Below are 72,089 nucleotides of genomic sequence, written 5' to 3'. Positions count from 1 at the left end.
AGTTAAGAATATTACCTGCAGATTTCAATAAAAAACCAACAATTGAAGCAATAACTCCTGGCAATGCTGCAGCAGATTTTTTAGATAGTTCCCATAAATATTTTGCTAATTTCTTTAAACCATCCTTAACTTTATCTTGTATAGAATTATTTCCTGGAGGTTTATCTGGTTTATTAGGAGTGGGAGTAGGAGTAGATTTTAAAGCATTTGATATTGCTAAACCAATTGTTGTAAATAACATAGTTACAGATGTTAGAATTGAAAGAATTGTTATTCCTTCTAATTTAAATAATAACTTTATTCTGTCTTTTAATGATATTTCAGAATTTGGTTTAATCAACAAATCTTTAAAAATAACTTTTAATCTATTTATATTATAATCATATGATTTTAATAATAATTTAATTTCTTCTTTTTGTAATTCTATGTTATATTCTAAATCATCAATTTCTTTTTCTAAATATGCATTTCTTTTTTTAAATTCAATTTCTTCAATAACTTTATTATCTCTATCTAATTTTAGTTGTTCTATTTCTTTATTTTTATCAGTACTATCTTTTTCTAAAAATCTAATTTTAATATCTCTTTTACTTTTTTCATGCGCAATTTTATCAGCTGATTCTTGCGTACCTTTAATTTCTCTACGTGCTTGTTCAGGAAATGATTCTAATTCATCATCAGTTAAATCAAGTAATCCTTTTTCTAGTAAATATTGCAGTCGATTTATTCCAGCACTATTCATCTCTTTTTCTGAATCTCTTAATCTATCAATTTGTTTTTCTAATTGTAATTGTAATTGTAATTGACTTGAATCATTATCAATTGGTTGAGTGTCTCTTCTCGATGTTTCGGGTGTTGAAGATCTTAATTTATCTAATCGATTTCTATTCTCTTCCATTTCTGGTTCTAAATTATCATAGATTTTCTCAAATAACTCATTAATTCTTTGTTTAAATAATTTTTTAAAGTTATCTATTTCTTCTTTTGTTACATCTTCTAGTTTATTATTATAAATAATTTTCTTAATTCTATCTGGTTCTAACTTAAGCAAAGTTGATTCTGCCAATATTTTGTTTTGATTTTTATAAGAGATATTAATATAATATTCACCATTTAAATTATCACCATCCAAATAATAATAATATTCACCATCTAAATATTTTAAATCTTTTACTAAAAGTCTAGCGCCTCTATCATTTATATTATAACCAGATTCTTCAAATAAAGGTTTAAAATCATAAATAAATTCATTATATTCTAATTCTTGTCTTGCTAAATCTGGATTTTCATTTTCAGTATTTATTCTCTTTCTATTTGTTCTATCAAATTCATCTGTTGATGGGATTTTAGAACCACTATCTGCTAAATTAGAATTATATGCTGATTCATCATCATTATCAATATTAGTTTCTTCATCATTATAATCATCATCAATATATCCTTCATTATTATTTCCCATTTCTTTCATTTCATAATCTACTCCACCTTTTGCCATTTATATAATAAAAAAATTAAAATTTAAAATATAATATTCCCCCGATTACAATTCCTATACAAGTTATAGCTAATTTAGTATTTTCATGTGATTTATTATCATTATCAGTTTTAATTATATCATGTTGAATTTTATCAGTTTTTATATTTTCTAATGTATTGTAATCTTTTATTTTGGAATCATTATTTAATTTAATATTCTTAGTTTTAGTTTCTGTTGATTGAATATGTTTTTTATTTTTTTCACCTTCCATTAATTTTGGAGCAGTAATAATCTTTTTATTTATATCATTTAACCCAAATGAATTATTTATTGTTGCAGTTTTAATTAGATTATTATAACCAATTATATTTCCCATCTTTAATACTAAATCATTAGAAATAATTAACAGATTAGGGCCTATACAATAATTAAGTCTTACATGAGATTTATCTAAATAATTTTGATATCTTATAATGTTTTCTGGAATCGATCTATTTTTATCATTATGAATTGAATCTTCAAATAAAACTTTAAATTGTTTTTGTGTATCGAATGATGTATTCAAATTTCCAATTATTGGGGATCTTGTTTCAACTTGTGCACCTAAAATACAAATCAAATAAGTTCTAATAGATTGATTTATTCCTTCTATACCTGATTTAGTAAAACCTTCACTATTCTCTAAAATAAAATATACCCAACCATTATTGTTTTCTTGTTTTAAATTATCATAAAATTTCGGTAATTTATTGAAATTTAATGTTTCTAAATCCTTTGTTTCTATTTTACCATAACCTAATTTTTTATTATAGATATTATAAAAGCTATTAGATGGTATGGGAAGTGCACAATATTCTGCAATCTTTCTAGGGCACGGAAGTGATCTTATTGTTCCAATTTTTATTCTAAAATCAGAATTATTTATATCTATATTAAATTCATTACAAATTTTATAAAACTTTGATAAATTAATATTATTATCTAATTCTTTAAAATATCTAGATCCTGGTAAAGCGCACTCTAATTCATTTAATATTATTCTGATTTGAAAGTATGTATGAAATCTAAATAAACTTTGAATTAATTTATATTTAGAATTATTCAAATGATCATTCCAACTTATTCCACATCCTGTTGTTGCACAATAAACAGCAAAATTTAATTGGTTCTGCCAATACTTCATATTAGATTTTAATAACCATTGTTTTTCATCTTTCAATTTTTTAAAATTAATTAAATATATATGAAATATATTTTCCATCTTTGCATTAAAATTATTAGTTTCAGTAACATAAATATATAAATCAATTAATGAATTTAAAACTTCATTTCTATATGTAATATCTTTATTAAAATCTATTGCTGGAATATTATATTTAATTGATTTATTATATCGGAAAGCTTTTGGAAAACTATCTACCATTTATATAATTAAAAAATTAATAATTTATTAATTCTTTTAATAATTTATCTTGTTCTTCAACTGTTATATGACCATTTAAACTTATTATATAATCTAGTGTGTTCTTTAATTTATTAATTTCTTTTATATTAGTTTTGATTTTTTCTTTATTACTTTTTATATTTAATTTTGAACTTATACCAGTTAAAACACTTGAACTTAATCCTAATACACCAATTGATATAGCTAAAGGTGTTAATGGACTGAATATTGCTAGAAATGTTATTACAGAACTAATTGTAACCGAACCACTTATAATCAAATAATATATAATTTTACTTTTTAAATATTTTTTCTTTTTTATCTTTAAGTCACTTTCAAATTCTAATATTTGTTTTTCTAAATATATTTTTAATTTAGTTTTATTTATATCATGAGGAATAATATCAATACTATCAACTTTATCTTCCATTTATTTAGAATAAAAATTACTAATTAGTAAATTTATAAGCAACAAATATAACAATAACTGTTCCACCTAAAATCCATATTATTTCATATTTCTGTTGTTCTTTACTTGGGGTATAATAATCTGATAATTTGGGTTTGTATAGATGTAATTTTTCTTTATTTGTTACTGCGTTATATAAACTCATTGCATCATCAACTGATTGAAAATCTCTATGTGAAATCTTCTGATCATATAATTCTTTATTGATGTAATCCATATAGTTTTGTCTTTTTTCTCTATATTCTTCTGCAGCTTTATTGTATTTCTCTAACGCTAAGTTATGTCTTCTTTGTTCTCCTAATGAACTATTTTTATCAATATGTTTAAATAAATAACCACCACCAGTAAATGCTAAAGCGTTAACAATTACCGATCCTATAATAGTTATAATTGCAGAAGCCATTTATTTAGCAAAAAAATTATGCATTTATATGGGAGGAATATATTTTTGTTTTTCCAAATAATCAATTGTTAAATTAGATAAAGTAACTGCTAATGTTAATTTTAAAATATCATTTATATCAAATCTATCAACATTAACACTTCCCATTTTAAATACTTTTTTTAATACCATTGAATAACCAACCGTTCCAACTGATAGTAATGCTCCATTATATAATCCAGTTATTATCCACTTATTATCACTCATTTATTAATCAAAAAAATTACTATCATCAAAATATTTAGTTAACTTATTTATGATTAATTCAACATTTATTTTATTACTAGTTTTATGATTATCATATATTTTGGATAATATGTTTTTAATATCTTCAATAATTCCATCTTCATTTAATTCATAATATTCTAAAGGTGATTTAATTAAATCAATTACTTTTTCTATATTATAATTTTCTTTATCAATCATTGATGCATTGTTAAATGATTTACTTTTTATATTAGTAATTACGTCATTTAGTTTAATTCTCATTTCTTTACCATGTTTAAAATCAAACCCAAAACATATACTCGGTCCAACAGTTATATTCATTTATATAGTGAAAAAATTACTCTTTACATCTTATAACTAATTCATAAATTACAGGGAAATTATTCAAATCAATTAAGTATCCATTATGATTTCTTATTTCTAATTTAAAATTATTAAAATGAGGAATACAAGGTTTGAAATCACATTCAGCTAAATTATAATTTATTTGCGTTCCAAATTGTTTAACATTCTTCAATGGTAAAATGTTTAATATACTAGAATTACATGTTGTGTCTTTAGTTGCTTCGAATGTTTTTGTTGAGTCAATTAAATTGCAATAAATATAAAAATGTGTAAAAGGTATTAAGTTTGATCTACCTTCTGCGTATGCTGTAACAATATCTGGGTTAATTCCTAACAGTTTAGCTAAAGGTTTTCTTACTGTAAATTTAAATTGTTCGTTATTATCTAACCTAATCTTTATTTTATTAGAACTATCACTTTTTAAAATTCTAATACTAAATCTGGAATCACTTCCTAATTTAGCTCGAGCTTTTCTATTAATTTCTTGTGCTAATGTATCTAAATTATATAACCCCGGTTTTAAAAATATAGAGAACCATTCATTTTTACCTTTTTTAAAAATTAAAAAAGCTCTATGTTCAATAGTTTTATCCGATATATTGTAAAAAGAATTACATAAACTAATATTTACTAATTTTAAATCAACGCAATTCTTAAATTCTCTATCTAATTGTATTAATAAATTATGAGATTTATAATTTGTAAGCCTTCTAGAATCTACAAATATTCTGTATTCTTTTAATTCTACCATTATTTATAACATAAAAAAATTACCGCTCATCACTAAAAATTAATTTTAATAAAATTTTTCCTTAATAAATGGATGAGAAGATAGCATGCGAAATTTGTGGTGAACTTATCAGAAAGAGTAATATGGCTCGACATATGAAAAAACATGATGAAAATTATAAACCCCCTAAAATAAACTGCCCAAAATGTAATAAATTATTCTCAAGAAATTATGTTAAAAAACATTCAGAGAAGTGTAGAATTAATGGCGCAACGGCTAATGTTGATAGTAAATCTACCGAAGTTGAACCTGAAGTTATTTGGAAAAGACCTTTCTTATTCTATGATAAGGATAATATAAAAGATCATTTCTGTGAGCCTTGTCGAATAAAATATAACCCTGAAAATATAGAAGATTGGGAGAATCATCAATTTCGTAAAGCACATATAGATAAAATTTCTAATAAATTTGAAACTGAATTCAATGAAAGAAAAAATAATTTATTAGAAAAAATAAAATATGAGAAAACGTTACCAGATAATAAAGAAACAGTTGAAAAGTTAGAAAAACAATATAATGAATTAACAAGAAAAACATATTATTGTAAATATTGTAAATTGATTATTACAACAAGTAATTCAAATCTACATAATAGAACAATAAAACATAAAGAAAACGTAAGAAAATACCAAGAGCTTAATGAAGATCTATTACCAATAAATTATAAACGAAAATGCCCACAATGTAGTTATGCGACCTTAAGACAAGAAGGTGCTGTGTTATTTTGTGTTGAATGTGGATGGCAAAAGAATTTATGGGGTGAAGAAAAAACTAGAGATTTTCTCATAGAACCAAAATTAAATTATCTAGATGAAATTTTTAAAATATTTTCTATAGAAGATCATACACCAGAATATATGCAATGGCTTGAAAAAATGAAAATAATAGAAAATAAAAATGGTGAAATAACTAAAAAAGATATTATAAAAACAATTATTCCACCAACATTTAACACAAAACAAAAGAAAATGTATTTATATTTATTATTTAACGATTATTATGAAAAACCTAAATTAACAGAAGAAGATATGGAAAATATAAAAAAAATATTTAAACAAATATTAATGTATCATTTGGAAAATAGAATAACAGATTCAATAAATTATGAATTCTTTTTGAATAAGATTGTAAATTATTTAAACCTAGATATTATAATTCCATTTGATGAATTAACAAACAAAAAGAAACAAAGAGAGAGAGATGAAATGTGGAACAAGATAGAACTTTATTTAAATGAGAAAAATGGAATTGAAGAAGAACCTGAACAATTTTATGAAAATGAAGAAGCTAATAGTGATTTCGAGTTTGATGATATAGATCCATTTTAATAACCATAAGGTAATGTTTTTATACCATCATCTAAAATATGCCTTTTATCATCAAATGGATTTAAACTAGTTTTTTCAACTTCATTTATGTACATTTCATGATTTTCTGATCTTAAACAATTCATTTTGTGTTTCATTACAATTGATTTATATAAACACTTTATATAATCTTGAAATTCTATATGTTTATCAACCACATGTTTTGTTATTCCTTTTAACTTTTTAGCTTCATGTTCTTTAGTTTTATATGAATACATTTTACTTCTTATCCCAACAAATTCAATCATTTCATCACCTCCTAATTCATCTTTAAATTTACCAGGAATCTTTTTATTATCATTGCTAAATAGTTCATGATCTTTAGGATAATTGCTAAAATCAAAATGATGTTTTAATGTTTTTAAGTCTTTTGTTATGTCATTTGTCTTGATTTTTAGTATGTAACTGTCAGTATTTTTTTGGATTAATGGGAACCCAGAATTGAATGTTCCGTCATCTGTTGATAAATCATAAACATAGTCAGTTGGGTTATATATTTCAAATAAATCTTTAACTTCTTCTGTTAATTCTTTTTCTACATGCCTTAAATTAAAACAATTTGGTTTAGATTTAATTAATTCTATATTCATATTAAATCCTAATGAACTGCATAATATATTTAATCCTGATATAGCAACTTTTCCTTTTTGAGCAAAGGATATTGTTTTGTGGTTTTTGAAACTTTTTGAACCATCTGCAGCATAGAATCCAATGAAGAACCATTTTCTTAAATTATTTTTTGCATTTAATACATAATCTGGAACTATCTTTTCTTTAGTTGAAGTATTACTTTTCACTATTGCATGAATATAGAATTCATCATTATATTTTGTAGCAAAATCTTTAGGATTATTTACAAATATTCTATAAACCGCGGATGATTTCATATGGTCCATGATTCTAAATGTTTTATGTGAATAAACTTCTTCGCAAAATTTCTTTATTCTTTCTAATAATTTCAAATCTTGATTGCATAAATACCAACAATATTTATTGCGATTAACATATTTATACACACCTGCTGAACCATCGCCCATGAAAAATCCTTTGATAAAATATTCTTTTTCTTCCAATGTTTCAGGTTCTATATTATAAATATTATCAATTATTTCATCAAATGACATATGATTCATTCTTGGGTAAAATCTTTTATGTAATAATTCATCTCCAATTTTTATATCAGTTGGTTTTATTTCATCACCATTTCGTTTAATTAAACTATGGTCTTCTGTTACATCTACAAATCCTAATTTAGTTCTAACTCTATAGATTTTCTTATTTGTTTTATGTCTAATAATATTCTTTAATTTTTTCCATCCATTTCTTGTCCAAACATCCATTAATCCATTTATTTGTATTAATTCTTTTTCACCATATGAAATATAACATTCATTTTGTTTTGAAATTATTTCTGAAATTCTTCTTACCAATATTTGGTTATTGTATTTTAATAATATTGGGGTGTCAGCTGTTACAGAATCAAAATATAATATTTCTATATGTTTTTCTCCAAAAAGTGGTTGTAAAACATTATAATAAAAATCATACATTAATAATTTTGATACTTCTAAAACAGTCGAACCAATAAATATAGGTTTATTAAATTTCATTGATGTTCTTTTTAATTTAACTGCTGTTAAATAATCTTCAAATCTTTTATTTCCTAAATGTCTAGGACTTGATTGTAAATGTCTTAATCTTTCAGAATTATTTACTAATTCAATATCATTTCTATTTCTAATATTTTCACATGTTTTACCATAAAAACTATTATTCATTAATTTGAAGAAATCTTTTTCAAAATCTGTTTTTGATATGGTTCTCTGTTGAGTATTGAAATCTATATATTTTTCTAACCACTTCGATTGATTAAATTCAATATATCTATGTACTTTCTTTAATTTCATTCCTTGTTTTAGATAAAATTTTAACATTCTATAATGAACAATATAATTGTATTTATTATTTTGAGTAAGTATTAATTTTTCCGTAAAAACATGATCTTTCGGTTTTACTTTCTTCTGGTATTCACTTAAATAACTATCATCTACGGTTAAATGTTCTGGGCAATATGGCAAGTTTCTTGTTTTAAACTTTATATTTTCGGGATATTCCAAATCTACAACGAAGAAATAACCAATTGGCGCTTCATCTTTTAAACTCGTAATTGCGCTTTCCCAATCAGTTTTATCATCATTTTCAACTTCTGTTAATATAAAATTTTTATATGGTTGAGGTTGCATCATTGCCCAACCATATAAATTATTAGCGTCAATATATAATAATTTATATTCATCATTTGCTTTAAAATACCTATCTCCCATAACACCACTAATTCCACCTCTAATTGATTTTTCAAATAATAAAACCATATCTGGTTCTTTTAATAAATCTAATTCTACATTTGTATATTTTAAACCACATTGCCAGGTTAAACCAGGACTTGAATAACAATAACAAGGGTCAACATTAAAATGGTTTAGATTAACTTCTCTAAACTTTTCAAATATATCTGCCAATATCATAACATCTGATTTTAAATATAAATCAACTAATTCACCATGATTTTTCATATTAAAATGGTTCCAAATATTTAATGTTCTATTAAAAACTTCGTCTTTCACATACTCCTCTTTTAATTGATCATAAAATTGATCTTTTAATAATTCTATTACATTAAAATCATCATGTGTTTTATAAAATGAATAAGGAATTGCACCTTTATATCTCAATAATTTAAAATCTTGTTCATTTGGATAATAATATCGAGTTATAACAAAATCATTATCAACTAAACTTTTTGATAAATTATCTAATGAACTTGCTAGAAATCTATAAGAATCTAAAAATCTAATGCAACCAAATTGAAATGAAATATAATTTACAGATGTTTTAGCTAATAGTTTAAAATCATATTTTCTTACATTTGCTTCATTCATAGCATTATATTCTTCTATTTCTTGATTAATTGCACCCAATTTTCCCGATAATTGTTTTATAAATAGATGGGTATCATATCCTGATAAATTATGAAATAATGTTGGTACGAAATTTACTTTTTTAGCTTGTAAATTGCAATCTTCATGAGCAGCTCCACGATATTTTGAATTTAAATGATCATGATCTCTAACTTTTTTATCAAATGAATAAAAACGTTTTTCACAGTAACAACAATGAGTTGCGTAATTAAAATCAATTTCATCTTCTTTTGTTATAACTATTCTTTTATTTTTGTTTAATAATTTTGCAAAATCACTTTCTAATTCAATCATTTTATCACAAAAATCATTAACTACATTTTCACCTCTAAAAGAAATATATTGACTTTCATATAATTCGGGATAATTTGATTTTATATAAATTCCATAAGCAGCAGCTCTTTGATGAACTTTTTTAATTGTATTTATAATTGGTGGGTCTTGTATTGTGTCTTCATTTAATTCATTTCCTTTATCCATTGATTTTAATAATTGCTTTTTGTTATATATTTCTTTTCTATCTTGATCAGTTAATTCTTTATTCAACGATTCAAAATCCCCATAAATTACAAATGGAACAATATTTTTAAATTTATGATTTGTAAATTTCAATTTATAATCTTTTTCTGTTGGCATTATTAATTTACAAAAATCTTTATTATCACATAATTCTTTATGTTTTAATAATGTATTCTCAGTCATAAATTTAGATAAACATTTTCTACAAAGATAAATTTTACGATGATGATCACTTTCTGTTGTTCTAAAGAATAAATCAATTTGTTTTAACCACATATAATGTTCATTTTCATCTTTTTTGTAATATAACAAATCTATAGCATTTTCATCATCATAATATTCTGTTAAATATAAAGCTTCCAATGTATAATCTTTAATATTTTCACCTTTTGTCTTTGGTAATTGCATTAATTCAAATACATTTATTTTTAAATTATTAACTTTTTCTATTTTAGGAATCATTTTTATAGTTACTGGATATTGATCAATTTTATATAATGTTTCATATTTCCGGTAATCTGTTATTCTATAAACATGTTCTTCTGTTGGATGTAAGCAACTAATAATTGACCATAGAAAACATTTATTATCTTCATTTTGAATATTTATTACTGCTTTTGTTATAAATGGTAATTTGATATAACTTGATGCTTTCATATCTTTTTCTGTTATAAAGTTTGAATCATTTTTAAACATTTTATTACTTTTTGATGTTTTATTTCTTTTTGTATTATAAACATTTAAATCTAAATATATAATTTCATTCAATGTTAAACCAGAACCCTCAAAATATCTTTCTTCAATATGACGTTTAAATTCATTTAATATTTTTTCTAACTTCTCTTTTATTTGTGTTTTTGAAATTATTTCTTCAGAGAGTGTTTGAATATTATAATCCATTTTTTCTTCTGACTTTATAAAACTTACTTTCCCAGAGATACTAATTTTTGGATATTCAACATCTGTTATCAAATCTAGTATTTTTTCTATTATTTCATTAAATTTACTATAATCTTCTATTGTTGTACCTTTAAAAAATCTAAATATAATAGCTGCAGGACCAATTTTACTATGTAATGTTTCTAAGATTTCAATTGTATCTTTTATTTCTAGTGAATCAATATAATTTCTAACATTTTCCATGTAAGGTTTATTTGAAATGGATTTAGTTTTTGAAGTTGATTCTTTTACTTGTTGAGGTTTATTATCAAAATATTCTAATCCTAAAACATTTTTATTTAAATTTTTATAATGTTTTTGTGATTCGAGATGTCTATTATAATTCCTTTTTACTATAAATTCATTACAAACTTCACATTTTATTTCATCCACATTCATATTTTCTAATCGTTCTTTTCTTTCATTAGAATTTTCTGGAGTTTCAAAATCTATTACATTTTTTATATGATTTGAAGATTTTTCATGTTTAGATTTATTAGATTTATCGATGTATTTTTTACAATATTGACAATAATATTGATTTTTATTGATATTATTGTTTTCTAGTTGGTGTTCATTCTCCCCCATTTATAAGGAAAAAAAATTACTTGTGGTGATGAGTGGTGTCTAGTACTCTCGTACTCTGGCCTGAAACCCCACTTTTCTAATTACTAACCAGTCACTCAACATGTGGTTTTGTTATTAGATTTGTCCCAGAAATTGGTTTAATAAATCTCTTAGAAATAAAATTTAATGGTTAGTTTTTATTCTATGATGCATTCTATTTTCAACCAGAGATTCCTATTTGATTTGACTTGAGGACAAGAGGAATGATAAATTGGTGAACAAGAGCGCGGCCTTGGTAGCTGACTTGAATAAGGCGTAATGCTGGTGTACTATAAGTGCCGAGTGACAAGTGGGTATGAGTCGAGTGACAAGTGGGTATGAGTCCTGCTGGGGCTGCTTACAGTGTGCGGGTGACTCTTCAAAGGCTGTGGTCCCGTCGTGAGGTTAAATGAACAATCCAATAGGGTTAATCTTGGGAAACCAAGGTCCGTACAATGTTAAGATAACCAAAATATTTCAATTTGATGTCGACATCCAACACATGAGGCTCTCCTTACAGAAAAACACAAAATGTTGAAGGAAATAATAAAAACATCTGATATAAAACTTAAATAAAATCGTTTATTATAAACAAAAACTTAAAAATTATAGATGTGAGCCCCAAATGTCTTAAATGCTCTCTTATACCGCCATCTTGACAGTGATTAACAGAACAACAAAACTTGTTAATTTCCTGAGATCTTCATTATACAATATCATGTATGCATTAGTAAAATCTACTAGATACTATATCACTTGAGCTTCTAGGTAAGATTTGACCAATTACTGAACACTCGTAGAAAAATGTAAAAGAAATCACTTCAAAACTAAATACACCAATCCTAGGCTAAAGAATTTGATATTTTGTTTCTCCTCTTTGCTGAGCTAAAAAGTTGACCCAGCCAGATGCCTATCTACCCTGTACAATACTATTATTATACCATGATCGGACCCGGCAGTTATAAAAATGAAAACTGATTACAAATTTTATTGCAATATAAAAAATTACCCGGCTGATTAGGAGAAACAAGGTATCATTTTCTTTAGCCTTAACTCGACTGTTTATCCTACAACTTTTTAAATAATTCTTTGAGCACCTGGACTTTTTCCTTCTCGATTTCAGTTCTATCATTTTCTAGTTTCAAAAACTGTTCATGTTCCTTTTTCATCTCAGTCATAATTTCTAGGTGTTCTTCTCGCCTTACTTTTTCATAATCCGCCAAAATATCATGTAACTCCTGCGTCCGTTTATTTGGCCTTTTGCGCTTTGGGGGGTTCTGGGGGAATAAATCTGAAGGATCATCACTAGTACTAATGTCACTCTCTTCAATATCATTATTGTTGAGATTTTCAAATGCTGAGACAGTGAAATCAGGACGGGTGTTGGGCTTGGAGCCTAGGATATTGTCCAACTCTTCGAAAAATTTACACGTTGCAGGGGAGTTCCCAGTTTGATTGTTTTTATCACAGGTTTGTTTGTACATATGAACCAAATTGTTCCATTTAGCTTTAATCTGCTCCCAAGTATATATATAACCTTCTTCTTTCAATTTTTCAGCAATTTTTTCCCAAAGTGGACGCTTCTTCTTCCCCATTTTACTAAAGTCCTCATCCATTTCTGTACGAAGGTGAATGATAAGCTTAACAGCATTATCAGGCATTTGTTGTTTGTCTGAAAATAAAAAAATTTAATATGATATTGTTCAGGAAAAAAATAACAAATTTAGGCATATTCTGTTTTTCTTAGCAAGACTAATAATGGGCTAAAAATATTGATAAAGCACGGATGACCAATGAAAGATGTCCCCTATAACAAAAATCATAAAATATAGCTATAATATTCAAAGATCAATAAACATGACTTAGTAAAGGAAAGGATACTAACTGTAGCCTATTTGATATATTAAAGACTTACCACTATCAATACTTTTCACAGTTGTTTTACTGTTTGCCTGTTACCAGTAATTTCATCCGTATTAGCTACACGTACATTATTTTCTGTTTGAATTGGTCTCTTGTGAACTGGAAAAAAGGAAACAAATTAACAAAGGATCTATGACTATGTCGAGCATTCATATCTATTTTCATCACATATGTCCTATGTAACATAAAACGCAATGCTTTATACAAAATATTTCAAACTTCTCATTTTCACGACGATTAAACATATGATACCGGTATTCATATGGCAATCAATAGCATTAGTGCCAGGACTGGGAGTAAAGTAGTCTACTGACTGGGTACTATTTTACTCACATCATAGATAGGCCTACTATACTACATCTTAAAGAACTCTAAACATACTTAACACTTACCATTACCAGGCAAAATATCGTCAGGAACCCTTATGTGAATTTTTTCATCAGGAGGTAATGCAGCTAAGTCATTATCAGATTTAATTTGTTCAATGACAGCAGGTGAATCTGAAATAAGGATGTTTAATGAGCATTATCAATAAATTAACTTTGAATTTAGATAGAATTGCATGCAATGGAGCGAATTACAGCACATACAATCGCCATTAGAAATAATTTTACGAATTATATATATTCCGTGCATAAAACTATTTAATCTTACTGTCTCTGATCCATTTATAAGCGTCCATAGAGTCAGCTATGGTGGATATTTTCTTATCAGCGATTACCAAATCAAAGGGGACCGCCATGTTGGAAAAGTCGGTTTGGTCTTGCAAACCGCTCGGCGAACGGTTTGGTCGGTTTACGCAAACCGTTTAGGTTTACGCGTGAACAAAGACGACGGTTTATGAAAACCGGTTTGCAAACCGTTATGAACAAATGCGATTTTCCTACAAACCGAAACGGTTTGTGCAAACCGGTTTCAAACAAATGCGCCTCAGGATATCAATCCGGACGTGATAAAAGAGTCGGCCCCCGGAATTCCCCGTATATCCCAAAAACAGCCAATTCATTTGCTCGTAGAGACGACGCCCCCCTAATCGAGGTCATTGCAATTTTATACGCAAAATCTAAGAATTATCCTGCCAAAAACAGTTTTTCGTCGAATTTAAACAAAGTTGACCACGTCATCGACGGAGGTTTGTTATGTCTTCAATCGCATCGATTATATTATGCGTCGTTTAACCCGAGAACCAATGAAAAAAAAATGTTCACATGAAAAAACGTACCGCGATTTTACATGAATTGGCTCAAAGCCAACCGAATACTGCCGACAAAGGTAAACCAATTATAATTGGCCATTTATTTCTACTCTTGTTGTTGTTTAGCATAATGCTTGTTGAAATTTCCAATCCTTCCTTACTCGTATACAATGATTTTAATACTGTTTATACTCAGCAGAATTTACGGCAGATAAGAGCCGCTATGTTTAAATTCCCAAGTGAGGCATTTAAATTCTTAAATCGATTTAGACCCGTTAACACGATTTAGTTAACTCGATTTAAAACGAGTTTCACTAAAGTCTTTATCCAAAAAAAAATTAACAAAATCGATTTAAGAGCGTCTTAAAACAATTTTGTGACGTCACCGTGCACTATTGTTCAAAGTAAAAAATGAAATTTCAAGCCGTCGAGAAGAAAAGCTCGCGCAACAAGAACTTTTCATCAAGTGAGTCATTGATGGTCACGCAGTTAGTACGCGAAAATGAACATGTTTTGTTCGTGAAATTTAGCCCAACAGTAACAAATGCAAGAAAGCAACGCGTCTGGGACGGTATGGAGATTAGAATGAAGTTAAAAACGATCGGGCATCAGCGAAAAAAACATCTGTTTGCGGAGAAGAGCCTCGTCAAGACTGGAGATGGGCCGCCTGTTCAGGAAATGACCGAACAAACCAGGCTACTAATGGAAATGAATGAAACCAACCCCAGCTTTCATGGGATTCCAGAAACCGAAACTCTAGAAATAGCGTCGTTTACCGTTGTTGGTAAGTCAAATAGATATATTAGTCAGTGAGAGGGTACAATTGTCAAAGTTGTTATTGTTTCCACGACGTACTCAATGATTGGCAGGTTAGCCCCGCCTCTTAATGGATAATGTCAGAAATTAACCTAATTGAATTAATACACGCGACGCGTTGTAAATTACATATCAAATTTCTCTCGTCTCTCGTACTAGCCCCGGGTCTTTGACTTTCGGTTGAAGTAGGTTTGCGGAATTGATACGGCCATGGTCAATAGCATAGAGCACTTTGAATTTGTAAATTTTACCACACTTGGCACTTATTATGTTTACCGGTTATGGGACCAATACAAGGCAAACCAGGTCCTAGCGCGGAAATGGTAAATGAAAACTCCACCTTGTTGATCGTCAGTTGATTTAGCTGTAATTATTTCGTCTGGATCAATCGGCACATAATTCATTTCAAAATCTGTGTTCAGTAGAATTTCTTTCAACAAAATATGAATCTATTTGACTAATTTTCTTTAGGTGATGCAGATATCAAGTACAAGGATATGAAGTTGAATCTTTAAACTGGGGATTGTCAAGATTTTACTTGTTTCCATCTTTTCACTTTGATGTTTGATTAAATCTAAACATATAAAAGAGCTTTTTCTTATGCATATTCCTGAAGTCGTGAATTCATATTAATTCCTTCTAACAGAAAAAAATAAGAGACGCTTCGTCTACACTAGCATCTTATACCATGGTTATGCGTCTACACTAAAAGCTCGAAACACGGGTTGAATGCAAAAAGCTAGGTTTTTGAAAAAGGAGTTATGTAACCTGAGAATTGAACTTATGTTCACGTAAAACTACAGATGTGGATTCAGTTACTGGAGCTAAATTAAGTGTAGATGCAGCCCTGCGAACGTTGGGTTTAGATGAACCCGCGTACTTTGAAACCCGGGTTCAATGAGCTGTAGACGTGGTAATGTATATCGCAGTCAGAAGAAGAAGCAAATTGAAAGTACATCAATCTTTTATTTCCAACCTAAAACAACGAGACAAAGAAGGTCTGAATGCTACAAGCTATTTGAGCAATTGCGGTTATTAATTTGTAAAATGTATTGATATGATATGGAATGCCAACTGCTGAATTCCATGGGTACCATCAGAACCAAATGCGCGCTACTTGCCATCTACCTGAAAATAACAAATGTCAATATCATGTTAAACAAATATACAAATTTTTCACATTAATTGAATAATCATCGGCACTCCTATCCATTTTGGCATCTTCAAATTGCATGGTTAAGTCACAAAACGCTGTTTGCAATGAAGCAAGCTGTGTCTTTAGCGCTGCATTATGCCGTTCTATTTCGACTATATTTTTTTCTAACCCAGAAATATGTTTTTTTGCTTCACACTTGTTTTTAGGAATTCGATTTTTTAATTTCTTAATCTCCGCATAAAGACTTTCACCTTCCAGTTTATTTCGCAAAGATTTAATCGTCATTTCCTGTATGTGCATCTTTGAATCTAATACACGAATTTTCGATCTCAATTTCTTCTCTATTTCAGTCTTACGATTCACAGCTTGAACTAATTGAGCTTTGGTGGCAGTAAATGATGTAATCGACTTAATTCTGATAATGTTCTCCGGTAATTTCGGTTCGATTAACATATCTTTTTAACAGCTCCTCGGCGATGACAACAACTCGAACAATCAGCTCTTAACTTTTTCGGTGATGGTGAGTACACATCATGGTTTAACAATCGCTTAGATGGTGTCGACGTAGACAATGGCGTGGAAATAAGTCCTGATGATTGGAAAAAATCTGCGGCTAGGCCTTCTGATAACTGAGACCCAGAGAGATTTTCTGTCAATGATGACCGTTGAGATGTTTCAAAGAATGAGATATTAAAATTACAGTGGACATGCTTGTGTCACAACAAAATTAACACAATGTGAAATATAAGTTCAAATCCCTACTATTTTGACAGAAGAAAGCATGTAAACATTGACATGTGTTTAGCCACCTGCTTATGTTATTGTAGAGAACCAATCAGGGCATCGCTTTGTGATCACGTGAACTAATTATGCGTGAGCAGCCGCTTAGTAAACAAAATTCCAAGCGAAAAAATATGTTTACTAACATGAAAATACACAAATGAGACATCAATTAGGCCTATAGATAACTACCCCTTAGTCATATACCGATAAAGAATAAGAATGAATGCTTAAATCATTTTTCTTATCGAGAAATTTGATCGTCAAAACTGACGAAATTTACGTGAAGAGCTGCCATATTGGCTTCCTCTCTTGAGACATCGATGATGGCGGCCTTCATAAAACTTGATTGAGTTCAAAACGATGTTTTTGACTAAAAACAAGTCAAATTTTGCGTCTGGACTATTCTCAAAAGCGTCTTGGCACTCCTTTTATATGAAATAAAGACATGAAACGATCACCTTTTTACCGAAATTGTTGCCGATTTGTCAATTTTCGTCGTATCCAAAAAATTCAAGAACCGTGTGCAAAATTGTAATTACGCGCATGCGCATACAAAATCTTGTAGATTTACGTTGAAAAACGCGATTTCAGTGTGATTTTGAATTGTAAGTCTCCAGAGACTGTAAAAAAATCAGCGATATTGTTGGGAATGATTTTTTTACCGCGGGTCGCTCGATTGTTGCGACTTGTGCAAGTGCCTAGTAAAAACGCTAGCTCATAAAATTAGTTTTGAAGTAGGATGAGAAACTGGGAATATCTCACTTATTTCCAATGCCATATAGATATATAAGGTATCATTCGATTCGTTTTTAGATGGGTCTTAATACTATTGGGTATTTGGATGACTGAACTGTCTATTCTACCTTAAATTCTTACAAAACCTTGAGATTTCGGAGGCCCAAAACCGGCAAAATGAAAGAATTACTTCCTGATATTCAGCGCCGCCCTGGGAAATTAATATGGCGAAAGTTGAGAAAACTGGAACATAGCTAAACGCTAAAATACGTAAATTTTCATTTTAGATATGTTTCGGTTCGAATCCCAAATATTATATACCTTAAAACGTGACATTAGTCCGGGTGCCGTTCCGTATTCATTCTACACGCGCGCTCAGTCGCGAAGCTATTTTGAGCGCAACAATCAATTTAACCAATAGAGACGCGCAACGTCGAAACGTTCGACATGGTCGCATTTACCTTTACTCGTACCTTCGTGCATAAACAAGTTGGACTGTATTGCTTCGATGCTTTGACAAATGGACTCCTAATATCCACATATCCAGCATAATGTGGACCCAGGTTGCGCTTCTTGGCAATAGTCATATGTTATGGGCTAGAATTATTTCGATGAAATCTTCATACGCTTCCCAGTTCGACATATGAACCAATTAGGCAGAAACTCGTTATCGCTGCTATGCAGCTATATTTCATCATTTAATTGTATATGCACATACCCGTGTGGTCACACACCGCTTGCACATTGATACTCGGATAACGTTTCCGATTTATGTAAGCTGGTTCATTTTAGCTTGGCCTTACTTGGGTTCCGTCAATAAAACCAATACACAACGAAAATTGTGCTGCTTCATAAAACCCTGCATAATTGTCTGTTTTTCGGCATGGGTAATTTGCCATTTTATAAACTGATCTTTCATCTCAACGAGTGCCCTACACACAGAATCGACTGCCCGTGATACTGACGAATTTGAACCACCCAATGTATCTCCAACATTGTTCATAAACGCGCCGGACGCGAGATATCTCAGGGTTATGAGCACCTGGCGTTTTACCGACAAGGCCTGAGATCTTTTAGTCGAGTTTTTTATTGCTGGCGCGACTTACTGACAAATCTTTTCAATCGATTCACGCCGAAAGCGATAGCGTTGAATAAGTAAAACAAGTCAAGGTGATCCGGTAGCCTACGAAACTGTCTCGGGGCTTTTTGTTAGCGAAAATTCATTAAATTAAAAAACGCCATATTCTTTCTTAAATCAATTTGAGGATAGTTAAATTTATCCGTCTTCCGGCGATGGGTTGAATTTAACTCATTTTTAAATCGATTTATGATTTGATCATTTTGTGGAACTGGTTTGAAATTTAACTCAAAAAGTTAAATCGATTTAAGGATTTAAATCGATTCAACGAATTTAATCTTTTTGTGAAACCGGGCCCAGATGTATTTCCCCTAACGTCAAACATCTGCAGTAATTCCTCTCTTACGTCACAGTTTGCATCATCGAAACGAATGACCATAGGAAACTGTTCCAAGTTCGCACTGTCACTTGCCTCGTCGGCAGTTAAACCAAAGAACTTTGATGCCTTTATTTCACTAACGATTTTTTCTTGAATCACCGTCTTGGCGCAATCGATGATCGTTTTGTATAGTCTTTGACCTATACGTTGCGTTGCTAGGGCCATTTTTAAAGTGTCCCTCCAAGACATGATCCCCAGCTTCAACGTGGAAATTTAACAAAGCTTGGCAATTACCGAAATCAGTCCGCCCTTCATTGTTGATGTCCCTAGAATCATCGATCTATGATCAATCTATATCAAAGCTGTGGATAGTTGTGTTGAAGTGGGTAGTGTAGTGTGATCTGTGTGCATTTGTGGCCTGCACACAGATCACAACGATTATAGTTAGTGTAGTAATATACGTCCAGGGAGAGGCAACATGTCAAATACGTAGAAAGTATCAATATTTCAAAATTTTTCATATGTTAAAAGATCCATATTAATTGCGGCACGTGTCCCCCGGTATGCTGATGTACACTTTGAAACGCTAGATACACAAATAAAAAATGCGAAAACGCTGTCAGAAATTGATTTAATCATGTAGATGTAAAATCGTAGACAAGGTTCCCAGGTTGGCGGGTTCCGGTAGGCTATTTGACGCTGTTTTGTTTGTAGACGCTGATACAGCGAGTGTAGTGCACACGTGTTGATTGTGTAAACAATAAGAATGAGGAGCATGCGCACTGCAAAAATATGGCGGAAACTCTCAATCATGCAATTGTTTAACGGCACTTTATAGCGGATAAGTAATGAATATGTACCTAACAATATTTATGATATTTGGCATTTATTGCCAGTTTCAATGTTGCGCCATTCTCGCGAGATTTTCAACAACACGGAAGTAACATGTAGTAAATCATGACTTGAATTGAACAACTACCTACCACCCCCTCACCTCATCATTATTCCGAGACCAAACGTTCCCCACTGATTACAAATTATAATATAATTTTGCTAGAATTTTAGAAATGGCCATAATTTTAACTTAAGTTGTATGTCATTATTATTTTTCGATTGTGGTTGCTAGAATGTTTTTGCAAACGGCCATTAAGGCTTCATAATCCGTTTGCTCTTTACTGCGAATAGTTACCTAACGACGCAAATTCGTGTGTTTTTGAACGCTGTACACTCAATTGGGACAGTTCGTGACGGGCTTCAGAGCGGCATCATCAATTATTAATATCGCCATATCACATCATCTAGTTATATTGTGCCTTTAAACCCTAACAGCTGAAATAATTGAAATTCATGTACAATTTCTAACATTGAAAATTCAAAAGGTGGCCATGTTTGTTTATGCTGCCCTGCGTTAATCCCGCGCGGTGGCGCATGCGCGTGGAGTGGGGCAAAATACGTCCAGTAGATACACAGGCCACCGTTGGCTTTCTTGAATAAACCAGTCCGTTAAACAGTGTCAGCCACTGTCGCCTGAAACATCTGTTTTTACCATTCATTACGGTAGTAGGAAATGAGTACTTATCAGATGGTGTGAAGTCGTGTTTCATTAGCTTGTATTTGTCATTATTGGGCAAAGATCGACCATTTTTGGCAAAATCTAATGAGTCGGTCTCTGTATCTGTAGTTCTGTATATTTGCGGTGTCAGTTCAGGCATAACAGATGGCTACGTTCCTGGCACAGACTCATGCTGAGCAGCCACTCCAACCGCGTAGAAAGGTCACCAGACGACACAGATGACATAACGCCGTCAACCTCGACAGCATGCTGATTAGTCACTGGAGCCTGTGCAGATGTATCGGCAAGCTTTGACCTGAAAAAATTATCTCCATTAATTTTTGATAGAGCTTCATGGTCTCCCTGAGGGACTCGCCTGGGGGACTGCTTTTTGACCGCTGAAACCGTTTAATACTACAGGAAAAAATTTAGAACTGTGGCAAACCGGATTGTGACAGATGTTTGTCACTGCCGGTGAACCCAGATTAACTATGGTCGTGAAACGAATTTCTGATAGTTCCACCTAGACGATGGTTTGAACCCTACTTAATTATCATTTGAAGATTATGCTCTATATATGAAGATATATACAGCTTCAACTTCACGTTTAGGCCAAAAAAAGATGCCTTGTTTCTCATCACACTTTTGTTTTTTACCATGACGCGGGCGGGCGGTTTTTATTTTTATGTCCTTTTTAAAAAATAAAAGTAGAAATAAAAGGAACTGTTTGAATTTTTTTTTTTGAGTTGCGGGAGGCGTCTTTTTATTTTTATTATTGTAATTAAGATATCCCTCTGACATATTCTCTTCAGATGCGGGAGGAAGTTTTTTATTTTTAGCACCACATTAGCACGAAAAATAAAAGAAATCGATTATAAATGAGAATCACGCCAGAAAACAAACCTGGAATAGACTATGCACACGAAGGAACGACGAGATCATTTGTTGATACTTTTTTTTGAAAGGGTCCTATTTGGCCCATGAATATCTAATTAGGTCCATTCATAATTTTTAGAAATTTTAGCTTTTTTCTTTTAGAATTGAAATTTCAAAAAGTCCTCTCGTCAGATCATTCAGCATACTATGATGATTAAAGAGTTTAAATTTCATAATGTTGTGATGAATACTTTCTACGATATGCTGCTTGACGAATTGCTGAATTTTCTGATATTGGCAGCCATCTTGGATGCTAATTTGTACAATGTATGCATAAATTTCTTTTGAACTCATTAATTAATGTGTTGTTATTTTATTGGTATTGATAACTTTTTTATAATATCATTAGGCATTCTACAAGGCTATTTCTGTGGGGTACTGCTGCCTTAAATTTTGCCAATTTTTGGGACTTGTATTTGCGGGCAAACTTAATTCCATTATATTCCAAAATAAAATACAGTAGAACTTGCCACCTCAGAATTAACCTCAGTTGGCTTTTTTGATTTAATTTTGGTGTAGAAAAATCACTTTACCGTGGCAATGTTTCAATATCTTTGAATTGATAAATAAAACTTTCACCGTAATACCGTAACACCAGATCAGAATCCTCGCTAAAGTAAGCAGCTAATAAATTGAACACTTATTTGACTTGAGGGGTGATGTTTCTATGTTTTTCACATTCAGCTTTAACAGTCTTTAATACTTGTTTAAAACAGCAGCAATGTTCTTTTTTCAGGAGCATAAATTCATACAGTCTATTAGCTTTATTTCGTCCCATAACATTTTCATCATACGAGTCCATGGACTCACCAGTTAACTTTTCAAAATGCTTCTGCAATGACGGTTTTTCAAACAGTAGGGGCCAGTTTTCCATAACGGTTTTCGTTCTTTGCAACGCATACGTAGTATCCATAAAATCTGATATTTTATCTTCATCTCTCTTCTGCTTGCGCACCTCTGATTCTAAACCAGTGTCTTTTATCCAAAAGTGATGCCCTGTTCTCGGTGCTTGGCAACTGAGGACAGTACATCCCTGATGCACAATAATTAAAAAAATTATAGGCCATATGTATGAAATCCATTTGGTCTTGAGAGGCAGAATGGTGATGAAAAAAGACATTTTTTGGACCTCTTTCCCTCGGAGTATGGGTACCAAACACGGTGGGGCATTCAGCGCGGCTGTACTCGCAATGGCATAAAAGGTTCGATTATTTCAAGTTAGGTTGGGTATGTGGGGGAAAAACCACTTCAATGCGTCGCTAAGTTACTGGTCTATTCCATAAGCAGGATTTCCCCTGAATTTACGCGCTTATATATGAACTAAACACTCGAATTCCTTATTTCTACTTTATAGGATAAAGAAGATTTTGGGGTAGTGGTCTGAGCTCAACTTTTGATCGATTGATGGAGTACCTCATTTCCTTGACAAGAGCCGGAATCTTCAGTTGAATCAGGAGGAACAACAATTGTTCGGGACACACTGTATAACATGATACTACATCAGTTCCAAAAACTATCACCATGCTTCCCCAAAATGGAAAATTAAATGAATAATATTTGTCATCATTTATTTACATTTCATTTGTCTGTGCATCATGATATAAATTGTTGTTATCGTTTTATTTGCCTGTACCCGTATGAGCTAACAATGAAGTTATCACTTCATTTGAATAAATTCTTAACTACAGTAATTCTAATTCTCAATAGTTTTTCTTATTGTTTGGTGATCCCTCGCAACCTCTCATTTCCACGTTTCATACAAGAAGTAGTTGAATGAAAGTACAGTTAGGCTGAAACTGACATCCCATAATAAGTGCCAGCATCGAAATTTGATAATTTCGTTTTTATTTTTGGTGTCATTGAAATTCGTCAATAAAGGTTCAACTGTCATTGTACTTAGCATAGCTTCGATTGGGTTTCATATTTCTACATTTTCTACAGGGAGGAGTCTCAAAGGGTAGAGGTCAAAACTTGGTTTACTTTCTCAACTTGCTGGAGAGTACCATCTGCATTCATGCATCGATTTGTCTCGCCTATGAGAGTCGAACAACATTTTCCCATACACAGGCTTGGCTTTAGTGTAGATGAAGGCTAGGCACTGCACCATGTGGATATGTTTTTTAATGTGGATTAACTGGAACTCTAGACTCTCAGAATTAAACGAGTCAGTAATTGGGAAATGAGGGTTTCATACCAGAGGTCGAGCGATCGAGACACAACTCATCACCACAAGTAATTTTTTTTCCTAATAAATGGGGGAGAATGAACACCAGCCAGAAAATAATAATGTTAATAAAAATCAATATTTTTGCCAATATTGTAAAAAAATACATCGTTAAATCCCAAAAATCACGACATGAAAAAACTGCAAATCATATAAAAAATGTAATAGATTTTGAAACACTAGATAATACAAATGAAAGAAAAGAACGATTAGATGATATGAATGTGGATGAAATAAAATGTGAAGTTTGTGATGAATTTATAACAAAAAGAAATTATAATAGACATCTCGAATCACAAAAACACCATCAAAATTTGAGTAATAATGTTTTAGGAAAATATTATTTCGATGATAAACCTCAAAAAGTAAAAAAACCGACTTCAAAAACTAAATCCATTTCAAATAAACCTTAGATGGAAAATGTTAGAAATTATATTGATTCACTAGAAATAAAAGATACAATTGAAATATTAGAAACATTACGTAGTAAAATTGGTCCTGCAGCTATTATATTTAGATTTTTTAAAGGTACAACAATAGAAGATTATAGTAAATTTAATGAAATAATAGAAAAAATACTAGATTTGATAACAGATGTTGAATATCCAAAAATTAGTATCTCTGGGAAAGTAAGTTTTTTAAAGTCAGAAGATAAAATGGATTATAATATTCAAACACTCTCTGAAGAAATAATTTCAAAAACACAAATAAAAGAGAAGTTAGAAAAAATATTTAATGAATTTAAACGTCATATTGAAGAAAGATATTTTGAGAGTTCTGGCTTAACATTGAATGAAATTATATTTTTAGATTTAAATGTTTATAATACATAAAGAAATAAAACATCAAAAAGTAATAAAATGTTTAAAAATGATTCAAACTTTACAACAGAAAAGGAGGATATTAAAGGATCATCTTATATTAAATTACCATTTACAACAAAAGCAGTAATTAATGTTCAAAATGAAGATAATAAATGTTTTCTGTGGGCAATTATTAGTTGCTTACATCCAACAGAAGATATTACACATAGTTTTAGAATAACAAATTACCGGAAATATGAAACATTATATAAAATTGATCAATATCCAGTAACTATAAAAATGATTTCTAAAATAGAAAAAGTTAATAATTTAAAAATAAATCTATTCGAATTAATGCAATTACCAAAGACAAAAGGTGAAAATATTAAAGATTATACATTGGAAGCTTTATATTTAACAGAATATTATGATGATGAAAATGCTATAGATTTGTTATATTACAAAAAAGATGAAAATGAACATTATATGTGGTTAAAACAAATTGATTTATTCTTTAGAACAGAAAGTGATCACCATAATAAAATTTAATGTAGAAAATGTTTATCTAAATTTAGAACTGAGAATGCGTTACTAAAACATAAAGAATTATGTGATAATAAAGATTTTTGTAAATTAATAATGCCAACAGAAAAAGATTATAAATTGAAATTTACTAATCATAAATTTAATATTGTTCCATTTGTAATTTATGGGGATTTTGAATCGTTGAATAAAGAATTAACCGATCAAGATAGAAAAGAAATATATAACAAAAAGCAATTATTAAAATCAATGGATAAAGGAAATGAATTAAATGAAGACACAACACAAGACCCACCAATTATAAATCCAATTAAAAAAGTTCATCAAAGAGCTGCTGCTTATGGAATTTACATCAAATCAAATTATCCCGAATTATATGAAAGTCAATATATTTCTTTTAAAGGTGAAGATGTAGTTAATAATTTTTGTAACAAAATAATTGAATTAGAAAGTGATTTTGCAAAATTATTAAACAAAAATAAAAGAATAGTTATGACAAAAGAAGATGAAATTGATTTTAATTATGCAACTCATTGTTGTTATTGTGAAAAACGTTTTTATTCATTTGATAAAAAAGCTAGAGATCATGATCATTTATATTCAAAATATCGTGGAGCTGCTCATGAAGATTGCAATTTACAAGCTAAGAAAGTTAATTTCGTACCAATATCATTTCATAATTTATCAGGCTATGATACCCATCTATTTATAAAACAATTATCGGGAAAATTGGGCGCAATTAATCAAGAAATAGAAGAATATAATGCTATGAATGGTGTAAATGTAAGGAAATATGATTTTAAACTATTAGCTAAGACATCTGAAAATTATATTTCATTTCAATTTGGTTGCATTAGATTTTTAGATTCTTATAGATTTCTAGCAAGTTCATTAGATAATTTATCAAAAAGTTTAGTTGATAATGATTTTATAATAACTCGATATTATTATCCAAATGAACAAGATTTTAAATTATTGAGATATAAAGGTGCAATTCCTTATTCATTTTATAAAACACACTAATTAAATCAATTACTTTTTCTGTATTATAATTTTCTTTATTAATCATTGATGCACTGTTAAATGATTAACGTTTAATATCAGTAATTTCATCATTTAGTTTAATTCTCATTTCTTTACCATGTTTAAAATCAAACCCAAAACATATACTCGGTCCAACAGTTATATTCATATTTGTATATCAAAAAAATTACTCTTTACTTCTTATAACTAATTCATAAATTACAGGAAAGTTATTCTAATCAATTAAATATCCATTGTGATTTCTAATTTCTAATCTAAAATTATTAAATTGAGGAATGCATGGTTTAAAATCACACTCAGCTAAATTATAATTTATCTGTGTTCCAAATTCTTTAACATTCTTCAATGGTAAAATATTCAATAAACCAGAATTACAAATTGTATCTTTAGTTGCTTCAAATGTCTTTGTAGGGTCAATTAAATTGCAATAAATTTAAAAGTGTGTAAAAGGTTTTAAGTTTGGTGTAGCATCAGCATTACGTATCCTTATATCTGGGTTAATTCCTAAAATTTTAGCTAAAGGTTTTTTAACTAGAAATTGATGTTGATCTTCATTGCCTAATTTTATTCTTACTTTATCAGAGCTATCACTTTTAATAAGTCTTAATCCAAATCCAGCAGATGCACCCATTTTTGAGCGTGCTCTTTTATTAATTTCTTGAGCTAATGTTTCTAAACTATATAATCCTGGTTTTAGATAAAGATGAAACCATCTATTCTTATTTCTGTCATGAATTAAAAAGACTCTATGTTCAATAGATTTATCCGATATATTATAAAAAGAGTTACATAAACTTACATTTACTAATTTTAAATCAACACAATTCTTAAATTCTCTATCTAATTGTACTAGTAAATTATGTGATTTATAATTTGTCAGTCTTCTTGAATCAACAAATATTCTGTATTCTTTTAATTCTACCATTTATTTTACATATTTTATTCGAAATCTATTTCATGGTGTCCTTTTTCATTCTTACCTTTGAATATGAAATAGAAATCGCCAGAACATAATTCTTCTAGATCTTCACTTGATAATCTATGAAATCTATCTGGTAAATATGTTCTGAATTTATATTTATTTCCTTTTAATCCCTCATATTCTAAGTAGATAACTAATTTATCTCCATATTTGTTAGTAACTGTATCAATATTTGTAATTAGATATTTCTTATGAATTGTTAATTCTGTCAACTACTTAAATTTATAATCTACAGATTTAGCATTTGTGATATCTTTAATTCTATCTAGAAATGATTTGTTGTTCTCACTGTGTACTTGTTTACTCTCCATTTTAATAACAAATTTTTAAAATTGATTTTAGAAGTTATTAGATTAATATTTTAAGAGTAATAGGGAATGTGTTGTTCTAGATTAAAGGTTGAGAGGGCGAGTGAGTAAAAAATGAAAAATAAATTCGAGTGTGCGAGAATTTATTTTTCATTTTTACTCACTCGACCCTATTACTTCTGTGAACTGTGAATTTGCCGTGTGACATTCTTTCAACTGGTGATAGTACTAAATCCATGAAGGAACTCTTCACAACCGTTGATAGTGAGTGCGGTGATACTGTAGAATCTGATGACCGTAGCGCTAACTCTGTTGGTATCTCATGCGAATCGTGTTCATCACCTGATACTGAATACATGATAGAATGCTGTGCTTTTAAGAAATGGCTTCACTACCAATGCACGAGTTTACCCTGCTATCAAATGTATTAGTTATGTAAGACAAGTCGACGTTTTCGATGTGAGAAGTGTACCGATGTATCACAGCATTTTGCTGATGTCTTCTATACTGCCAGCCATCCGACGACATTCGCGTGTAAAGCAACAAATACCTGTGTTACTGCGTGTGACGCGTCGCCGAACACACATAACCTGGGGAATCATTTGTCTACAAATACTGATGACAATTGCGATTTCACTCCAAATACCACCAGTAATCTCGGCAATATCATTTACTCGCCTTGTATGGAAGCGATACGTGAACTGCAATCTAAATTAGTGGATAAGGTATTGCGTGCCGAAGACCTGCTGATGAATCTTAAAATCGATACTCTTAGCAAAGAATTGGCATCCGAAAAAATTAGGTCCCAAGATCTTGCAAAAGAGAATAAAATGCTACGTGAAACGAACACAAAAATCAACAATAGACTTCTCAGTTTATCTGAAAAAATTTTGGCATCACGACCGAAAGCGAGCGTTACTCCGCCGAGTTGTGTCAACTGCGTAGAGCTCAAGAAAGAAGTTAGCCAACTACAAGGGGGAAAAATCCGACAAATGAGAATAGAATGTGATCTTAGTGTGGTGAGAGAAGGGCTTCAATCGGCTAAAGCTACTCTAGCCATCACCAATAAATCCGCGGCCTTCTTCCGAGAAACAGGACTGCACAAGAAACAGCACAGCGTACCGACACACTCATTGACTCACTGCGCGAGGAAATCTTATCCTTAAAGGTGACACAAACTGCGCTACTAAATGCAGAACCGTACTAGGAAGTTCGTCCCAAGGGAAACAAGTCTGGAGCCTCTTAAGTCGAATGCTAAGACCAGGGGTCCAAGTCAACATGTTGTCAGTCAAGGAAGTGCAGTGTTTACTTCTCATACCAGTGGTTTCGTCAACCACCAGCCTTCGAAACCGAATGTTAACTTATCTTCAAGTGGAGTTGTGGAGGCACAAAATGATGAAGTCAATAACTCTGCATCTGATATCCTGTCCGATATCGATGTGGAAATTATAGTTGTTGGAAACTCGCTTACTAAACATCTACATCCCAATCGGCCCTTTCATGGGAAAAAGACTTATATCAAAACGTTAAATGTGGGAGAAAAAAATATCTCTGGTGCATGTAAACATATTGGTAACGCCCATAAATGCGAACGTGTAGAAGTGATCATATATGAAGTTGCTGACAACTCTCTGTCTAACCTTGAAGTTTAAGACTGTCTATCAGCTACAGATGACCTTCTGATACTCTCGCGTGAAAATTATCCAAATGCGAGGATATTTATCGTTAAAGCTCTACCTAGAAAACTCGCCACCGCAAATCAGACCGAATCCTATATGCGCAAAATGTCCACGTTTAATGACGGTCTACAGAATTTAGATTGCTACACTATAGAAATCGCCGATCTAAAAACCGTTTCGTCTGAACACTTCTGCAGTGATGGAATCCATCTCAACCGCAGGGGAAACAATCTTCTTGTGTCTGCGCTAAGAAATGTGGTCAATTGTCATGACGTGAATATCTTGTCCTTTTCTCATCATTGAAATAACGTCATGATCTTGAATTTAGATGATTTATTTGCAACTTCTATCTTACAACTCCAACTAGAAAACTGTGTGCTTAACAATATTAGCCGGTGTTAAACAAAGAAATATCTTCAAAAATGGTCAGTCTAAACATTTAAAGTCTAAATGATAAACTTGGTTTGATAATGAATGCTGTAAGCTGGAGACAGACCTAGTTCAAATTTGTGGTATTGTTAGAAAACCCCCTTTGATCTGAACCTGGTGCATATATTTAGATCTAAAAAGAAGCGTTACAAGTCTCTATTAAACAAGACAAGAAGCAGGTTTAAAAGCGATATCATCTCCCAAATGGACTCCCTGTGTACTCAAAACCCAGTGGAATTCTGGTCTCTTTTTAATAAGTTGAAAAATTTGGATAGTAGTAAGCCCTCTGGTAGCAGCTCAATAACTGCCAGACAGTGGATTGAGCATTTTACTACGAGTTTGAATTCTTCCACTAACAGTATTAGTCGGGAATCTGAATCATTGTATACTGATTTCATAGATGATAATGCAGATTTAATATTCAATGAGCTCAACTTTGGGATTACTTTGCCTGAAATATCTAGAGCTATACTTAGACTAAAAAAGGGCAAGGCGGCAGGGTCGGATCTGGTGCTAAATGAAATGATAAAGGCCGGTCAAACGCAACTATTGCCGTTGTTTGAAGTTCTCTTTAATGACATTCTAGTAAATGGTGTTTTTCATAATGCATGGTGTACCAAAATTCTCAACCCACTTCACATATACATTAAAATGCTTTCAATAATGTTTGAAAACAACACAATTTTTAAAAACTTTCAACAAAAGTAGTCTACAATCATCAAACTACAAAATTGTTCATGTTATTTAAAGGCGCATTCGTTTACACTAAACCCGTTTAGGTTTTCAAGAGGGTTTACTCCAAACGCATTCGTTTGCCATCGAAACCAAATCGGTTCGACGAAACCGACTCATTCGTTAACCATCAAACCTAAAACGAATAGCTGAACCGACCAAGTATGCTACGGAGTATACTTGGTCGGTTTGATGACGTTTGCAAAATGGCGGACATGGAAAGCTGTGCGCGGTAAGTTTACTAAAATAATCGTATTATTCTATACTTTCGCGTGATATTCAATAGCTAGATCTGTTGAGATGTATAATACATATATCAGTGTATTGATAATTAATTAGCAAAACAATGTATGCAGTGCTTCGTCCTACTTTCTCCTTCATTCTTCACTTGGCCATCACGTCACCACACACACATTATACTATCACATGCGTGCGTGCGTGGTAGGCCTAAACACGCTTCATCACATCTGATGTACAAGTGAGCAGTCACTTGTCTTTTCGTAAACAGTTTACGTTCATAAAAAATGGCTTTATTATATTTGTAGGCAGGAAAATGGTTGGTGGAGACCATTATCATTAGATTTTGGTGATCGAATTGTCAGTGTTGTGGTTGATTTGCCAACATGGAGCAAAGTTCAAGATAATGGTAAGTGTAAACAATTCAACCCTGGCCAAATCAATGTCAAACATTTGTATAAACATTAGGTAGGGACAGTGGATTGATTCTTTTAAAGAAATTTGTCGACCATACATTTTGTTTTTAAGCTTATATTTGCATTTAGATACAGAGACTATCGAAGAATTGAAGAAAACGGTAGTGGAATCAGAGAGAGACGCTCAATGTGAACTTGGTAAGTCTGATTTTCTTTGAGGGAGGGATGTGATATACTTTCTGGAATTCCAATTCTCAATTTTTTTAATCTTTTTGTGGGACGGGAAATAACAAATTTTCTTAATTCTTGGTATAGAAAAATTATTGTTATTTTTCAATTCCACCAGCTAGTCTTGCTCTATATGTAAATCTAGTTAACTTACTCTCATCATTCCCAAAATAAACACCCATCACCCAGCTACATTGTTCAAAGTCTTACTAGATTTTAATTTCTAACATTGCTTCTCTCTTCAGCTGCATCTGTTGCAACAGAAGCTCCACCAAAGATCAGAAAACACTGAGTCATCAGAAACGGAAACAGAAATATCTGCCATTGGTGCTACATATAATACTGCAATGCCGGGGAGGCAGTTATTCATATCATACAGCTGCACAAAAAACATGCCAGGGAATTTTCGGATCCGCGAATCAAGAAAAGGACTGTTTGGGAAAAGCTCTCCAAGGAATTGCAGAAACTTGGATATTCTTTTTCATGGCAGCAGATAAAAACCAAATGGAATAATGTAACTCTCAGATACAGAAAAACCAAGACCGAAAATAATAAAACAGGAAATTCTCCTAAAACTTGCCCATATTATGATGAGTTGGATGAATATTTATCTGATAAGCCAAATGTTTCTCCTGAAATTGTTATTTCATCTTACAGTTGTAGCCACAATAGTGCAAATATCTGCTCAAGTGAGGATGGTGTTACTGATATTAATAGAGGTGACGATACCCAGCCTACCAAAAGGCAGAGGCTAACACCTCGAAACCAAAAAGTTTTTGAACTCATTCAAAAGCAGGATGAACAAAATAAAACTAGACACGATGAGCTAGTTAAAATCGAAAAGGAACTTCTTGGCATTGAAAAGGCCAAATTGGAGGTATTCAAAAAAATCCTGGATAAATTTTGATTTATGCAGTCAGGAGTGAAATAATTTTCATGTTTACTGCCGGGTACCTATGCTGTGGGGAGTATATTTAATCGAGAGGGTTTTATATACGTATATATAAAATTTTAACCTCAATATGAGGTTCAGTTTTTTGTTACATTTTTTATCTGTAGGCAAATATCGCCTGTAAGGTTTTGAAATTTTGTTGTTACATTTTTTATCTGGTGGCCTAGTCAAATATCGCCTGTAAGAAAATAAACAATTATAATTTGAGATCTGGAATTATCAATATGTCCTGAATTATTTCTCTTTTCTCTAATAGTCTGAGGCTTTGTTCTCCAATCCAATCAGTGTAAGTCGAAGAGACAAAGAATAAATTGATACACAATGAAACATTTATTCTTCAGCGATAAGTTACATGGACAAAATAATGCTCAGGGCATTACGCTTCTGTTCTGCAGTGGGTTGTATTTCAGCTACATTGTCTATTTGAGGAACAGTTTCTTCTGCAAGTCCTTCCTCCAAGTAATCGATAAAATCGTCTTCGCTTGTCAGACAAATATTGTGCAGAACGAATACACTAGAAATGAAGGAAACGATTCGCTTCATGTCAATCATGTCTATATATTTCAACCTACGAAAGCGTCCCTTCGAAACACCAAAAGCATGTTCTATTGGCATTCTTGTATAACTTTGCTTATAATTGTAATCCTTTTTAGCACGGCTTAGGTTGCCAGTGTCTTTATATGGTACCATGATGAAATCTGTTAACGGGTAGGCAGAGTCTCCAAGAATATGACTATTGTCGGGAAACATTTGTGATCGAGTTGTCGGATTTTCAACCGAATCGCAGAACGGACTGTTACTATATACCCTGGCATCATGCGAGGAACCTGGCCTACCAACGAATATTTCAGTGAAATATAGTTCATGGTCACAAATAGCCATCCAGTTTATTGAGTGAAATTTCTAGCGATTGATATACGTTTCTGGGTCTTAAATCGGAGCGCGTATAGGTGTATGTGATCCATCGATTGCTCCCAAGACTTTAGGAAACCCTTTCTTTCGTGAAAACCATCCATCACCTCCTGTACTCGACGTCCTGTTGGCCATTTTACGAATGTAGACATCAGGTGGTTATTAATCAACGACGAGATGGATCCTGAAAAACTTATGTGACAAATTATGTGGGTTAAAGACTTCTGATACTGTGCAGTAGGCCTACTTACCGATTATTTCGAAAACTGTGGACTCTGCAACGTTACAGATATCAGCAATTCGTATTATTGGTATTGGTGTGGCAGCATAATAAATATATATCAGAACACGTTTTTCAATGCAAATAAATGAGTCTCGTTCATACGTAATGTGTGGCGTCAACAATTCAACTAGTTTCATAAAAGTTGGTCTCTTTAAACGGAATCTGCTACTAAATTCGTCTGGCTCGTACAATCGACAGGTCACTTCCGCATAGTTTTCAGCACGAGGTCGTTTTCTTCGCTTAATATATATATATATATATATATATATATATATATATATATATATATATATATATATATATATATATATATATATATATATATATATATATATATATATATATATATATATATATATATATATATATATATATGTATATATATATATATATAGTTGATTCTGATGGCAGGAGTATATCAGTGGCTGATTTCGGCGATTCGAGACCATTTCTGACCATTCTGGCTGTTACTATCGGACGACAATTCCATTGAAATGGCGAAAAGTATAAGATCTTTGTTTTCCTGGTTCGCCATTTTTAAACCGGTGATTTTTCTAACAGCTAAAACGAAATAGGTTTGATCGGCAAACCGATGTATTGCGCAATACCTCAAAACTAAATCGATTCGAGATAAACGAATACGCCTTAAATGTTCCAGCGTAAGCCTTATGGTCTCAGAACCAGTCACATACTGACAAATCAAACTTTCATAACCATACCAGATGGCTCTTGTATTACCAAATAACAACACAATTGCACTGAAAATTAATAGCCTCGAAACTTTTGAAAACTTTCAGCAAATGTAGTCTTTCAACAAAATTAGTCTACAATCAAACTATGAAATAAAACCATGTCCTAGTACTTTAGATTCCTACGCTAATGTAACATAATTGTACATTTTATTTAAATGGTCCAGCGTAAGCCTTATGGTCCAAGAACCAGTCACATACTGACTAATCAAACTATCATAACCATACCTGACGGCCCTTGTATTACTAAATAACAACACAATTGCACTGAAAATGAATAGCCTCCAAACTTTTGAAAACTTGCAACAAATGTAGTCTTACAATAACTTTTTTTGACGCCTTATAAAACGTTACCATTATGAAACCTAAACATTGCTAACCATTCAGCGTCATTTTACAAACGATAACCGTAAATCGATGTGCAAAACGTCACAGGTTTATGTGTACACATACAAGCTATTTGGCAAAATATTATTAATAAAGATGTAGAATGGCTCCCTATGATTATATAATGACCTCTATTTGAACGTCGGAATGTTATATTGCATTGAATATCATGAGAAGACGTATTGTAATAGTAAAGGATGTATGATTATATCAGGAGCGGCGGGCATAAATAGAAATGATAAGTAAATCGGATTATTCGGTTAAATGGCGGATGTATACACGATTTGGAAGTCTGATATAAAAGTCAGACCCTGTCATGGGGATGCTAGTGGAATGACGAAGCTATCTACGATCTGAGTAGGGCCGGCGTGAATTTCATCGGCGGCTACAAGCGGTCTATATAAAAACGTGTAAACATATAATTTCAATATTCAAATGTTTTACAAAATATGTTCGATATTAGGGGTATGCAGGTTTCATGAGATTAGCAATTTATAATAGCATAGCTGTCATATACGGCTCCGCGTCCACTGATGGCATGTGTATAAGGTGACAATTCAATTCAATACTTTATTGATCCTTATTACATTGAAATTCCGGGATAAAATTCCCAAATTCAATAAAGTTACAAATTTTAAACTAAGAAAATACAAAATACAAGACACACGGGTAATTCATACAGAATAACATGAATAAGTTATTTAAATGACAATGTCTACTTCAACCCAGACTCAAGTCTAGGATATCGAGTGACAGCCAAACCGGGCCCCGGGACCGGGCCGGCTGGCTACACGATATGCTCGAAGTCATGATGAAGCAGACATCAGAAGAGCTCGTTCTTCAACCATGGAGGCAATGAAGTTGCAGACCAGCTTTGAGGCAAAAGTGAATCGAAGTCGGTCACAAGTTGACAATCTTTTTTTAAATTAGACCAGTCGAAGACTGTATCATCTACCCAATCGCCAAATCTCATAATTCCCCAAATTTCTTATAACTTCGATTTCAAATTTGCAATTCCACATTAGCTTATCCCAGAAATTCTACATTTTTTCGCAGGCGTCAAATAATTTATTAAAGTTAATTTTCTTGTTGAAAACTTTTACCAAAATAAACTGTACAATTGCACTGCAGTCCCCCCATAAAAAAGTAACTTTAGGTGTCCCAGGTTAAAGAGAAATGAATTACGATACCTTCAATCTGGAATGAATGAGTCTAGGAAGAATTATTATTAATGAAACCGGGGATAGTGAAATGTGAGGATCCGTTTTTGTGGGACAGGCTGAATGAAACAAAACAATGTCCCGTCTAGAGTCATACAGTAACACCGTGGTACGTGAATTTAAATATTCCAATCTGACTGCCTCCCTTTCAACGAGTTGACAAAGTTTGTTATCTTCGGATTGATACTCCGCTTCTTCGACTTTTCTGGATTTATGTTCAAGATGCACCTAAAATAAAATTGGACAGCAAGACGAGTAGTTGAGATGCGTAGTGAAGATCACAGTCCTAAGAAGCAACAGAGTATTAGGAACATGGTTTCTTTTTCCCCATTTCTGGGTTATCTAACAATGTCGTCACTAGGACTTTAACCTGATGATTTTGATTGACAAGACCGTATGTGAAAGACTGCCACCTAGAAGTTTTGGGCACTGCATCTAACCTAACGGGCCAAATGATACAACAAGAGACCCAGGGGCACTCTGGCCAGCCTGTCTTTTTTCGTGGATGCAATGGATATGTGGTTTCTATGACTATTCATTATATTATTGTAGGCTTATCTCTGAAGAAATTCCAGGGTGGTTTTTGTATCTTGACTATACTCGATGTTTAAAACGTAGTGAAGAGCGAACCAACATTCCACGGCTTCGTTCCAGCTTTTCACTGCGATTCTAAGCCATCATCAGCTACGAGACAAAAATCTGTGTGAAAGAAATCCTCACCTAGAAAGAATTTCAAAACATGTTAGCAGGATGAATACATTAAAGACAGCTATTGAATCGCTGTTTTTGGCCACCTTTAACAATGTCTTATTAGGGACTAGCTGATTACCCGTCCAATGGACGGCGGCTTTCTCGGGTGCATGGGTGCATTGGTCGTGAGCACCCCTTCCCTTGATCAGTGATAGTCTTATTTATCCTGAATACAAATATGTCAATACAGTCAACCCCCAATATACTGCGCCCATATTGGTGCAGGACGACTTTGGGTGTATAGAGAGTATGGTGGTATATCGGGGGTGTTTTACTATGTATTTGTATAGAGATGTACATTGAGAAAAATCCTGGTGGTAGGTGGGGTGGCGGTATATGGGAGGCTGGTATATCGGGGGTTGATTGTAGGCTGATGAGTAATCATCGATCAATAGTTCCAAATTTGGCAAAAGGGTGGGGTGAGGGTGAGAAAGAATTAGACAGTTATTCTAATTGCCACAACTATTGAAATTTTGAGATGCTCCCTAACTTACAAATCACACAAATAAATGGATACATGGATATACCGTCTTTCTCAGCAGCGGTCTTGTTCTGAAAAAAAATCAATTATATGTCTCTTAACTGCCCGTGGTTAGTGCCAGAAAGACTTTCAGCATAAACGACGTTTGATAAACCTTTACTCCTTTTCAAGATAATGAACATCAAGGAAAATGCATAAACAAATTATGGTAAAAAATGTCCCTTAGTCATTATAATGGGGGAAATAATGTACAAGCCTGTATTTAAAATCTTTAGTGTAGCATCCACCATGCTCACTAATAAAAAAAAATCAGTTCAACAACGTGGTATCATGGTACATGAAACCATATGTATAGGTGTATTACAAAAAAGTGAAGGAGTTAAAAGTTCAATTAGTTAGATCCTGCCTCTTCTTCAAATGTGCTTGGTTTCGGCGATTCCACAGTCATATGTTGTAGTGATAATATCTCGTTACCTGAAATGAACATACATGTAATAAGGACTGTAAGAGGAAGAATCATATAATATATAATGTTAAGAAGTAACTTTCATCATTTGTAGGAATATATAAATCAAAATTGGAATTTGTGTTAAGGCCATGTCTTGAGTGATAGTGTTGTGTTTGTCAGGTAGTGACTACTTATCAGATTTGTCTTAATAGTATAAACAACAATTAGTCAGCTTCAATAATTTAGAACCAAATTGCAAATGTAATTATAGTAGAAATATAACATAGATCAATGTTTTAATTAAATGAGGTGTACTGGATAATGAACTGAAATTGTAAAAGAATTAATTAACAAGAGCCCCAAGGAGCACAATGGCCAGCACGTCAGATTTGCTTTTTATAAATGATGTAATCTGTGGGTTATATTTATCAATATACACTCCGTGATCAATATCATTTACATAGTACAATCGTGTGTTAACACAGACAGCAGGACGAATACCTCAATATTTGCCCTTCGTATTTTGAATGGAATGCGGAATAAAATTGAATTGGATTTAACTTTGTTCAATAAAATAAAAATTGAATTTGATATTTTTGTTCAATAAAGTAAAACTGATTTAAAAATTTTGGAAGAATAAAATTTGATTGAATATGCAATTCGAGCACATGGCTAATAATAGCATATCAAGGTCATACACCTGATTTGGGAAAAGCTATTTTTTCGCGAACCTTGCGCAATTGTCAAGGATGAATTTTCTAAAGCTATTTTTTCGCGAACCTTGCGCAATTGTCAGGGATGAATTTTCTTTAGAGCAAATAAAAATTCCTCCCAACACCAAATCAACTAAAGATTTCATAGAAATAGATCATGAAATACAATTTTAAATCTTAAAAATAAAAACCCGGAAGTAAACTAGGGGTCCAGCGACACCATGCCCACTTGGGAAGTGGTTTCAAATACTCAACAATCTAACAATTTCAATTATCAACGCCCTCTGGTGACCATATACAAAATCCAATGACCTTGAAACTCACTGCAATCATAGAACATGTCATGAGCTACAACTTTGCAATTGATTGTGGTTACAAAATATGCCTAAGTACCAATATAATATGGAAATACTAAGTTATTCTACTATTCAACGCCCCTGGTGACCATATACAAAGAATTGGGTGATCCCAATTCCAAGTGAGGAGATGTTTCCTATGATAGTGCTAATAATAATCAAGTATCAAGACGATAAGACCTGTAGATATTTTCTTCAAAAATCCTTTTTCCACCTACAAATGAGGACTGATGATACTAAGATAGCTGCCAATTGCGTAATAATTGGATGACCGAAATACCTGTCTGATTTATTATAGAACCCTTTTCATAATAGACCCATCACAAATTTCAATGAAAAATGGTAAACCAATAGGGAGCTACAGGTCTCTGAATTCAGGCCAAAATTGACCTTTTTGGGCACACAAAAAGGTCACAGGACGGCCATCTTGGGTTCGATCGACCCAATTTCTCTTATGCTGATGGACCCTTGGGGGATACAAATATAAGTGAAAGATCAAGATAATTGATGGAATCGTCATCAGAATTTCCCTTGAAAACTTCAAAATGTGTAAAAAGTGCTGATTTCGGCAAACAATAATGGCCGCCAGTCGACCATCTTGATTCTAATCGGGTCGGTTTTTGGGCTGAAGATGTATGTAGGGTAGATACAGAATTGAAGTCCATTATGTTTCATGGCTCAACCTGATAGCACCGCAAGAATAACCTAATACAAATGGAGACATTGGAGTCATCAAAACTGGAACCACTTCCAATCGCAAAATAACCATTACAGGCCTATGGCATATAGAGCCAATTAATGACAAACGATGTGTAAATATACTCACTAAGGTAGTATCTTTTCGATCCAGCGTCGATCAGTTTGCGTATATACACGTGCAGAGCCAGTAAATGTTTTATTTATCTTCTTACGATTGCGTGTGGGACCAGTGTTTTGTATCATGTATTTTTTCTAACATCGGCTGGTGGCGACACCTATAAAAAACAAACCGATAATGGCGTGATAACACGAGGGAGATCTTTTTTGTATATTTCATTTTCTTGTCCGCTGGATGTGTTTATGTGATCATTGTAGTAGCGATGGCACTCTGAAGTATCGGTTTTGTATCTTGAGGTAATGTGTGACTGTTATTGTGTAATAAAATTCATGTTAGTAGGCTTCATTGTTTAAGAGAATCTACAGTCCTCTAGTTAGTTGGATCGGGGCCGCCGTTTTTCTTCAAAGAAATTTGACATTTAGTCCCTCGAGCCGGATCCAAGTATATTTTGAATTTTGTACGATGTACTTAATGTTTGTAATTGTAGTTCTATTTGAGTGAGCCTATTCTATTAGCCTACACGAGATTAATAATGTAAAATTATCCTCTAAAATAGAGTAAGATTTTATATGGTTTGTCCAGCGAGACATAATTTGAGTTATAACTGTAACTGTAACGCTACTTTGATATAATTACTGTAAGAAATTAGCTGAGAGTAAAAAAATTATCAAAACCACCAATGATCCATTTTGTATATAAATAAAAGTTTATGAAACTCAAGCGGTACCAACTAGAGTTGTAATTTAACTAACTAGGCTACTAAAATATCAAAATGCAGTGTTCTCCACAACAGCTTTTAGTGGGGCAGCCATTGAAAAATGACAGGTACAACGATTAAAAGGTGCATGTTCACACCAAGTGCTGGATGCACTGGTAGTCATCCGCATATTAATTGACTTTTGCCCGCAAAATTTTTTTCAACTTTAAAATATAATTTTTTGAAATAAGAAATGTCACTCGACCAATTTCTGACAAAAGACTCACTACGTCCTAAGTCGAGAAATTGAAGGTCAAATTGAATTGAGATACACATTAGTATGTTGTTTATCGTTGACGTTTAAAAATAGTTTTTCATTGACCTTAAACATTAACACCTTAAAATTGGAAAGGCATGCAGTAGGAATGTGTGTTGAGGGCCCCTACCTCTTTAATCCATTTTGCTTGGAAGTTGAAACAATTACGCTGCATTTTTAAATTTTCAAAACTTATGAAAAATTTGAATATCGAAGATAAAATATTTGAATATATATATTTGGGATACAGTGCCAAAAGTGGTAGGGGTCACTGCGTATAAGTATTCTAAAGATTATGGCAGTAATTACATCTAATTTCCTTAAAGCATTCATAAGTTAAAGGTTACAATTTTACGTCACATAAGTATAGGATCGGACTTTTTTTATTGATATTAGGGTGACACGAGTCACGTTAGAAGCAATCGGTGACTGTCAAAGCTAAAATGTATGGATACCTGTATCATCACTGTCTGCATTACTACCATCAGAATAGCGTGCTGGCCTTTGTCTCTTTCTACTTCTATCATTTTCGCCATCACTTTCCAAATTACTAGTATCTTCCGATTGCTTGACTTTCTTTACTGCAGAAGTGCAGTCAGCTAGAAATATTATATACATTCTAATGAGCGACTATCATATTGATAAAATATTTTAGGCCTAAAAATCTAGCTTTTGAAAGGCCTCCATATGCTTAATAACAATAAGATGAGCTCCATCGACCTTAAGACTTCGTCGAGTGAAGTTCCAGACATTATGGGAATGAACAAGTTCGGACGTTATAGAGTAAAAATTTTATTAAACTTTTTCTAACTCTAAACATGAATATGACAAATAAACACTGACACATTTTTGCCCTGGTGATTAGTAATGTCTTAAATGACACTAATTGCACAACAAAAGTCATAAGGATTATAGGATATACGACAAAGGGATCATTCATTTATTACGTACGCAAACAGATTCACGGAAAATTTTATTATATTGATATTAGATCAGTAGTAGTACGCGTTGTGGAGGCATAAAAACCAGCAAATCCCAATATTCTAATTTCAAATTTATGCCAATTCTCCACATCTACATCCTTTTTCCGCGCCGCTTTCCTACTGGCACCAGCCATAGGCCAATATGAGTACAGCAACTGTAAAATAATTTGTAATATTTCAATTTGTGATGATTTAATATTACCATCATAAGTTATTTTGATATCAAAATGTGGATTGATGAAAATACATGGAAAGAAATTTAAATATAAGCCAAAAACATTGTCAAAGATGTCATAAGTAAAGAAAAAGCGAAACAGATTCATCCTTTTGATGAAATTGAAAATCTTTTTCTGACAACATTTTTTTCAACATGAAAAAACCAGGGTTGGTCACATTAATTCAACGAGCCTCTTTTTTACTTGGCACCTCTTACGGAATCATCACTGCTATCAGTGTCAATCCAAGTTTTGTATGCTACGGTGTCATCTTCAAGAAAGTGCGCAATCACATAATCCGACATGTTCTAAAAAGATTTGATAGAGAAAATGCAGAATATCAATTAAATGGATGCCCTGGTTTTATTTACTGTTCTCGGAGCCATCCTTTATCACTGACTCATAAATGACATCACAATCAAACGATCTACGCACAATGTTCAATGGCATCTCCATATGCACTCTGAATTCTGATTGTTTTTTGTAACTAATGTGCTTAAAGTAGGATGTAAAATACATGAAGATGATTTAAACGTTCAGATGAATTACCGGTATCATATTTTTTACAGTGTTGGTGGTGTGTTTAGAGGTTGTTGTTAGTAGGTGAATTTGATGAATGAAAACAAGCGGAAAAATATAACAATAAAAAATGCAGCAGCACCTATCAACAATAATAACCTGCAGAATAATAACTGAGTTCTCTGCAAAAGTAATAAATAGAAAAGCCTATAAATTAGAAATTAGAAATTACCCAACATATGTGTCCTTAATAGAGCTGGCCGCCTTTTCATCCAGAAATTGCTCGCTACGTTATACTATATAGTACTACACTGTGTCGAGTCATACTTCACAAGAATGCCTCACTAACATCATAACCGTTTAAGTGCAGTATTGCGTCGAAATCGCACCACTCATTCCTGGTGCTGCAGATATCGTAAAACTGTTGTTGGCGGCAATTAATACGATCTACGCAAACTTTACTCTCAATGTTTGATAACTGAGCACACGAAACATATGTTGTTATTCCAGTATTTATCAGAAAGGCTGCAATTTTCTGCTGATACTACTCTGAATAAAATTTACAGGGGGTATAAAATTTACAATCGGCTGCAGGGCAAGCCTGTAGCCTGTAGGCCTGTAGCCAAGGGGTGTTCTTAAAATAAAAAAGGGCACTTTTTACATGTTCTATATGATCCTTGGAAAGCCCTGCACCGCAGATGCGATGGCGAGTAGGGGGGGGGGGGTCTGAACTCCCCAAAAAAATTTTTTTACCTAAAATTAATGTACGCTAACGGATTATTATTTATCTTAAAATCTCAGTGTATTTTGCTATTTGAATATATATCTGTTTAAATGGTTCTGAAAATTACCTAGAATATTCTATCATAGATTGATGTCCCCAATATATGATAAACTGCGTCAAAATTGTTCAAATAAAAAAACTGCAAGGGACTCATAAATCTATGATTATTTACAATTTTGATTTTGAGCGGGACAATTGATGCTTTGCCGATGCGGGCGAGCGCATTTGGCTTTTTAATTTTCATTTTGGGACATTTTTTATAACGCGGGCGGCATTTGACTTTCTTGAGAAACTAGGGTATTTCTTTGTATGGCCTTACCAGTTGTCGTGTGAACGCGGCCAATAACAATGCATACTGACAATTTGGATCAAAAAGATTAAATGGGCATTTGTTCGGACGATCCCCCTGGCTACAGACTTGCAGGGTACTTAAAGGGATTCTATGTATCATGAAGAATAGCAACAAACACAAGCTCATGGCTGTCGGGAATGGACAGTTTTAATGCCATAGACACAAGTTCGTGCCTTGAAACATTACGCACAAATGTTCTCCTCCGGTTAACTTTGTAGATGTGGACAAGGCGCGAGTCGCAGGGTCTATTGAAGAGATAATCGGGATTCTCATATATCGTACAACGCATATTTCCATTGTCTGGATGTCTGTCTAGCACCTCAATACATTCTTCACCTAATAAGAAGCAGTCATTACATTTTGGCATTCTTTCCCTCCTATCTACGTCAATTTTCATGTTTTTTCTTTCGCTTAGTCTCTTAACAATTTGTTGGCTGAACGAACCATTTTTTTAAATTCCTGCAAATAGTTTTCGAAACAGAAAGCACTATGGGAATCCAAATTCCCATTTATTCGAACATCATCAGCTAGATGTAGCATCGAATGGACATTGTATGTCATAATTTCAACACCATAGATGTCATGGCAGCAAGTGACAAAATGAATTAAAAGTTGTTCAGCATAATCTACAAATTCCCTGGACAGCACTGGCGATACCAATATGCGCATTGCAACACAAAAACAGAGAAAATGTTCATATATTTCCTCGCGTAATATATCCTTTAATACAAGAGATCGTGTGTACAGAAGGAACTGTCTGTATTCTGAAGCTTTCCAATGCTTTAAATGAGACGGACCGCGAGGCTTCCTTTGTAAGATATCTGTAGTAATTGAAGGTCGCAAATCAGTCATACGATCACTAATTATGCTTGCATGTTGGGCAGAAATTTTCACATTACGAGGCCGATTCGTCCAAGTCAATAGCATGCGTTTAGTGACTCCCAAACAAACTTGGTGCATGTAATCTATAGGAAAACATGTTATCATATCAATTGGTAAATTTACAAAAGGAGTGTGGCCCTTGTGATGTTGCGGTTGTGTTTGATAACGAAATGAATCATCTGTGCGCAAGCGTAAATTATCAACTCTTGGAAAAGTCATTCGGCCATGCCATTCCCCTTCTCGCTTACAAAATAGCCAGCGTAGCTACGCACACACTTAACAAAAACTTTGGCGGGCATATCACATACCACACACTTGATTGTTATTTCTATATTGGTAAATTTACAAAAGGAGTGTGGCCCTTGTGATGTTGCGGTTGTGTTTGATAACGAAATGAATCATCTGTGCGCAAGCGTAAATAATCAACTCTTGGAAAAGTCATTCGGCCATGCCATTCCCCTTCTTGCTTACATCTATCACATCCAAAATAGCCAGTGTAGCTACAGACTTAACAAAAATTTTGGCAGGCATATCACATACCACACACTTGATTGTTATTTCTATATGCTTATCATTAACTTGAAGGCCATGAGCTAGCAGATGTCTCAGATCATGAATCATATCATCCAAAAACTTGAGATTTGATGGCTTTGCTGGTCCACATGGCAGGGTAACATTAAATACTATGCTTTTTCCTAAATTTGTAATCGCACAAAGTGTTGGCCACAGTGAGGTTTTTGAACTTAAAAAGAGGCAGCCCATCGATATTGAAAGAAATAACAAAGCTATCGACAGTGTTTTGATCTACTTGAGGTAGCCTATTATAACAAATAAGAAGTTGTGCGCTCAAACCCAAGTAGATGTAGTGCATTCCTGATCTTTCAAGGGAATCCACAGCATGAACTGTTTTTAGTAATGTTCTTGCAGAACTTGGCAGGTTGTCGTGATATTGTTGCAAGATTTTCAGCAGATTGTCAACAGCATTATGTTTGACATTGTATTTGTTAACCCAGTTTCCAAGTTCTAGACATAGATCAACATTATCCTCCTGGGCATCCTCAGAAGAGCTACTATCACATGACGATGGGTCATTGTCACCATCACTTGATGATGGGTCATGGTCACCATCGTGACAAATAGGCATTCCGTGGTCAAAATCACAAGCAGCTGGCACAGGGAGATCAACATCATCATGCATCGCATGAAAAACTTTGCTCACCAGGTGCTTTATCACCATGCTCATCTAGTTCCGATTCATTACCACCTCCATTTATAAATTCATCCCTCTCCATCTCTCCCTGATCCATAGAACTTTCATAACCTAGTCCTGCCTCAACAGCAATCCTACAGGCAGTTATCATATACGTGCGCTGGTATGACAAGCGTTTTTGCTGACGGTTTTTATCCATTCTACAAAATTAACAGGGATTTAAACTTAGAACCTAACGTTAAAGTCAAAACCATGGGTTTCATATTTTTTGAGAAGTTCACCAAAGAAGGTAAAAAATTTGATTTAATTGAGCATGTTTTTATGCAGCATCTTTAACTGTCCAAAGTCATCCTCGATACCAGGGGTCCGGTATCGCTCCCGAATTCGCATCCACCAGCCCCCAGCCTCACGACGCGCGATTTCATTACTGGCGCTTTTGCACATGACGTCATATATCAACACGCGACAATACTTCGGCGTTCGCTACGTGTTCACTGATTGGTCCATTTACCATGAAATTCCATAGATGCCTAATGTCGTTTGTAACAAGCGCTGTGATTGGCCCGACCTGATTCTGGTCTGCTAGTAACGACTTCAACGACTCGTGGGGTCAAGGGGTTCGGGGAACGGCTTTAGCAGTGGGTTCGAATCCCTTGACGGGTGAAGATGGTCCAAAGTATTAAATGTGTAAAAATGCAATGCTATTTGCGCCGGAAGAACTTTATCTCGTCAAACTCTGATGCTTAGTTTGATAGTTATGGGCTTTCAAAGACGAAACCCCTCAAAATCGTGGTTAGTAATAGGGGTAATGGGCTTTGAGGCCAAAGGTCGAACGGTCGAGCTCATTAAAAAACAAAACATTAAAAGTAATTTAAAACTATAATATATTTTCATAATTGTGCATAATAGTGCATTTTATATTATAACTAAATATTTATTCTAAGATATCAATAATTTAAATTTTAAATGCATATTGTATTAAATCAATTGGTCGCTCCACTTCGCTCCCGCTCCGCTCCGCGACCAATTGATTCATTTACAATACACAAATTCATATAATCAAATATATTTTGATAATAATAATTATTCTATTATTCAACTGAAATACACATGGTTATGAAAATATATTATAGTTTTAAATTACTTTTAATATTTGTTTTTAATGAACTCGACCATTCAACCTTTAACCTGAAAGGCCATTACCCCTATTACTCTTAAAATAATCATATATATGAATAACATTTAAATTGACAGATTATTCAATATAAAAGTATATATTTACAACATTATTTCAATATTCATATTTGTGTGAGTTAGATTTTTAAACATTAAAAGTGTTAGTAAAGTGTGATTGAAATAATGCATATATGAATCATTGAACTTCTAAAATCAATTTTAATAAAAAATTTAGTATTAAAATGGAAGCAAATAAGTACTACTATCCAACATGTAATATCAATATAGATAAATCCCAAAAAGCAAGACACAATAAAACTAAAACACATTTAGAGAATAAATTGAAACTAGAATATAAAGATGATATATTAGAAACTAAATTAGATGAATTAAAGAATGAAAAAGAAATATATAAATGCGATACATGTAATCAATCATTCAGTGATAAAAGATATTATAATGAACATTTAAAATCTAAAAGTCATATTAGAAATAAGAATAATGATATTTTAGGTGAAGATTATTTTGATAAAGATAATGATAAGAAACAGAAGACAATTAAAAGCATAAAAAATAAATTAAACAATAAAAGACCATACATGGAAGATGTAAGATATTATATTAATTCATTAGATAATAAAAAAGATATAGAGATAACCGAAGCATTTAAAAGTGATATTGGTCCAGCAGCTATCGAGTTTAAATTTCATAAAGGAAAAACATTAGAAGAAAATAAAAAACATTTAGAAAATATGAAAGAAATAGTAAAAATAATAACTGATGTTGAATATCCTAAAATTAGTATATCAGTTAAAGTAAAGTTTATAAAATCTGAAGATAAACCAATATATAATATCAATTCTCATTCACAACATATTATATATAAACAACATATAGATGATAAATTAGATAAATGTTATAATGAAGTAAAAACTAAAATAGAAGAGAAATATTTTGAAGGATCTGGTTTAATATTTGATGAAATAATATTTATGACTTAACATGTTTATAACACAAAATATAATAAGTTAACTAAATCAAAACCAATCGATGAAAATAATGTATCATATTATAAAGAACCAGATATTGAAGCATCGAGTTATATTAAACTACCATTTAAAACTAATGCTGTAATAAATGTACAAAATGAAGATGATAAATGTTTTCTATGGGCTATAATAAGTTGTTTACACCCAGTTGAAGATTATAATAAACATACTTATAGATTAACAAATTATAAACAATTTGAAAATAATTATAAGATAGATAAGTATCCTGTTATAATTAAAAACATCCCAAAAATAGAAAGAGATAATAATATAAAGATAAATGTATTTGATTTAATCAAATTACCAAATACAAAAGGTAACAATATAAAACATTATACATTAGAACCTTTATATCTATCAAAAGATTATGATTCAAACGATGTTATAGATATACTATATTATGAGAATCATTATATGTGGATTAAACAAATCGATTTATTTTTTAAATCAGAAAGTGATCACCATAAAATATATCTTTGTAGAAAATGTTTACATAGATTCAGTAATGAAAGTACATTATTAAATCATAAACAATTATGTGAAAATCATGATTATTGTAAATTAGTTTTACCAAATGAAAAGGATAAAATATTAGAATTCAAAAAATATGATTACAAAAATAAAGTACCATTTGTAATATATGGAGATTTTGAATCATTAAATAAAGAATTAACTGATCAAGATAGAAAAGAAATATATTATAAAAGAAAGAAATTAAATTCTAATGAAAATGATTTTTCAGATGAACCACCAAAAACAAGTACTATTAAAAAGATTCACCAATCAGCTGCAGCTTTCGGGTTATATATTAAATCTGATTATCCAGAACTAATTAATAGTGAATATTATAATTATAGAAATGAAAATGTTATCAATCATTTTTGTGACTTATTAATTAAATATGAAATAAAATCTAATGAAAAGTTAAATAAAAATATAGAAATTATAATGACAGAAGAAGATAAAGAAGAATTTGCGTTTGCAGATAAATGTTATTATTGTGAAAAGATATTTAATTATAAAGATAAAAAAGTAAGAGACCATGATCATTTGAATGGAAAGTTTAGAGGCGCTGCACATGAGAATTGTAACTTGCAAGCTAAGAAAATTAACTTTGTACCAGTTATATTTCATAATCTATCTGGATATGATGCGCATTTATTCATCAAACAGTTATGCCATAAAATAGAAGAAATTAATAATGAAATAGAAAGATTAAATTCAAATAGATCAAAAGATAAAATACCAACTTATAAATTTAGAATGTTAGCTAAAACATCTGAGAATTTTATATCATTCCAATTTGGGTGTTTAAGATTTATAGATTCATATAGATTTTTAAATAGTTCATTAGATAACTTATCAAAATCATAAGTTGATGATGAATTGAAAATATTAAAACAACACTACCCAAATAATGATGATTTCCAATTAATGAGATATAAAGGAGCAATTCCATATTCTTTCTATAAAAATCATAATGATTTTAACATAACTGAATTATTAAAAGAACAATTTTATGATGAATTAAAAAATGAATATGTTAAAGATGAAGTATATAATAGAACATTGAATATTTGGAATCATTTCAAAATAGAAAATCATGGGCAATTAGTAGATTTATATCTAAAATCAGATGTATTATTATTAACCGATATATTCGAAAGGTTTAGAGATGTAAACCTAAAATATTTCAATATTGATCCTTGTCATTGTTATTCAAGTCCAGGATTAACATGGGATTGTGGATTAAAATTTACAGATATAAAAATGGATTTGTTAACAAATATAGATCAATTACTATTATTTGAAAAATCTATAGGAGGAGGAGTTTCAGGTGTATTAGGCGATAGATATTTCAATGTAAATGATAACCCTGGATATAAGTTATTATATATCGATGCAAATAATTTGTATGGTTGGGCAATGATGGAACCATAACCTTATGGAGTATTTGAATTAACTGAAGTTTTACAGAATGAAAATAATGATAAATTTGATTGGAAGAAAAGAATTCTAGATATTGCAGATGATTCAGATACTAGTTACTTCTTTGTCGTAGATTTAGAATATCCTGAACATATTAAATTTAAATCTAGAAATCTAGCATACTATCCAGAACATAAAACCGTAACTCATGAAGAATTATCAAATTATCAAAAAAGAATTAAACCCGAAAATCATATTCATACAGAAAAGTTAATGGTAACTCAAGAAGATAAATATAATTATGTAGTACATTATAGAATGTTAAAGTTTTATTTGAGTCAAGGAATGATTCTAAAAAAGTACATAGATATATTTCATTTAGCCAATCTAAGTGGTTAGAAAAATATATAGATTTTAACACCAAACAGAGAACTGAAGCTAAAACTGATTTCGAAAAAGATTTCTTCAAGTTAATGAATAATGCATTCTATGGAAAAACTTGTGAAAATATTAGAAATAGAAATGATATTGAGTTAGTTAGTAATGGTAAAAGAATAAGACATTTACAATCATATCCTAAGTTTTTAGGTAACAGAATATTTGATGAAAATTTAGCCGCAGTTAAAATGAGAAGAACATCAATGAAATTTAATAAACCAATCTATGTTGGCGCTTCAGTTTTAGAATTATCAAAATTACTAATGTATGAATTCTATTATAATGTATTACAACCACTTTTTGGAGAAAAACATATAGAAATATTATATTTTGATACCGACAGTTACATATTAAAGATAAAAACTGATAACATAACTGATGATTTAAAAACATTAAAACATCATTTTGATTTCAGTAATTATCCTAAAGATCATGAATTGTTTAGCAATGATAATAAAACAGTTCCAGGGAAGTTTAAGGATGAATTAGGTGGCGAAGAAATGATTGAATTCATTGGTATTAGATCTAAAATGTATTCATATAAAACTAAAGAACATGAAGCTAAAAAGTTAAAAGGAATAACCAAAAGTGTAGTAGAAAAGAATATTCATTTCAAAGATTACATCAATTGTATATTCAATGAAGAAGTTAGAAAACATAAGATGAGATGTTTTAGATCTGAAGATCATGAAATGTTTATTGAAGAAATTGAAAAGATAAGTCTAAACCCATTTGATGATAAAAGATATATTTTAGATGATGGAATTCACACAGTTGCTTATGGTTGTAATTTAGATGAATACTTAAAATTTAAAAGAGAAGAAACAAAAGAGAACGAGATAATGAAAAGAATTCTAACGTGTTTATCAAATTTTAATGAAAATATGTATTATAAATGGAGAGTAAACAAACACACAGTGAGAACAACAAATTATTTCTAGATAGAATAAAAGATACTTCAAATGTCAAATCAGTAGATTATAAATTTAAGAAGTTAGCAGAATTAATAATCCATAAGAAATATCTAATTACAGATATTGTTACAGTTACTAACAGATATGGAGATAAATTAGTTATACACTTAGAATATGAAGGATTAAAAGGAAATACATATAAATTCAGAACATATTTACCGGATAGATTTCATAGATTATCAAGTGAAGATCTAGAAGAATTATGTTCTGGAGATTTCTATTTCGTATACAAAGGTAAGAATGAAAAAAAGCACCATGAAATAGATTTCGAATAAGAAAATATGTAAAATAAATGGTAGAATTAAAAGAATACAGAATATTTGTTGATTCAAGAAGGCTTACAAATTATAAATCTCATAATTTACTAGTTCAATTAGATAGAGAATTCAAGAATTGTGTAGATTTAAAATTAGTAAATATAAGTTTATGTAATTCTTTTTATAATATATCGAATAAAACTATTGAACATAGAGCCTTTTTAATTTTTGATAAAGGTAAAAATGAATGGTCCTATATATATTTAAAACCGGGGTTATATAATTTAGATACATTAGCACAAGAAATTAATAGAAAAGCCTGTCACAAATTAGGGAGTAGTTCTGGGTTTAGTATTAGATTTTTAAAAAGTGATAGTTCTGATATAATAACGATAAGGTTGTCTAATAGTGAAAAACATAAATTTATGGTAAAAAAAACCTATAGCTAAACTGTTAGGAATTCTTCCAGATAGATCTTTTAAAAATATTGATGCTGTTACACCAAACTTTATACCTTACACACATTTTTATATTTATTGCAATTTAATCGATCCTACAAAAACATTCGAAGCAACTAAAGATATAACTTGTAATTCTGGTTTATTAAACATTTTACCATTGAAGAATGTTAAAGAATTTGGAACGCAAATAAATTATAATTTAACAGAATGTGATTTCAAACCATGCATTCCTCGTTTTAATAATTTTAGATTAGAAATTAGAAATCATAATGGGCACTTATTTGATTTAAATAATTTCCCTGTAATTTATGAATTAGTTATAAGATGTAGAGAGTAATTTTTTTCACTATATAAATGAATATAACTGTTGGACCGAGTATATGTTTTGGGTTTGATTTTAAACATGGTAAAGAAATGAGAATTAAACTAAATGATGTAATTACTGGTATAAAAAGTAAATCATTTAATAATGCAACAATGATTAATAAAGAAAATTATGATATAGTAAAAGTAATTGATTTAATTAAATCACCTTTAGAATATTATGAATTAAATGAAAATGGAATTATTGATGATATTAAAAACATATTATCCAAAATATATGATAATCATAAAAATAGTAATGAAATAAATGTTGAATTAATCATCACTAAGATAACTAAATATTTTGATGATAGTAATTTTTTTGATAACTAAATGAGTGATAATAAGTGGATAATAACTGGATTATATAATGGAGCATTACTACCAGTTGGAACTGTTGGTTATTCAATGGTATTAAAAAAAGTATTCAAAATGGGACGTGTTAATGTTTATAGATTTGATATAAATGATATTTTAAAATTAACATTAGCAGTAACTTTATCTAATTTAACTATTGATTATTTAGAAAAACAAAAATATATTCCTCCCATATAAATACATAATTATTTAGTAAAATAATTATGTATTTATATGGGAGGAATATAAATACATAATTATTTGACTAAATAAATGGCTTCTGCAGTTATAACTATTATAGGATCGGTAATCGTTAACGCTTTAGCATTTACTGGTGGTGGTTATTTATTTAAACATATTGATAAAAATGGTTCATTAACAGAACAAAAAAGACATAATTTAGCATTAGAGAAATACAATAAAGCAGCGGAAGAATATAGAGAAAACAGACAAAACTATATGGATTACATCAATAAAGAATTATATGATCAGAAGATTTCACATAGAGATTTTCAATCAGTTGATGACGCAATGAGTTTATATAACGCGGTAACCAATAAACAAAAATTACATCTATACAAACCTAAATTATCAGATTATTATACCCCAAGTAATTAACAACAGAAATATGAAATAATTTGGATTTTAGGTGAAACTGTTATTGTTATATTTGTAGCGTATAAGTTTACTAATTAGTAATTTTTTTTGCTAAATAAATGGAGGATAAAGTTGATAATATTGATATTATTCCTCATGATGTAAATAAAACTAAATAAAAAATATATTTAGAAAAACAAATATTAGAATTTGAAAGTGACTTAAAAGTTAAAAAGAAAAAATATTTAAAAAATAAAATTATATATTATCTTATTATCAGTGGTTCGGTTACAATTAGTTCTGTTATAACATTTCTAGCAATATTCAGTCCATTAACACCTTTAGCTATATCAACTGGTGTGTTAGGATTAAGTTCAAGTGTTTTAACTGGTATAAGTTCAAAATTAAATATAAAAAGTAATAAAGAAAAAATTAAAACTAATATAAAAGAAATTAATAAATTAAAGAATACACTAGATTATATAATAAGTTTAAGTGGCCATATAACAGTTGAAGAACAAGATAAATTATTAAAAGAATTAATAAATTATTAATTTTTTAGTTATATAAATGGCAGATAATTTTCCAAAAGCTTTCCAATATAATAAATCAATTAAATATAATATTCCAGCAATAGATTTTAATAAAGATATTACATATAGAAATGAAGTTTTAAATTCATTAATTGATTTATATATTTATGTTACTGAAAGTAATAATTTTCATGTAAAGATGGAAAATATATTTCATGTGTATACAATTAATTTTAAAAATTTAAATGAGGCAAAACAATGGTTATTAAAATCTAATATGAAGTATTGGCAGAACCAATTAAATTTTGCTGTTTATTGCGCAACAACAGGATGTGGAATTAGTTGGAATGATCATTTAAATAAACCAAGTTTGCATTGATGTTATCACTTTTTAGATTTCACACTTATTTTCGAATAAAATTAATATTAGATGAATTAGAATGTCCTTTACCAGGTTCAAAATATTTAAAAAATTGAATAATAATATTAATTTTTCTACGTTTTATAAAATATGTAATGAATTTAATATTAATTCAAATAAAGATTTTAGAGCAAAAATTGGAACAATGGGTGGATTAGGAATATTGTATACTAAAGAATTTGGAAAAATAATGACAAATTCAGATATAAGAACACTAAATTGGAATGAATTACCAAAATATTATAATAATATACAACAACAAAATAATAATGGTTGGGTTAATTTCATTTTAGAAAATAGTGAAGGTTTTACAAAATCAGGTATACAAAGAATAAATCAATCTATTAGAACTTATTTGATATGTATTTCAGGTGCGCAAGTTGAAACAAGATCCCCAATAATTGGAAATGATAACACTTCATTCGATGCACAGAAACAATTCAAAGTATTATTTGAAGATTCAATTCATAATGATAAAAATAGATCGATTCCAGAAAACATTGTTAGATATCAAAATTATTTAGATAAATCACATATTAGATTAAATTATTGTATAGGCCCTAATCTATTAATTATTTCTAATGATTTAGTATTAAAGATGGGAAATATAATCGGTTATAATAATCTAATTAAAACTGCAACAATAAATAATTCATTTGGATTGAATGATATAAATTAAAAGATTATCACTGCTCCAAAATTAATGGAAGGTGAAAAAAATAAAAAACATATTCAATCAACAGAAACTAAAACTAATAATATTAAATTAAATGATGATTCTAAAATAAAAGATTACAATACATCAGAAAATATTAGAACTGATATTATTCAACATGATATAATTAAACTAAATGATGATAATAAATCCCATGAAAATGCTAAATTAGCTTTAACTTGTATAGGAATTGTTATAGGAGGAATATTATATTTTAAATTTTAATTTTTTATTATATAAATGGAAGAAGATATTCCAATGGATACTTTCGATAAGCCTAGTATAAGTGATGAACCACAACCTGATTTTAATGAAACTAATATTGATAATGATGATAATAAAATAGAATATAATACTAATTTAGATGATGATGATGATTATGATGATGATTATGATGGAATTAATTCCAAATTACGTGAAAAATTAATTAAATATTTAGAAGCTCCTGAAAGTGGTAGAATTTCAACTAGAAAAGAAAGAAAAGAATTTATGAAACTAATTCCTAATATTGATATAAACAAATATTCACCATTTAAAAATCCAAATCCAAATCCTACCGATGTTGATCCAGAAATGGAAGAGTATGGAGATCGATTAGATAGATTAAGATCTTCAACACCAGAAACATCGAGAAGAGACACTCAACAAATTGATAATGATTCAAGTCAATTACAAACATTAGAAAAACAAATTGATAGATTAAGAGATTCAGAAGAAGAGATGAATAGTATATCAGATACATCTGGTTCTGAAACTGGAATAAATCGAATACTATCTTTACTAGAAAAAGGAATACTTGATTTAACTGATGATGAATTAGAAGCTTTTCCTGAAAAAGCACGTAGAGAAATTAAAGGTGTACAAATATCAGCTGGTGAAATTGCTAATATTAAGATGAGATTTTCTAAAATAACCATGTTAGAAAAAGAATTAGCTAATGCAAATGGAGAAGTAAAACAATTAGAATTAGATGAAAATTTTCAATTAATCGAGGAAGCTGATTATGAAAGCAGAAAGTTAGCTTTAGAAAAAGAAATAGATGATTTAAAATATAACAAAGAATTACAGGAAAAAGAAAGAGATACATTATTAAAATCATATGATCTTAATCATATTAAAAAATTATAAGTTATTTTTAAAGATTTGTTGATAAAACCAGATTCTAAAATATCATTGAAAGATAGAATAAAGTTATTATTTAAATTAGAAGGAATAACAATTCTTTCAATTCTAACAACTGTAACTATGTTATTTACAACAATTGGTTTAGCTATATCAAATTCACTGAAATCTACTCCTACTCCCAATAAACCGGATAAACCCCCGAATGATAATAATTCGATACAAGATAAAGTTAAGGATGGTTTAAAGAAATTAGCAAAATATTTATGGGAACTATCTAAAAAATCTGCTGCAGCTTTACCAGGAATTATTGCATCAATTGTTGGTTTTATATTGAAATCTGCAGGAAACATTATTAACTTTGCTGCTGAACATATTATTTTATTTTTAATTACAGTTGTAAGTGCAATTATTTTTGGGTTAGTGAATATGATATCAAAAAATAAATAATTAATTTTTTTGTTAAATAAATGAGTGGGAGTTATATCAATCCTTCTAAGAATCATAGAATATCTAATGCTATTAAAGCAGAATGATCACATCATATAATTACTCATAACCCTTCTAATATTAATCCCGATGAAACTCTATATGTTAGAATTCCTAGATTAACACAAAATACTTTTTATGTTCGAAATAGTATTTATTTATCAGCCGATATAAAAGTAATCGGTAATAATGATAATCAATTTGTTGATAATGTTGGAAGATATTTGATTAAAAAATTAACTATAAAGATTGGTCCAGAAACAGTTTTCTCATTAGATGATTATAATTTATTTATGCAATATAAAGATTTATGGTTAACTAAAGAAAACAGAAATAATATGATATTTCAAGGAATCCAATCAGAAAACCAAAATGAATTAAGATCAGGAGCTAATGACGCAATAGTAACTCGCACCGCAGATAATTTGATAAAAAAGATTTATGGAAGCAAATATAAAATTCCATTAGACTTTGAATTGATAAATAACAATGCACCTTTATATAAATATGCAATTCAAGAAGATGTTACATTCGAAATAACATTTGCTCCTGTAAATGAAATTGTATTATCTAGCGTTGTTAAAGATATGGGTTATAAATTATCGAATATATGTTTAGAATATGATACAGTAACTGATGAAAATATTGCAAGTATAATTCAAACTAAATACAATCAAGGATTTTCATTATTATATGATTATATTGATAAATTTAAAACTGTAACTATTAATGCAAATGATGAAATAATTAATGAGAATATTAACTTCCCAAGAAGATCTATTAAAGGTATATTAATATTTTTTACCATTGCAACATATTCTAATGGTGCAATACAGGTTGATAAGTATTATAATCCTGAAATAACAAAAGTAGAAATAACTATCGAAGGAATAGCAAATAAAATATTTTGTCAAGGAATGAGAATGATGGATCAATGGCCAGAAATTAGAAAACATTTTATGAATGAAAAAGTGAAATCATCTGAAAATTGTAATATTAATCAAATTGATTATTATACCGCTAATAAATATGCATTATGGTTAGATTTTAGAACAACAGAGGATAATTCATTACATGGTTCTGGAAAAAAACTACAGAACACTAAAGATGGAATACAATTATTCATGACAAAGAAAAAAGGAAGCCTAAATTTTAAAATGCATATTTATATTATATCTGACGCGCAATTAAATATTGTAAATTCTCAATTGAATAGTGTTATGTATTAAAATTTTAACTTTAATAAAAATTTATATAATAAATGGAAGGAGGTAAAGTATATAAACATATTCCATACATCGATACACATGAAAATAATGATGGTTTATATTATGTAATACCTTGTAATATAGCTTTGATATTTGATCCTATTTTCAAAATTTATATAACTAAACTAATAGAAATCGATAATAATGAAAGTGGTGTTGTTGATAATTTAAGTAATGTAATTGATAATAATGTAATACCTACTACATCTAATAATGTAATACCTACTACATCTAATAATGATAAGATTGAACCTGATATCAAAACCAAAAAGACAAATGAAAAATATTGTGATGTATGTAAGAAATATATATCATATAAAAATTGGGCATCACATAAGAAATCAAATAAACATATAGAAAAAGAAAAGAATAATAATGATAATAATATATCTGATAATAATATAATAGATAATATCATAGATAATGTTAATACAATTGAAACAAATGATACCATAGATAATATAACAGATAATGTTGATACAATTGAAACTAATGATAATGAAACAATTGATGATTCTAAAAAACATTGTAACATTAGTGATTTAGATATTTCTAAAAGTAATTTTTCTAAACATAAAAAATCTCAAGAGCATATCGAAAATGAAAGGAAGTTAGAAGAACATGAAAAGAAATAGAAAGAAATAAAATGTGCCAATATTGTAATAAGAAAATTGAACCTGTTGATGAAAATACTCATTATAAATCAAAGTTACATCTAATTAATGTTTATAAAATGGTGAGTATGATACCATTGTTAAATAACCCAAATAAATATATCAAATATTTTAATCCTAAAACTAACCAATATTATATATTCTATAAGTTGTTATTTGATAAATTATTAGCTTATGCAGAAGATAATCCTAAACAAGTATATAAATTATTATATTTTAGAAAAATAGATTTAAGATTTAAGTTATCTGATAAATAATTTTGGACATCATTTTGATTTTGATTATGATGATTTTGATGAATACTTAGAAAAATTAAGAGAAAAAACTAATTTACCTACTAATAATTATGTTAAGATGGATCAATTGAAATTAATAAATCTACCTAAGACTTTTGGTGAATTAGATATAAACAGAGATGATTTTATAAATATATTAGAAACAAAATTAGAATAATTATTATAAAACTAATTTATGTAACTATATACTAGACGTACGAGTAAGAATCCAAGAAATCTTACTTCCTTACTCGTACGTCTAGTACATAGATATATATGATAGTTTTCATAAAAATTAAAAACATAAAATTATTAATCTAAGTATAGAAATAGTTATAATATAATCTATTTTTATTATTATTAAGAGAAAACATATAATTTATTCATTTTTATATAATTCATTTAATAATTTATATATCTATATACTAGACGTACGTAAGAATCTAAGAATCTTACTTTCTTGGTAAGAATCTTACTTTCTTACTCGTACGTCTAGTATATAGATATATAAATTAGTTTCTATAATATTCCAAAATATAAATAGTTATTTTATAAATTTATATTCATATGGAAATTGTAATCTCAGTAATAATTTTGAACCTTTATTATTCTTTAATTTATTCATATATTCATGATGTAATTCAGTAGGTATAATTTGATTTTCTTCCAATGATTGTTGCATGGATTTTCTATCTTTATTGTAGAATAAAACTAGAAATCTTATATTCTCCCTAAAGTCTTTAACAATTGAATTATATTTTTGATTTAAAACCCATGTTGTTATCCCAAAATGTCTCCCAGAGAAAGCTAAATAACATAACTCACTTTCTCTCACTTTTGAATCATGTAGATTAGCGCAATCATCTATAATGAATAATGTATTTGATCCTTTATAAATATCTATTGCTATTTTAATACAATTATCTAAATTTTCTTTTACTGTTTTAGGATCTAATATAATAAACTTTTTTATCTTAACTATATCTCTATTATATGTTTTATTCATTTCATAAGTAGGACAGAATGATATTATATTATCAAAATGATTCTTATAAATAGTTTCTAACAAGTCTAATATGAAATGTGTTTTACCACAATTGGTTACTCCAGTAACTAACATATTATGCGGTTCAAATATAAATAAATCTTTATTCATTTATTCTTTTAATTTTACTAGATAAAATCCATTCATTAAATTTATCATCATATCCTTTATATTTCACTAAAGAATACTTTTTTCCTTTAAGAGTTTTTGTTTTCAATACTTTTTCTACTTTGTATTCTATTTCATCTGGATTTGGTACAAGTGATAATTCTTGTTCATAGAAATAACCTAATATTTCTTCATCTTTTAAATCTTCCAATTTATAAACAAATGGTTTAGTTAATATTATCTTTTTAATTTTAAATATTTCTTCTGTAAAATTTTTTATAAAAGGTTTTTCTATATTTAGATATTCTTACGTGTTGTCCAATTTTGAATCTAGGTTCACCGAAATCATGTGTAACAAATGCGCCATATAAATTATTCCAAACTATTTCCGAATTATCTTCTTTTCTAGCTTGTATAGGTTTCATATTTATAGAACTATGTTTAGAATTATTATAACCTTTCACTAAATCATCTAACACATCAATATATTTATATGTTTCATTAGCAGTAAAATATTTCCACATTCTAGTTTTCAATTTTTTATTAAATCTTTCTATAATAGATGCTTTTTTATCTGAGTGTGTTGAAAAATAATCTACATCGTTATCAGATAATAGTTTTTTAAAATGTTTGTTGTAAAATTCCTTACCTTCATCAAATTGTATCTTATCTGGAATAGCTTCTTTAAATATTGATTTAAAAGCATTTGTCACTTCTATACCAGTTTTATTTTTGATTGGAATTGACCATGCGTATCTACTGAATATGTCTATAACATTCAGTATCCAGAAATATCCTTCGTTGTATTCTTCTAAGTTCTTCATGTCAATTAAATCAGTTTGCCATTGTTGATCGATATATGAAACCATAACTTTTCTTGTTAAATAAGTTTTATCCATTTTCTTGTGGATTTGATATGTTGGTTGATTTTGTAACCATGATTTCAATTCACTATATTTTATATCACCGTGTGGGTGCCGTATGGCGCCATTTTCATTATCAGATTTAATTTTATTCCATAATTCTGAAACGTTAGAATATGATACTTCACTTTCTGGGTTATAATATAACTCTCTTAAATATTGTTCTTTTTTCATCGTATTTTAATCCATTAATAATAATTTAGATTTAGTTTCAATGGTTTTTATGATTTGACTTATTTTCTGGTATGATAGGTTTATAGTCATTGGAATCATCTTTATCATCAGATTTGAATTTTGATTTATAAATTACACCGGATAATATATTAACTGTTACTAATCCAATTGTAATATATAATTTATAATTACTTCCAGCATTAGAAGAATCAGGTGGATTATTATTTGAATCAATATCAGATAAAATCTGTGATTCATTTATATCAGTTAATTTCTTTTTCTTAGCTTTTTTTAATTCTGCAGATCTTTTACCTAATTCTCTTGCCCATTTAATTTGTTTTTCAGATCTAACCTTTTTCTTAACGCTATCACTCATTTATTTTAGTTAATTTTTGTTCTGATTCATTTTCTGTTTCGACGTTTGGTTGTAGTACATCTGTTTCGTTCTTACCTGATTTATATTCCATAGGCTTGATGTTCGAAAATGTTATGACGCCAGTAGAAATTAATGTCATAACCGATCCTAATTGAAATGAAGCATAACCAACCCATTTTTGTAATTCAGTCATAACTAAGTAGTCATTTTTCAAATCACTATATAATTTATTTTCATCATCAATTGGTATTAACTGGTTACATAACTTAGAATAACATTTGACAATACCATATGAAATAGAATCATTTATTCTAGCTAATCTTGACTCTTCATAAATCGTAAAATGTTTTATTACTTTATCTGGTTTCATAGCATCTTATTCTTGAAAAGTAATAATTCTATTTAAAAACTCTTTAGATTTTCCACCGGCAATTAATAATTCAAGATGGTGTTTACAATATAAATAGTATTCATAATCAATATTACAATTAACTTGAGCACAATTAGTTACAACTGTATCTTTATTATCACTTATACCCAAATCATCTAATGTCTTTTCAATATCAATACTATTCTTACTCGATTTCTTTGACATTTATATTAGAGAAAAAAGCGAAAAAAAATATAAGTATTATAAAATGATACCAGCATCTCTTTGGGTTAATACTAGTTAGTTAAAGGTAAAGAATTTTAGTATTAGTTATTGTTTTTTTAGTATTTTTTATTTGCGATATAAAGTATTCTCTTTTGAAAAGAATTGTAAAAGAAAATATTAAAAATTAAAATAGAAATAATGGCTAGTTGAAGATATTGTTTTTTTAATATATTTTATTTGAATTCTATTTGATATCTCACTACTTTTGTTTATCTATTAGGAGCAGTAATTATAACTGTCCAGATAAGTCATTTCGGATCCTTGATATCAAATTCCTCCATAATTCAACAAATGTCTTTGCTTTATCCAGTTGATCTAAATATAACTGTAAATCTAGTTTATTAGATTTAATTATGTTTTCCTTCTTTTCTAAAGGTCTTACATTTTTCCAACCCCAAATAAGTTTTTTATTGTATTCATCATTCATGTTAAATTTAGATATCGGTAACACGTGATCAATATGGTAATAATCCCCATAATTATCTATATTCATTTTATCGTCGAATTGATATATAATCCATGATTTTAAGAATTCATCTGAACAACCCAATAAATTAGATAGTGTTTCTGAATGTGTTTCTTTGTTGAATAATTGTGTTAATCTAGATCTTAAGCATTGTTTCAATCTAAAATTAAGATCTGTTTGATATCTTTCTCTCATATATTCTGCCATATAATAATTATAATGTTCTATATTATCTTCTCGGTATTGTTTGGTATATAGTTTAAAACAAGTTTTACAGCAATATTGAAAACCATCTTTGCTAATCTTACGCCTATTAAATTCTGTTATAGCTAATTTATCTATTTCACATTTAGAACACTTCTTGTAGTATATATTTATGGCACCAGTGTTATTTGTAATATTGATAGTTTGTGGTTGTTCTGATTCCATTTATTATACATATTTTTTTACTAAATTGATTTTAGAAGTTCAATGATTTATATCATGTATTATTTCAATCACACTTTACTAACACTTTTAATGTTTAAAAATCTAACTCATACAAATATAAATATTGAAATAATGTTGTAAATATATCTATATATCTATTCTATAAGAGCTCACACTTTTATATTGAATAATCTGTCAATTTAAATGTTATTCATGTACATGATTATTTTAAGAGTAATAGAGGTAATAGGCTTTCAGGTTAAAGGTTGAATGATCGAGTTCATTAAAAAACAAAATATTAAAAGTAATTTAAAACTATAATATATTTTCATAACCGTGTGCATTTCAGTTGAATAATAGAATAATTATTATCATTAAAATATATTTGATTATATGAATTTGTGTATTGTAAATAAATCAATTGGTCGCGGAGCGGAGCGGTAGCGAAGCGGAGCGACCAATTGATTTAATACAATATGCTTTTAAAATTAAAATTATTAATATCTTAGAATAAATATTTAGTTATAATATGAAATGCACACGGTTATGAAAATATATTATAGTTTTAAATTACTTTTAATGTTTTGTTTTTTAATGAGCTCTACCGTTCGACCTTTGGCCTGAAAGCCCATTACCCCTATTACTGTGGTTATATATAATTTGTGTTGACCCGGTTTGACCTCGCTCATGATGTCTCCGGCAGGTGCGCATTAAGCGTTAAACAAAAAATGGCGGCACAATTCAATAGGTTGATATTCCTCGTTGCTAGTGCGATTACCAATACTCAAGGCGATATAATGATTTATAATGAAATGAAATTGTCATCCGATTTCGATAAAACTTTGGGAAAATACAAATATAGAAATATTTAAGAAAATATTTAACTATTGTTGATGATGCTGGGTAATTAGCTTAATTAATTAGCTCATTGACAGATCTATGTTCTTCAGTTAGAGGACAAATGTTTACTAATGGACTGATGCAATAACTTTATAATAATAAATACATTTTGTCATAATAATTTATATTTGAGATCATAAGGCTGCCAGCAAAATGATTTCGAACCCTTAGAATATATGATGATTGGTATCAAACTGACCGTATTCGCATCAGCTTCCTGTATTCAATCAAATTTCACACATTCGGTAAGAAAATATAAGTGCTTAAGTAAGAATTCTTGAATTCCAGCATAATAGATTTAGGCCAAGTCTCATAGACCTACCATGATCCTCGTAGCTGAAGAAGATCAAGAAAGAACCTCAGTACAAGTGTGGCGAAAATTGTCTATATCTGGGGTGGGTTTGACCACAAAATGTCGGTCTTTTGTGAAATTATATTATGTATTTCGGAATGGCCTTAAGCCGTTCTTTTCTCATTGTTTCTTTTTAGATGTACGTATTCCGGGACGGGGCTGAGTGTTCTGCGGCGATGTTTCGGGATCTTTTCGGCTCAATTTCAATCTGACAGATTTTTGGCAGTTCTGTCAGATTCCAATTTTACGACCTGGGCAGGCCCCCGCGGTGTTGGCCACGCCACATCGCGGTGATATTAGCGATTTTTCGGCGCCTGTCCAGGCCATTCTTTTATTCTCCACCTACCTATTAGTGTGTGTTCACCTTTTTTGACGCCTTATAAAACGTTACCATTATGAAACCTAAACAATGTTAACCATTCAGCGTCATTTTACAAACGACAGCCGTAAATCGATGTGCAAAACGTCACAGGTTTATGTGTACACAAACAAGCTATCTGGCAAAATATTATTGACGTAGATGTAGAATGGCTTCCTGTGATTTGATCCGCAGCTGAATTGTACTTTCAAAAAGATCAAACGATTTATATACGTAGGTTTCTTGGCATGTCCTGGGAGAACACACGCATTGTTCCTTATGTACGATAATACATTATCCGCCTTAATGGTTGTTTGTCTGAAACATTTATACTTGTATCAGACGAGCATTCTAAATCACTTTGAAGGTAATCACGGCGCTGTAGTCATGAGAAGAATTCGTGGAAATGAGCAATTATGAAATCAACTTATGAAACACTCGCTGACCCTTAGTCTGATAATTAGATAATAAAGAGTAATATTAAAAAGTAATATTAAAGAGTTTTATTATTTTAATTAATAAGAGTTTGTGTGTTTAAATTTGAATGTACTAATAATGATAAAGAATATAAATAAGAAAGATGATATTTCGGCTTACATTGTATATTACTATTTAGACAAAATTAAATACCATTCATTGTGGGAATTGTAATCATTGGATAAGTTAAAATAAATGAGTTCTAGGGTTGGAAAAATAGTATATATGTAATCTCTTTGGTGCGGTTGAGAAGGAGAGCAGACCGGCAGGTATCATGACGTCGAGGGTCGGGTTAAAGTTAGCAGCGAATGAAGAGTCTAGGAATCAGGACCCCAGCTCTGCGTCGTGGTGCTGCGTTGGTTGCTCGTTCCCTTTTACGGCTGGCCGCAAGCAGGGTTCTGAATTTTTCTTGGGTGTGGACGCAGCCGTATAAAAGGGGCCGCACCTCGAGAGAGCGGACTCTTTTAGAAAGCATTTTCAGGGGAAGCATTAGAAGACTATAGAACAGATAACTTTCGGCTATCCGGTTGAATTGCGTCTTCTTGTGTGCGGGATTTGTAACAAAATTCTAAATTAAAAGGTAGGGAATTTTATAAATTGTTGAGACTATAGTTCAGTTAAAATTGTAGAATTAAAGTTGAGTATTATCATATTTAAATCCGGAGTTCCTTTTGTTCCTTGGTTTTCGGGTTTCTGTGTTCATGGTCGACTTTCTCGCCAGGGACCGGAGTTTGTAATAGAGGAAAAAGACAATAGAGAAAGGGACCGCGGAACATATTGGTGCCGAAACCCGGGAACTCCGGAATAATATATAATAAATTAGCTACTTTAAATTCCAATTTAAATAACACAAAAAATTTCTTATACGATAGTATTATATATAATTTCTGAATTATGGATGAAGAGATCATAGAGGCCCAAGAAACCTATGATTTTCTGTTAGAAGTATTCACGGATGGCCTATACGGTCTCTATTGGGCGGAGCAGGATGCGAACGCATCCGGTGACGAGGAAACATTTGAGCTTATTATAAATGCTAATGGGCCAAAATTAAGGCACCTTCGAAATTGCCTCGTAGAAACCGCGGAAGTGCTGGGAAAAGAGCACAAGGACCCCTCATGGGCGGAAAGCTCTAGGTTTTATGCCATGATCTTTCAATAAATTCCATACATTGGCATTATTCATACGAATTTTAGGGATAATAATAATAATAATAATAATAATATAATAAGAATAATAATAATAGTAATATCAGGTAGCATATCGGTAATAGTAATAATGATTTTAACAATAGAAATTTTGAACGAATTTTTTTTACAATGACGACTCGAAGTCGGGCCCAAGGGGATCCGGGTACGGCTGCTGATAGTTCGGTCAGCAATGACACAGTCATGCGGGCGCTGACCGGGCTTCAGGAGCAGATGGGCTCAGCAGCAGCGTTTGTAAATTACAGCCTCCTTCCGAAATTCACAGGCCGGGACAATCAAGATGTGGATGAATGGTTTAGGGGATATGATAGGCTCGCTGACCTCAGAGACTGGACCACTGAGGACAAAAAGAAACAGATTTTCTGGTTTCTGTCCGGACCTGCTTTGGTCCTTTTCAACGATCTACACATCGATCAAGAGACTGATGCGGCTGGCAACTTAGAAATTACCCCTTGGGATGATATCGTTGCTGCTTTCATAAAACAGTTTATCCCGACAACTTGGGCCATAGTCAGGGAATCTGCCCTGACAACCATGAAACAGGGGGAGGGGCAACCGATTGACCAATTTGCTGAGGACATCGATCGGTTGGCCTCTAGCTTAAAGTTCTCTGATCACCAGAAGAAAATGTCGTTAATTAACAACTCGAAACCGGAAATTTCCTTTTATCTGCTGTCCCAGCGGCCCGCTACTTTTAGAGATGCCTGGGAGGCCGGTAGGATGGCAGAACACATAGAGAAAAAGAAGAAAACTGCCCCCTCGGTTAATCAGCTTGAGGCAAGCCCGAATCAGGAGGTACGAGAAGTCATGGCTGAATTGCGTGACATGTTTAAACAACTCATGTCAACTCAGAATAGGGATTCGAACCCTAGAGACCAGCATGATGAGAGGGGAGTATCTCCAGATGAAAGGCGATCTCTACAGAGATCAAACGGAGGGAGCGTGATTTGTTACCGCTGCCACGCCCCGGGACATTACGCCCGTAACTGCCCTACCTGGCAAGTGGATCAGGGATATCAGAGGCGCCCAGACGACAGAAATCTTAATAATTCTAGCCCGGCAAACTCTAGACGTTATTACAACAATAGAAGATTTAGCAATCAACGCCCAGGTTTGAATTGGCCAAATCAGGGAAACGCCATGGGACCTCATTCTGTAGGAGACCAGCAAGGGTGGGGTCGAACCACCACAAATGGTCGCCCCAGTGTAGCCAACGAACATCCTATGAGGAATGGCCGCCCAGTGACGAATCGACAATACGGCCCGCAACAAATGCGTCGCTAGGGGAATCTGATTTCTGGTGGGATGATAGTCACTACTATCAACACTGGTATTACGAAGATTCTTCCTGTAGAAATGGTGATTTTTATAATGAGGACATGTATTTGTCGTCGCAATCGTGTCTAGATGATTGCGAATTATTTGATCCATCAGAATATGTTCAAGACTTGAAAACTGATTGGACTGATTCTTATTATTTTGATGAAACTGAACTTAAAGATTATTCTGGAACGTTCTCTGAGTGTCGTACACCCTCGTGGGGGGCAGATCATTTTTATAACGGTCAAGACAAAGAATCTGAATTTGAAAATGACTTAAAAGAAGATGAAGTTCGATTAGGGGATAAATTCTATGGAGAAGGGCATAAAAAAGTTACATTTTGTGATCCGGTGGTTATAGATGAGATTCAAACGAATAAATCATGCCTTAATGTGTGTTATGATAGTAGGCCGCGCTGCAGTCTGAATGTCGATCCGGGGAATTCGACGACTGGCGACGGTATGCGGGAACAGGGTTCTCCGATAATTAAGGGGCATGAAGTCGCGCAACAGAGTTGCCCTGCGACAGTTGAATCAGCGGTACAATGCGAAATTATGCCATCAAATAAAATTGATCACAAGGTAAAATACTCAGAGAGTGGTAAAATACTAAATCAGGGTGTGATCGAAGATACAAATCAGTCCGAATTGAAGTCACCAAGGTTAGCGGAAGCTGCCTTCTGCTAAAAAGAGGCTGAATTAGCTAACACATTTTCCCAGGAAGAATCTTTTAATTTTTCTCGACCGAATGGGAGTTCGGATAATGGGTTGTATGAGTGTAACGAGGGAAGTGACTTGGTTCAAGACGAGGTTGTCGTAGACTCAGAGGCCGAAAAGGACGAGTCGACACGTAATACAGAGGTTTTTAGTGGAGTTTCTGCCTCCACAACCGACGAACAGGACGGGGTTACCCAGAACTATTTTCCGTCAATAATGGCTACTGTTGCTAATCGGGTAGTTGGTCATCATTCTGGTATACCACTTAATATTCTTATTGACACCGGCGCGGAAATATCCGTTTTAAATAGTGGTTGTTTACATAGAAATCCGCAGATTCAGTCAGGTGAAACGCGAGAAGGACTATTCCATTCCGCTCGTGGGGTAGATGGAAGTAAGTTTAACTTGCGAGGATTAGTAGACATAAACTTTCAGCTGGGTAATCTAGATCTCACCCATTCTATGTATATTGTCGATGACGTGAGCTCCGATGTTATTCTCGGAGCAGACTTCCTACAACAGCAACATGCTGTTATTGATTACGGCAAGAAAGCTCTCCTGCTGCCAGGTGCCGACACAATCCATTTTCGTAACAATACAGTCAATCTAGGAAAACCCTCGACAGTTAAAGTGACCGAAATGACAATTGTCCCACCTTCGTGTGAAGTAATTGTGAACGGGAACTGTTCGTCGGACAAACCTCCAGCGCCGTTTGCTGTATTTGAGCCATCTAACCATCTTCGCACTCAGGATTTGTTAGGCGCTAGGTCAGTAGTTGATGTCACTTCAACAGGGATTCCCATTAGGGTCATGAACCCTACATCCCGACATGTGACCTTGTATGAGGGTACGTGCTTGGGTCATTTATGGACAGAGGGATGGACGGTCCACCAGCCGCTGTCAACTAAGGGGGATTTTGGCCAGCTTCCAAGGCCACCAGAGGTCAATTTTACTCAGGTTAACGAGCCGCAGACATCAGCTGACATAGAACTACCTGAGAACGATCTAGTCAAGTCAGACCTGACGCCGTCACAACGAACAAAACTTCTTAAGTTACTGCACTCGTACAAAGATGTTTTTGCTAGGTCCCCAGAGGAATTGGGTAAGACGGACTTTGTCAAACACGTTATAGACACTGGAGATGCACCCCCTATTCGGAAGAGGCCATATAGGGCAACCCCTCGTATGCAGGAAGTCATCGACACTCATGTAAAACAAATGTTGGACAATGGAATTGTTCAATATAGTACGAGCCCTTGGGCTGCCCCAGTGGTGTTAGTACAGAAAAAGAGCCCAGACGGTGAGGTCAAGTGGCGATTTTGTGTAGATTATAGAGGACTCAATGCTGTCACTCGGACTGATTCTTTTCCCTTGCCGAGGATTGACGATTTATTAGCTCAAGTTGGACAGGCATCACCGAGATATTTTAGCTCACTTGACCTCTTGAGCGGTTATTGGCAGGTTGGTGTAGATGAAGCTAGCAGAGAAAAGACTGCATTTATAACTCAAACTGGTCTGCTAAAATTCAAGGTATTGCCTTTCGGTTTGAAATCAGCTCCATCGACTTTTCAAGATGGGTGGTCTTCTTAGGAATTTGATCGGGAAGTTTTGCCTTGTATACCTAGATGATATTATCTGCTATTCAGACTCGTTCGACTCCCACTTAGAACATTTGGCGCGAATTTTTGATCGTTTCCGAGCGTCAGGGCTTCGTCTGAACCCTAAGAAGTGCTACTTCGCACTCAAGGAAATCAACTTCTTAGGTCACCGTTTATCAAAAGACGGCATTGCTACCGACCCCGAAAAAGTAGCAGCGGTCCAGAACTGGCCCATTCCAACCACCCTAAAACAACTGCGCAGCTTTCTTGGGTTTACCAATTACTATAGGCGATTCTGTAAGGGGTATAGTACTATAGCCGCGCCGCTCCATAATCTAACCAAGAAAAGTGTTCCATATAAATGGGATGCTGCATGTCAACGAGCGTTTGACACCTTGAAACAAGCAATGCTCGAAGTTCCTATTCTGGCCTATCCCTATCCTATGGGGGAGCTCCATTTTTACTATATACGGATGCCTCTGACGATGGCATTGGCATGGTATTAGCACAGGTTCAGGAGGGCACTGAGAGAGCAATGGCATATGCAGGGCGTGGGTTAACAAAAGCCGAAAAGAATTACTCCACCACGGACCGTGAACTTCTCGCAGTAGCGGCAGGAGTTCGGAAATTCGAACCCTATCTGAGGGGATATCACTTTGAAATAATAACTGACCATAGCTGTCTCCAATATCTAAAATCAATGAAGAATTTGTCGGGTCGTTTGGGTCGCATAGCGCTTTATCTTGAACAGTTTGATTATTCTATCTCTCATCGTCCGGGGAAATCGCACGGCAATGCTGACGGTCTATCGCGGAGACCGTATCCTGAGCCCCAGATCGAAGAGGACACGATTGAGGCATACGCGGTACAAGCCGAAAATCGAGATCCGATTCCAAACGACATGTCTGTAAATCAACGGTCTGATCCGAATCTGCTGAATATCATTAATTATCTAGCCAACGGCTCCTTACCGGAAGAGGACAAGGAGGCCAGAGAAATCCTGTTGTCGTCAGACTACCACTTCTTGGATGACGAAGGGCTACTCTATCATGTGGACACAAAGAAAAAGATAGAGGCAGATGGTCCGCGACAACTAGTGATCCCCAAAAATATGCGCACCGAAATTCTAGAAGCAGGTCACGATTCACTGACCGGTGGTCACTTGGGACATAAGAGGACCTATGAGACATTAAGGGCTAGGTATTATTGGTCGGGTATGTACCAGTGGATCAAATCTTGTAGAGACTGTGCAACCAAAAATAAGCCGGGAAAGCCCATACGAGCCCCAGTTAATCCGATCGCTGTCACTGGACCATGGGACAGGGTCTCAATGGATGTATGTGGTCCATTTCCAACAACTGTTTCAGGGAATAAGTATATTCTAGTTTTCGTTGATTATCTTACAAAATGGGTCGAAGCATTTGCTATGAAAAACCAAGAGGCATCCACAGTTGCTAGAATATTTTATGAGCAAATCATTTGCCGACACGGGGCCCCATCTGTGTTACAGAGCGATCGCGGAACCAATTTCTTGAGTAAGTTGATGAATGAGGTGTCGCGACTCTGTAATACGCCTCGGGCTCGCTCTAGTGCTTATAGACCACAGACTCAAGGTCAAGTTGAGCACATGAATTTGGTTATAGTCAAGGCCCTAAGCATGTATTGTAACGACCGTCAGACAGATTGGGATACGTACTTAGATCCAATTCTTTTTGCGTACAGGGTTAGTCCAGCGTCAGACACAATATTCTCCGTTCTTCTTAATGTACGGTCGAGAGCCAAAGCTCCCAATGGATGTTGCTCTTCTCAACCCGAAAGATGTCTACTTTGACGCAGGAGGTTTTGTTCAGGCCATGTTACCGAAGTTGAAAGAAGCCAGGAAATTAGCCAGAGATAACATCAAAAGGGCTCAAGAAAGGATGAAGGAACGTTTTGATAGAACGGCAGTCCCGCCAACTTTTGACGTAGGTGACCAAGTCTTAGTTTTCACACCAAAGAAAGTAAAAGGGCTGAGTAAGAAACTCTTACATCAATGGACTGGTCCATATCGGGTTGTTCGAAAGCTTTCTCCTGTTTCT

The sequence above is a fragment of the Tubulanus polymorphus genome, chromosome 3 (genome assembly GCF_964204645.1).
Source record: "Tubulanus polymorphus chromosome 3, tnTubPoly1.2, whole genome shotgun sequence".
Taxonomy (NCBI): domain Eukaryota; kingdom Metazoa; phylum Nemertea; class Palaeonemertea; order Tubulaniformes; family Tubulanidae; genus Tubulanus; species Tubulanus polymorphus.
This window is presented reverse-complemented; position numbering follows the sequence as displayed.